The 72,089-nt window shown below is 33.7% G+C and overlaps 6 protein-coding genes across 7 annotated transcripts; 5 read left to right on the top strand and 1 right to left on the bottom strand.

The window, feature by feature from the left end:
- Window positions 1–4,863: 4,863 nt before the first annotated feature.
- Window positions 4,864–9,506, top strand: LOC117688642 (fibrinogen-like protein 1). The gene is made up of 5 exons (XM_066074923.1): window positions 4,864–4,997; window positions 6,236–6,375; window positions 6,585–6,681; window positions 6,972–7,136; window positions 8,939–9,506. Exons 2-5 carry the CDS (start codon window positions 6,349–6,351, stop codon window positions 9,205–9,207), a joined length of 558 nt encoding a protein of 185 aa, XP_065930995.1. The 5' UTR covers window positions 4,864–4,997; window positions 6,236–6,348; the 3' UTR covers window positions 9,208–9,506.
- Window positions 9,507–21,017: 11,511 nt separating this feature from the next.
- Window positions 21,018–23,306, top strand: LOC136272705 (ficolin-2-like). The gene is made up of 4 exons (XM_066074919.1): window positions 21,018–21,133; window positions 21,396–21,492; window positions 21,763–21,927; window positions 22,162–23,306. Exons 1-4 carry the CDS (start codon window positions 21,107–21,109, stop codon window positions 22,431–22,433), a joined length of 561 nt encoding a protein of 186 aa, XP_065930991.1. The 5' UTR covers window positions 21,018–21,106; the 3' UTR covers window positions 22,434–23,306.
- Window positions 23,307–35,014: 11,708 nt separating this feature from the next.
- On the top strand, window positions 35,015–41,087 carry LOC136269640 (ficolin-2-like). 2 transcript variants are annotated; one of them, XM_066074917.1, is made up of 6 exons: window positions 35,015–35,974; window positions 36,483–36,570; window positions 37,811–37,950; window positions 38,166–38,262; window positions 38,553–38,717; window positions 40,520–41,087. In XM_066074917.1, the coding sequence occupies exons 1-6, from the start codon at window positions 35,693–35,695 to the stop codon at window positions 40,786–40,788; spliced, it is 1,041 nt and encodes a 346-aa protein (XP_065930989.1). In that variant the 5' UTR covers window positions 35,015–35,692; the 3' UTR covers window positions 40,789–41,087. The 2 variants fall into 2 exon arrangements, with proteins under 2 accessions (XP_065930989.1, XP_065930984.1); XM_066074912.1 differs by having other exon boundaries at window positions 35,017–35,995.
- Window positions 41,088–45,049: 3,962 nt separating this feature from the next.
- On the top strand, window positions 45,050–51,485 carry LOC117686945 (fibrinogen-like protein A). The gene is made up of 7 exons (XM_066087783.1): window positions 45,050–45,354; window positions 45,536–45,623; window positions 46,547–46,686; window positions 46,946–47,042; window positions 47,341–47,580; window positions 47,755–47,918; window positions 51,426–51,485. The coding sequence occupies exons 1-7, from the start codon at window positions 45,052–45,054 to the stop codon at window positions 51,483–51,485; spliced, it is 1,092 nt and encodes a 363-aa protein (XP_065943855.1). The 5' UTR covers window positions 45,050–45,051.
- A 5,406-nt stretch (window positions 51,486–56,891) lies between these two features.
- Window positions 56,892–60,502, top strand: LOC117688285 (ficolin-2). The gene is made up of 4 exons (XM_066087775.1): window positions 56,892–57,056; window positions 59,204–59,315; window positions 59,580–59,774; window positions 60,034–60,502. The coding sequence occupies exons 1-4, from the start codon at window positions 56,973–56,975 to the stop codon at window positions 60,297–60,299; spliced, it is 657 nt and encodes a 218-aa protein (XP_065943847.1). The 5' UTR covers window positions 56,892–56,972; the 3' UTR covers window positions 60,300–60,502.
- Window positions 60,503–66,245: 5,743 nt separating this feature from the next.
- Window positions 66,246–71,664, bottom strand: LOC117688640 (uncharacterized). The gene is made up of 6 exons (XM_066087770.1): window positions 71,362–71,664; window positions 71,138–71,225; window positions 70,059–70,198; window positions 69,705–69,801; window positions 66,735–66,895; window positions 66,246–66,377 (listed from the first exon to the last, which is right to left on the bottom strand). Exons 1-6 carry the CDS (start codon window positions 71,662–71,664, stop codon window positions 66,246–66,248), a joined length of 921 nt encoding a protein of 306 aa, XP_065943842.1.
- Between the last annotated feature and the right edge of the window lie 425 nt (window positions 71,665–72,089).

Raw genomic sequence — 72,089 nt, 5'->3', positions numbered from 1 at the left:
TTATGTGTATTGTGATTCGATTTTTTAATCAATTAAACTTAGCCAGAAGATACGGGTCTTCGGAACTCTCTAACTAGAATTCTTCTGTTCCCATTCAGCAGACATACCTTTAGATCACTCCTTTTAAAGCCAATCACCAATTTCTGAGGAAAATTGCTAGTCAGAATGGGTAGAATTTTCTATATAGTGGTTTTTCTGAGATTTTGACCATTTTATATTTCGCCCATTTTTCATGATTTTTCAGCCGTTTAGACCTCTCCCAGCTAATTCCCTGCAAAATGTTGAGCTTCCACACCGTGTGTATGTTGCAAAATTACATGTCAGAAACTTACCGGTGTATAGTTCACAATGTCCCATCCACCTTTTTTCTTGTTTTTTTTTTTTTTTTTTTTTTTTACCTCCGACTGAAACTTGCAATTTCACTGTGTAAAGTCAACACAACAATAATAGCCGCAAGATTTGCATTTTACTTCTGGCTGAATTTTCCAAAAGAACTTAAGACAAAGTCGTAAATATTTACAGTCACGTAAAATACTTTTAGAGAACCAAATTGACATAAAACCATTTGTTCACAAATATTTCAATTTCCATAAATGTATTTTCCAGCCCTAAGAATAAATCATTGATTAGTTGGTGATTGATTAACATTCATTAATTTAGTCATAATGTGAGATGAAGAATTGTATATCATATTTTTTTTTTATAAATATTCTATATGTAAGTTTAAAAATTCAAATAAAAAAAGAGGTTCCACTGGGGATTGAACCCTGGCCGCTGGAAGTGATGACCACTGTCTTATCCAGTAGGCTACGGACACTTATGAAACATGATGTGTTTTTTTATTACATCATAATACTGTTAGTTAATCTATATGAAAATGGTTTGAACATTTTGAACACATATGTGAATTAGTTTTATTTTGATAATGATAATGTAAGGTACTTTTCATATAGTGTACGGATATAGATAGTTTTTCTTGAAAGTAATTTTATAAAGAAATAGATTTTGTAAGATTTTCAATTATCATAGAGATTATAAATTTCGGACAATAACCATTTTGTTTGTGACCATTGCTGAGGCCAGTTGTGAGTTGAGAACATTTTGTAAGTAAAATAATTGTACTGCTACTACATTGTATTGAATGTGAAGTTAGTTTTTTATCAGTAATTATATCAAAGTAATCATCGTATCACAGATGAGAGTAGGTTGAAATTTTTAAGAAAGGTTACAAAGTTTAAAGGTTTCATAGTGAATTGTACTCATGATTTGAATACAGATTTTAAATGTTTAAAAAGGGTACAGTGATATTGATTTTACATATATTTTTATAAAATTATAAACATGCATATTTTGCATAGTTACATGTCTAAATGGTTTATTTCAGATATTATCTACCAGTACACGTAATTCTATACTTGTATACAGTATATACAGTTCCTTTCACCCTTATTTAGGGTAGGTACTTGTGTACTTGAGAAATTATTGATTATGGCATTTACATTTTGTATATTTTTAATCTGCAACATTGCATATTCAATATTGTAATAGGGTTATTTCTTTTTATGACATCATTTATTAAAAATAAGGTAAGTAGAAAAACATTATATTGTAATTGAACATATGTCTAATGTGTCATTATAATACTTGAATTAATTGTGATGATTAATTATTGTGAAGTTCATATTTGTATTATGTTTTGTCGGAGCGTCACCATAATAATATTAACAATAGTTAATAAACGAAGTACATATATACCATACTCGTTTGTTACAATAAGTTGTAAGTTCTTTTGTAAAACGCAGCCCTGATTATCATGTACTAACATTGGGGGCCGAAATATTGGATATCAATTTCAACAAGAGGCATTCCTCCCAGTAATGCTAATCATTAAAAACCATTTCATGAATTTAAGCAACGCTCAGAAGCTCTCAAGTCCAGCAACTCTCAATTTTATAAAGAAATATTTGTACTTTATCCAAAACTGTCCCTTGCTACCCTAACAATACATTTCTAATGACCAAATAAAATTTGAGAGTCAGTCACAGAGTTAAAAGGAAGAAAATGGGCCAATAATTCCTTGTCATGTAAAAAGGCTGTTTTTGTTTACATATGTTCAATATACCAGCAGAAATCTTTTTCCAGCTGATTTGTTTATGTTCTTATGCTATTTAATCATAAATAAAAAACTTCCTTAAGTTTAACATATTGTAGGTCTAATACTGGAATATTTACTTCAGCATTCATAACGTAAACACAAGCTTTGTTTACAATGCAAAACATTGTAAGGTCTGTTACTATTCGAAAAACACTTAACATATTAAAAATGTCTTACTGAAGCAATTTAAACATGAAAATTGAAAGAAAAAATGTTTAAAAAAACATCAAAAATTCAAATATCTATGTTAAAACAACATAACTACCGTCTACACTTAGAACCCTCGTGTCTATCAAGTCAAATTAAAGCTGGCACGCGATTGGAAAAATCTTTAAAATACAAACGGTTCAAGATTTTGAATTGAAATGAATTTTGATAATTGACCATATATAATGTTAATGTCAACATAATACAGACAACCAAAACAGTTCTAGGCAATTAGTGGTTTGGAGCTCCTATTAGTCAGTGTTTTGTAAGACTTGATCAAAAACGGGTACAATTTTTGAAATTCATAGAGGAAATTCGGACTAAATAAAACTTAAAATATGAGCTTAAAACGATTCAGTCAAATAAAAAATAACTAAATCTATTCGTATTTTAACATTTCCCAACCTACAAATTGTTTTATTATTTTTATTAATTACAAAAAAAAGAAAACATTGAAAATGATGGACAATTTTGACATTTTTTTCAAAACACATTCAGAGGTCACTGGCAGAAAAAGTAGGTCATTGACCTAGTTATTTAAAAGGTACAAATAGCACTACAATAGTGGGACTACAGTGTAGAATAAGTAGTTTTTCGTTCCTATTAGTGGATTTTTTTCGCCCCTTAGAAAACGTAATCCTTAACGAAACAACAGGTCAATATTTAAGTATTATGGGGAAATCAGATACGACCGGGGGTGATCAAATACAATAAATCTTGAAAGGCCTAATTATATACTTTTACACACCAGACCATATTTGAATACCCCGTATCATTCGAAAAAAAAATCTTATATATTTCACATTTTTGTGAATTCCTCAGCGTTGCCTTAGTTACTCAATTTTTCATTTTTATCTATATTTTCAGAGTTTTAAAAAAATAAGGAAAGATGCTCGAAATAATAAGAGATATAATGGACAACAATATTTCTGGAAACGTTCTTTGTAGATTACAAATCATTACATAAAAAAAATACCAACTGATATTTGTTTGTATGACCGCTAATAAATCTCGTAAATTTGCACTCTTTATGAGTTCTGAATACAATTTCAAAACAGTCTGCAATAAATCATTTCAGGAACGGGGCCGGGGTAAAAGCAATAGGGAGTTCTGTCTCACTGCCATAAACAAGAACAGAGGGAAATGAATAAATAATTGAATTCTTTTAACGAGGTTAATTTTTATTTGAACTGTACGTAGTTCCGTTCGTGTAATCCGATATTCCTGACTTGTCATAGCCAATGAACACAAACAATTTCTTAATTGTTTTAGGAGATATATGGTACGGAGTTCATAGCTTTAAAATTCGTTTAGATTTATATCGGTGATAATTAGAGAGAATGGGTTGCATCGTTTATGAATTCTAAATAAAACTCAAAAATATTCTAAAGAAACTCAATTCAGGGCAAGCATGGTTTGTAAATTCATTTGGAAGTGTTCTACCATTGCTATATTTGAAAGAGAACAGACACAGAGGAATATAAATAAAACATATGACATCCTGTTAATGACGTTCGCTATTATTTGAACTGTATTTCCGCTCGTGTAATCTTATATTCTTAACCTATCTAATTCAATAAAAACAGACGAGTTTTTAATATTTTAAGCAGTAATTGGCACAGAGGTCAGAGCTTTAAAATCCATTTAGATTTACATCGGTAATATAAAGAAAGAAATGGTACTTATAAGCAGAGAGAGCAAACTAGGTTGGAGACAGCACAGGGTATTTAATAACATTTCAGAAAGTCACTCGGTTGTACCAGGACAAAATGAATCCTTTTACTTTGGTCGGTAGAACTTTGCATGGAATGACTTTAACAACTCTGTTGTTTTGTTTATCACCATTATACGTTGGGGGGACATCGGCGGTTGTTCACGGTGAGAAGTATACTGGTCCCGTTGTTGGGGTGATGGGGATCATTGGTCAACAGCAGTGTGTCCGGGAATGTAGACACAGGCCCAAGCTGTGTCGAGGAGTCAACTACCGGAAACAGGAACTGATGTGTGAACTTATGTCGGCCATCAACGAAACGGAACCAAATCCTGACTACGTTAGAATTGAAATTGATCAGGTCAGTTTCTTTTTATTCTTTATTTTATGTTTTTTCTTTCCTGATTCCATATACAAATTGTTCCTACAGCTTTACTTTATTTTCTTGGATGTAATATACTGTTATTCTAAAAACGTTTATCTCTCATTACTTTATTCAATTCAATATGATCATGACTAGGTCATTCGATCCAGCTTGTGATATGAGGAATATTGTGATGTATTTCCGATAAATTGTTGTGTTTAAAGCCTTTCGTTGTGTCTTAAATCCATCTTTAATTTCCTTTTTTACATAACCTTCGTAACAGACACATGATGAATCTCTGCCATGCAGTCAACTGAAATGTGACTGAAAGGTGACTGAATGGCATATCTATCACATTTCCAGACCATTCAGTTTCATGTAACATTCAGTTAAATGAATGGCAGAGATTCATTATGTATGAGCACTTGGGGAACATATGCAATAGATAATAAAACTCATGGCGTTTTTGTAGACTGCGAATATTAATGATGGATGTCTGGCTTGCTCAATCGATGATGTGTGTGTGACGCTCTCCAGTACAAAAGTCCACTGTATTCGAGGTAAGTATACAAGTTGGATACAAGAGTATTTCAAGAGGCAAACATCAAAGTTAATGACTTTTTTCCAGGCATTAATAACAAAACTTTGTTGGCATCGTATCTAATAATTGGGGCATATCTCTGATTGTGAAAACAAAACAACGCATTTTCATGCATACAACTAAAGGGAAACTATAAATTAAAAGAAAGATAAAGCCGCAAGCCTTTTTTTCGATTCAATTATGATTCAGCCGATTGACAGACAATTGTTTACATCGGGATAAATCTACCATACCATGTATCATATGTTTCCTTTGTTCAAACTCATTTGTTTTAACAACTCATTTTACCTTTTTTTTCATTAATTACGCGGGTATGGTCAAGCAACTCTCAGCGATCGATAGAATAAACATTACTCAGATCAGTATGACGTAAAAAAAAACCCAAAAAACAAAAACAAAAAAACAAAAAACCATGATATCAAACATTACACAAGAAACCTGTCAATTTCTTTAAATTATATTTCTTGTCCAAATTTTGAAACTACAGTTACAATATATCAATGGACTAAATATATCTTCGAATTCTCTGTATTAGGTAACATTACAATTGATGACGTCATAGTCATGTATAATAAAGGCAAGGATATTTTTTTACATCAGCAAGTGAAATAATGTAAGCAGATAAACAATTATATGGCTGACCTCTCTTTCTTTTTTGTGTTTACGAAAAGGTAAAAGAATTACACAGCCTTAAAGATTATGAAAGAACAAATAGGCAAATATGAAAAGCATATGATGTAAAATAGAATATTAATCCTTAGTTGAAACATTCGTTTGATAGTAATATTCAGCAATATTTTGATACAAATAATCAATTTGACACAGCAAATTAGAATAATCACATAATTGCAAATGTTCGAAACATATCGGTATTAATAAGTTTATCAAGACAAAATTCAAATAAAATTATAACTGTGGAATGTTCTGAGTACCGTGCTTTCACATTGTCATCAATAAAAAAACACATCTCATTAATTAGAAGGATATCGAGTTGTGTTGAAAAAGGTTTCAACCATAACAAAATGTTACTTACTTACTTAGGGTTTTCCATGGCACAAGAGACAGCCAACGTTCTCTCTGCCCATCCTTTGTGTTTTGTCACCACTGTTGCTATGATATCTTTATCTTTTTTATCTCACACTATGCTGTTCTTAAAATGTTAAAATGCTAGTGTCGACAAAATTACCTCTCTTTCAGACAATGGCATTCCAAATGACTGTACTTCTCTGCACAAAATTAACCGTGGCATACCCAGTGGACTGTACACAATAAAGCTATCATTCATTAATCTCGTTACAGTCTTCTGTGATATGGAGAAAGATGGCGGTGGCTGGACAGTATTTACATCATTTTATTATTTTTTTTATTATTATGATAATTATTATTATCATTTCATTCTAAAGGCTGATACGATGTAATTGAAGAAAACATAATTATAACAATTATTTTTTCTTTCAAATTACTATTGTGTACAAGCATATGTTTATTTAAAAGACACATTGCATACCTTTTAATGAAATCATTATATTGGTTCCTTAATTTCAAGGTGTTCCAGAGACGACAAGACGGTTCTGAGAATTTTTACAGAACATGGATAGAGTACAAGAACGGATTCGGGAATATGAGATCTGAGTTCTGGCTCGGTATTATTCTGACTGTGTTCTAAATTCAAGATAATTTTAAAGATTTGATATTACTTTATTTTAATTGTTGGCGGTAAAAGACTCCACAATTTTTTTTTTAAATTAACGTGAAAGTATTTACAAAATATCGAGAAGTTTTTCTCTGGTGTTTTTTTAATCCTAAGGGAAAAAGTTGCTGGGTTAAACAGTTCCATTTTGTTGCTTATTTTATTGTATTTCTTTTCGGTGAAAAAAACCAAAGACTTAGTTTTATATCAGAGTTTCAATAAGTTTTCTCACTGTTATTAAAGGTAACGAAATATTACACCATCTACTGAACCAGGGAACGTATGAGATGAGGATGGACATGGAGGACTTTGACAACCAGACACGTTACGTCAAGTACAGCAGTTTTAATGTAGGAGACGAATCAAGAAAGTACAAAGTCACGTTGTCAGGGTTTTCTGGAAACGTTGGTGAGATTTTTTAAGCGTCAAAAACTTCACTAGCTTCGGGGTTTTATGCTTTTTAGCTCACCTGAGCCAAAGGCTCAAGTGAGCTTTTCTGATCACAATTTCTCTGTCGTTGTCGTCGTCGTTGTCGTTGTTGTAAACTTTTCACATTTTAATCTTCTTCTTAAGAACAACTGGGCATATTTCAACAAATTTAGCACAAAGCACCTATAGGTGAAGGGAATTCAAATTTGTTCAAATGAAGGGCTACGTCCTTTTTAAAGGGGATATAATTGAGAATTATTGAAAATTTGTTGGTATTTTTCAAAAATCTTTTCAAAAACTATTTGGCCTGAAAATCTAAAACTTTTGTGGAGGCATCCTCAGGTAGTGTAGATTCAAGTTTGTTCAAATCATGGTCCCCGGGGGTAGGTTGAGGCCACAATTGGGAGATCAAGTTTTACATAGGAATATATAGAGAACATCTTTAAAAATCTTCTTCTCAAAAACTATCAGGCCGGAAAAGCTCAAATTAAAATGGTGGCATCCTCAGATAGTGTAGATTCAAATTTGTTCAAATCATGGTCCCCCGGGGGTAAGGTGAGGCCACAATAGGGGGATCAAGTTTTACAAAGGAATATATTGAGACAATCTTTAAAAGCCTTCTTCTCAAAAATCATTAGGCCAGAAAAGCTCAAATGAAAATGGAAGCATCCTTAGGTAGTGTAGATTCAAGTTTGTTCAAATCATGGTCCCCCGGGGTAGGATGGGGCCACAATGGGGGGGATGAACTATTATACAGGGATATATAGAGAAAATCTTTCAAAACATTTCTTTAAAAACTATAAGGCCAAGAAAGCTCAAATTGGCGTGTAACCATCCTCAAATAATGTAGATTTGTTCAAATCATGGTCCCTGGGGGTATGGCGGGATCAAAATGGGGGATACATTTTTATATTTAGAGAAAATCTTCTTCTCAAAACTATTAGGCCAGAAAAGCCCAAATTTGAGTGGAAGCATCCCCAGACCGTATAGATTCAAGTTAGTCCAGGAGTAGGGTGAGGCCACAATGGGGGATGAATTTTTACAAAGGAATTATAAAGAAAACATCTTTAAAAATTTTCGTTTTCAAGACTATTTGGCCAGAAAAGCTTAAAATTGTGTAGAGGCATCCTCGGGTAGTGTAAATTCAAGTTTGCAAAATCACAGTCCCTAGTGTTAGGGCGGGGCCGTGATGGCGGTTTGCATTTTTACATAGGAATATATAGAGAAAATCTTTAAAAATATTCTGTGAAAGTTTTCGGTCCAAAACTCAGTACTTAGTGTGAAAGCACAGGTTTTGCAGATTTAAATATGATGAAACCATGATTCCCTAGAGAAAAATGGGGCCACGAAATTGGGGAGGGGGTATTTAGGAATAGAAAAAAACCTTCTTACAGGTACAACAACAAAAGGGGCTTGGTATTTACCAAAAAAAAGAGGTGGATAAAAATTGGCAGATTTTCATTTTTTAAGCAAGATCTACTGTACTTAGTTGTCAAGATATTTTGATACTGTAATGCTTATTTGATCAGAATTAATGCAATTGTTGCTCAAGTGAGCGATGTGGCCCCTGGGCCACTTGTTTACAATAATTTTAGATTCATTCTTTTTAAACACGAACTATGTAATTTAAGTCATATAATTTTTTTTCCCTATAAATAAGGTTTTTGGATGTAATATTCAAACAGAAAAAAATATAACAAAGCCATCGCCACTTTCCCGATATGTTAACGAATTAAAAAAACAAGTTCTGTATTTATTTTCATGTATTTTTGTTTTTACAGGGGACTGTTTCACAAATTCAACCATTGGCAGGGTTATAAACAGCATGATGTTTTCCACATGGGATCAAGACAATGATATTATTACGAGTAACTGTGCCGTCAATCAGAAATCTGGGTGGTGGCACCGGTCCTGTAGCTGTGCGAACCCTAACGGCCTGTATCTGGCAGGGGAAACCACTGGGAACGTTAGCGGGATAACTTATCATCCATGGCGGGATATGTACTATTCGCTCAAGTCAACTCGCTTAATGGTAAGACGAGTTGCCTAGACACTAGGTGACATCATCAATAATGAAGATTGTTTTTCTCTTTAACATATTGTGTATAATTAACAGATTTTGATACGATGATTAAGCTTTGGGTTGTTTGGAGTCAAATTGTCATTCATATAATGAACAAGACTCTTATTATTATTCACATGAGCTGCTAATATTGATAGATTGTGATTTTCAAGATATGCAAAACATTGTCTGATAGTTTTTTTGATTATTACAATGTTTAAAATATTAGTTAATATGTGGCGTGTTTGTCAATATTTGTTTCTAGAATAAAAAGAAGTATTATTTATTATATTAGTTTTTAAAAAAATTATTAGAGGTTGTTTTTATACCACTGAGAGAGAGAGAGAGAGAAAGAGAGAGAGAGAGAGAAGAGTATCAGATACACTGAGGTGACTGAGCTCTTTGAAAATGAGAACAACTATCCAAAAACTAATGTCTTTGGAGGTAACGATAGCTTTGTTATAAAGCAGACATTACGATAGTTGTGTAGTAACAAGTGAAGAAAACACAAACACACAGTCCCATTTAATTGTATCTTTTTATTAAATATTATAAAATGCTTCATTGCATTACAATAACATTCAGAGTACATTTCCCCTTATGTTTGTAATGGAAATCTGCAACTCTCAGTATCCTTTATATACGATAAGTTTTATCACGGCACATGAGCACAAGTATAAACGTCACCAGACAGTTTGGAATATTCATTAATGTAAGGTTAAATAAAAGGATCAAACTTATGAAACCAATATGATATAAACATCTACAAAGGTAATGATTAAGTCAAACGTAATCGATAATAATACAGATTGTTTTCGACAAAGGTTCGCGCGTTATATTTTTAGCCGAGGTTGCGAACTAAATAACCTGTTTATGTTGATATGGCTGTTCCATATGTTTCATATCTTTGAATGGGAGCGTACATAAAAGCGACGATTAACAATATCACATGCAAAAAACACCAATATGAATATAGATTTAAGTATTGAATGCTAAAAAATGATCTTACCTTGCTAACGCGTGGTTAACAATTTCTCTGCACGACCGAATGTGGTCTGTGTTCTGTACTCTTATCTTTTATAAGATTGTATCTAATCAATGGATGTTTAAATGTAGATGTCGACAATCTTTAGCACATCAGTTCGTGTTGACAATTTCTTAAAAACGTGATAGCACAGTAGGATTATTTAAATGAAAAAATGACAATATCAATGACAATAACAAACCGTCAACCATCTTAAAAATCAATAAAACGAAATATTATTCAAAGCAGAGCAACACGGGTCGTCAAAACGATAAAGGTAGGATCAGGTGCCTAGGGGGAGTGAGCATCATCTGCTGACCGGTCACACCCGCCGTGTGCTCTTTGTCGTAATCGAAAAAAAAAACCCGGAAAAGTTCGCAGACAATTAGATGATTTATAGGTCTAACAATTAGTATGAAAAACGTCAGTCACCATGCGACACATGTATTTGTGGACATGGTTGTTCTATTGACCATAGAACTTATAAAACGAAGACTTAAAACGAGACTGTTGATAGTCTTGTTTTATCAATATGTTTGTCAGTAGCTTTCATGGCCTTAGAAACTGTTCATACAAAGAGCATGCCCTTGCATATAGAATCAACCGAGAGACATAAACACCATATGCAGGTGAAAAAGGTATATTCCAAAAGTTGTATGGATCAAAGCAATAATGAACTCTAGTCTCGTTCAACCAGATACTAGGCTGTCTTCGTTAATCTCCGAAAAGCAAGAGATACTCTCTGTACATTAGGTCACGTGATGACATGATGACGCTACTTCTCTGAAAATTAGTAAAATGTACACCATGGCCCATTTTTCGAAAGGTGGTTAAATTTAACACTGTGTTAAGGATAACGACATGTTAGATCCTAATCAAGTGATTAGCTAACGCAGTGGTTAAATTCTGTTGATCAAAAACAATTTAACGCATTGGTTAGCTAACACTGTGTTAACTGAGTTAACCACTTGGTAATCACTTGGTTACCAATTATTCATTTCTACTTCCTATATATGAAGAAAAAAGAAGATTTTGCTTTGGGATTTTAATAAGTTTGAATTTAGTGAAATATTATTGATATAATTATATGTTGAACATCTATATCATTTCCAGGGTTCCGATCCTATATAGTATGCAATTTTACAAATTAATCTTTTCTTTTCTTGTTGTCGACATAACACCGTTAAAGTAAAATGTAATAGCTTCAAAATACCATTATAAATTCCTTTCAATGTGTACCGGTAAATCAATTAGATACATGTATCATAAAATACAGTTCAAAGGCTCAACAAATTTTCTAATTAATTTATAGGGTTTAACTTACACTAATATTCTATGAAAAGACAATTTGTCTTGGAATAAGAAAGCTTATGCAATTTTGAGAAAAAGTATACCGCATATCGCCAATTTCATTGAGGTTTGAGAAATATATGGTCATTTAAGTGAACCCACCATTTCCACTTTACTCTATTTAACATAGATTCATATGGTTCTTCTTCAGCAAAACATCTTTACTTAATATTTATAATAAGAGGTCAATTGTTGTTCAACCTCTTTTAATAGGAAACCTTATTCAATACTGCATGTATCTACATGATATTATCATTCTAAAAGCACCATATCACTTAGAAATACCCTTGCATGCATACCCTCCTCCTATGTATTGATTTTCATAAAAAGCAGTGGTTTGAAATCTTTCACCTAATATTATGAAACTTGTGGCAATTTCCTAGTGTCAATTCTCACACATATTTGAAAACATGTATCACCGACACTAAAAATTGACCTATTTTGAAAATTGGATGAATAGCATTTTAGAGACAAACATACATGCCGTCCTGCATGTGATTTCTTGTTTAAATTTACTTAAAAAGCAAGCTTAACAATCATATTTAATAAATATTTCACCCTTTCCAACCATGATAAAATAAATAAGACCTAGCTACTAGTGTGATGTCTGCCTTAATTTTATTAAAATAAAATTCAAACACACCCGAGTAGCTGGAGACGGATAAGAAATCCAAGAAAAAAGTTCAAATTTTACATGTTTTTCTATTAAATGCATAAATACAATACACAGATAAAAATACGGTTGCTTCTTGTTCATTTCAAAAGTAGTTATTATAGCAAATGTTATTTTAAATGTATGTAAAATGTACATTTTTATATCCTACATGCAATTTAAATTGAGATAATTGGAAGGAATGGGTGATTTTTCAACTATATATATGTAAATATGTGTAAAATTTCACCTTTGGACAGGAAGGAGTTAAAAAAAATTTTTTTTACATTTTGTATTCAATGATAACTGCATTTGTCTTCATGTAAACTTAATTTGAAAAAAAAATATGCCTTAAATAAAAGGGTAAGAAGCTTACTAGTATTAAATGCATATTTTTATACAAGGACATTATAGACAAAAACATACAAAATAAATGTATTAAATATTTAATCTATCATGGATAATTAAAGACAACAATTTGTCATTAAAAACACAACAATATAACATTTACAACACCTAAAAGCTGTGATAAACAAAAACTGAGTCATCTATATGTAACATTCTGTGTATACTTAATGTTTATTTATTCGGTATTTCATATTTGGATGAAAATCTCTATTATATTATAAAAGTACAAATATAAAGTAATCAACATACTCTTTTACATGAGAGAGAGAGAGAGAGAAAGAGAGAAAGAGAATGCAAAGGTTTACATTCGCATTGTTTTACATACTTTAATAATCATAATTTCCAGTTTATGGTACTTTAAACAATTTCATAATAAAAACATGTTGGACATGTTAAGAGAGAGAGAGAGAGAGAGAGAGAGAGAGAGAGAGAGAGAGAGAGAGAAAGAAAGAGAGAGAGAGAGAGAGAAAGAGAGAGAGTTCAATTCTTTTTGGCTATTGTGTATTATAGTTATAAATTAGGATGTAGACATTAGATTAAATGTCACAATAATTGTTCTCCTTCTCTTGGTGCATGGTGTTTGAGGCTTAGAGGTTGGTTGTTGTCAAATACTCATGCATCTTTCTCACTCTCTCCAAGTCCTCTTCAATTAACAATGCAGGCAGTTAATTCCTGTATCATGCAAATCTGTGAATTAAAAAGGATAAAATGTATACAAAAAGACAACAACTGTGAAATAAAGACAAATATAGTCATATTTTGGGACTAAACTTCATATTCACCTTAAATTTTTAACAGTTCTGATTACAAAGTTTGTTTAAAATGGACACTACAGAAAACATGTACTGATTTATGTATACATGTATGTACCCTGTTGTATTCATATAAATCTGATATGAGTTACATGCATATACATGTAAAGATGATGATTTTGGTTTAGCAAAGCAGTTCACATCCAGGTGACATTAAACTCTTAATAATTCAGTAATCGTGACTAATCAGGTTTGTCGATTGAGAGCACAGTAAATGTAATAATACTTCCCTAATTGAAATTTTCAGTAAATGTTAAAATATTTAGTCTTAAAGCATATAAATGCTCTGTTATAAATTGTTTGTGAAATACCATGATAAATGAAAAATTGTCACTTCAATTGAAAATACCCAACCTTCAGTGAAAAAAAGAAAGAAATAGAATCACACCCTATTCAAACAAAAGAACCTCTCAATTTCACTTCTGATCTTGGTATGCATGTTTGAATAAATTTCTCTTTGGCTGCAGTTTGTGGGCCTCATGAAATATGGCTTGGGGAGAATTAGGTATCAAGCACAGCAAGTGTCACCCAGCAGAACATTCCATGTTCTCCTTCTTCCAAATCTTTAAATAAATAATTTTTAAAATGTATTGAAAATACAAAACAACAGATTTTTTTAAATCATAAAGATATATACTTAAAACATGTCAGAAAAATGCACTTATCAATAATGTAAAACACATTTGAAATAGATACACTTCAAAAAACATGTGCATCATGATTGGGATCTGCCCAGTGGAAAGAAATAAATAAGGTCAAATTTAAATATAACGATAAGGAGTTTTAAAAATTAAATGCTTCAAAAATTTAAAATGCAGTTATTCTTTAAAAAAGTGATTTAAAAAAGGAAGATATAAAATACATGTACATAAAAGTCATACTGGCACTGTACCAGTTATCGGCTAAAATTTAACGTTTTCTTTTCGTAATTCCTCATTTCTTGATATTTGTGGATAAAACTTGACATACTTTTAAAAGTGAACTCCTTATTTATCAATTTGTTAGTTTATATCATTATTTAGAACCCAAAATATCTTCTTTTTTTTTGTTTTTTAGCGCGCCCCGATTTTGCCGAGTTTTTACGATTTACTGTACCAGTTATCGGCTTCGTGATAATAACATAGTAAAGTGCGTTGTCATGTCGATTTTATACTCTGCTAAATATAGTTTGAATTATGCCCCTTGTGGGGTCATACTAAAGTAGTCGGGGTCATGATACATTATATAAACAAAACTCATAAAATTATTCGTTTATTATCAGACGGTAATACACCAAATCGTAGACTATTCAAAGCATAATTATGCAATCAAGCGTTGAATTGCGCTACGAATCTGTCGGAAATTTGTGAATTCCTTTTGTTAATACATGTTAAATGTATTGATTTTATATGTGAAATCATAGAAGGGGTATAATAACGTATCAGAAAGGAGAAATATTCTATTTTTAACTTATTACGTCACTTCCCCCACTGCTGAAAGTGCAAAGGTAAACAATGATCGTTTAAGCTCATGTATAAAACATATTCAAGAAAGTTTTCAAGCAAATATACTTTTCTTTATTCGAAACAGACGACTGAATTAAAAAATCTTGGATTGATATGTGCTTTAAACCCGAACTCTCAGTTTAGCCGATAACTGGTCTTAGCCGATAACTGGTACAGTACCAGTACCAATATTGCTCCAATCATATAATTTTAGTATCTTTACATTGCTTGACTGTGCATAACATTTATTTAGACGTTTCAGAAATAATTTTGATCCACCACTTGCATTTTGTCAAAAGGGAGATAAATCTTAATATGCAGTAACAACATTGAAAAAAATTATGCTAACATGTTCACTCAATATTTATTTATCAAGGAGCTGATAATTCCTTTCTCATTAATGTTTTAAAAATTCAAGGAAAAAACTGTACAATGTTTTTGTACTTATAGTATCCATTTCACTAATAATTTTGGAATTTTTTGTTAAATGTCTTATGTGACAACAACAATAAAATCAATGTGAAGGTCAAATAAAGAAAAAAGTACCTTTTACTGCTGTCAACAATGCAGCCTCCTCCAATGAAGGGATCCTTCAACATTGGGGATATGAACCATGTGCAAAATCCTTCTTCCATAATTATATCACACAGATACTGCAACTTTTCATGTCAAGCCAGTTGCCTTTCCGTATCTTAATCATATGTAAGATTTTTTAAACTTTAGAATTTCTGACAAATGCTTATTATACCAATTTTTGAGTTGAAGTGGCAAAATAATTACACTGGCGGCCACATTTAATCACTGTGTTAAATCTTAACCAAGGTACTGGGGTGGATTAAAGTTAACACAGAGTTAACACATGGTTAAACTCTAACACACTTTTGAAAAACGTTTAACCATGTGGTTAACTTTAACACCGAGTTTAACACAGAGTTAACACGGTGTTAGAGTTAACCACCTTTCGAAAAACCGGGCCCATTTCTTTATATGTAATCAACATTTTAAAAATCGTTTGTTCATTTTAATTGAGAGAGAGAGAGAGAGAGAGAGAGAGAGAGAGAGAAACAGGGTTACTAGGACCATGCGTGTTATTTATTTACTGATGAAGAAAATAACACCTTAATCCATAATCCATTAACTAAATGGACAATCATAGAATACAAGTAGAAAAGTATATATTTCAAGTAGAAAATTATACAATACAACTGAAAATGTATATAATACACATGCAAAAGATCTGATAAATATTTTAACCAGTCTGTAATAGCATTAGATAAACTTCAACAATTTTTGTTTATTTAAGTGTCTTTGCCTGTACAAAACAAGAAAACAAATATAATTAAATTATAAATTACTAATTACATCAACATACTAGTATACTGTTTATTTAATATAATCATGCCTTACAAATTTCCTAACTGATAATTAAATAAAGCGTCCGGTACCTCTGACCAAGCATTTCCAGGGACATCAAGGTACATCTATAACTTGCAAGTTATTACACAATTTCAACAAAAGTCACCCAAACTTTCTTATCTCTGGCGACATGCCACAGAGCAATGCCAGATATCATGCCCTTCCACATAAACTGTATGCCTCTCATCTTTGTCCCAGCGCTCTAGTTAGATCATTATCGGTAATCCAGCTATCATACCCTTCCACATAAACTGTATGCCATTCATCTTTGTCCCAGCGCTCTAGTTAGATCATTATCGATAATCCAGCTATCATGCCCTTCCACATAAACTGTATGCCATTCATCTTTGTCCCAGCGCTCTAGTTAGATCATTATCGGTAATCCAGCTATCATGCCCTTCCACATAAACTGTATGCCATTAATCTTTCTCCCAGCGCTCTAGTTAGATCATTATCGATAATCCAGCTATCATGCCCTTCCACATAAACTGTATGCCATTCATCTTTGTCCCAGCGCTCTAGTTAGATCATTATCGATAATCCAGCTATCATGCCCTTCCACATAAACTGTATGCCATTCATCTTTCTCCCAGCGCTCTAGTTAGATCATTATCGATAATCCAGCTATCATGCCCTTCCATATAAACTGTATGCAATTCATCTTTGTCCCAGCGCTCTAATTAGATCATTATCGGTAATCCAGCTATCATGCCCTTCCACATAAACTGTATGTCATTCATCTTTGTCCCAGCGCTCTAGTTAGATCATTATCGGTAATCCAGCTATCATGCCCTTCCACATAAACTGTACGCCATTCATCTTTGTCCTAGCGCTCTAGTTAGATCATTATCGGTAATCCAGCTATCATGCCCTTCCACATAAACTGTATGTCATTCATCTTTGTCCCAGCGCTCTAGTTAGATCATTATCGGTAATCCAGCTATCATGCCCTTCCACATAAACTGTACGCCATTCATCTTTGTCCCAGCGCTCTAGTTAGATCATTATCGGTAATCCAGCTATCATGCCCTTCCACATAAACTGTACGCCATTCATCTTTGTCCCAGCGCTCTAGTTAGATCATTATCGATAATCTAGCTATCATGCCCTTCCACATAAACTGTATGCCATTAATCTTTCTCCTAGCGCTCTAGTTAGATCATTATCGATAATCCAGCTATCATACCCTTCCACATAAACTGTATGCCATTCATCTTTGTCCCAGCGCTCTAGTTAGATCATTATCGATAATCCAGCTATCATGCCCTTCCACATAAACTGTACGCCATTCATCTTTGTCCCAGCGCTCTAGTTAGATCATTATCGATAATCTAGCTATCATGCCCTTCCACAGAAACTGTATGCCATTCATCTTTGTCCCAACGCTCTAGTTAGATCATTATCGATAATCCAGCTATCATGCCCTTCCACATAAACTGTATGCCATTCATCTTTGTCCCAGCGCTCTAGTTAGATCATTTTCGATAATCCAGCTATCATGCCCTTCCACAGAAACTGTATGTCATTCATCTTTGTCCCAGCGCTCTAGTTAGATCATTATCGATAATCTAGCTATCATGCCCTTCCACAGAAACTGTATGCCATTCATCTTTGTCCCAGCGCTCTAGTTAGATCATTATCGATAATCCAGCTATCATGCCCTTCCACATAAACTGTATGTCATTCATCTTTGTCCCAGCGCTCTAGTTAGATCATTATCGGTTATCAGAAGTCAATCAGCGTAAACACTCTTAAAAACAAATGCGTTCTTTTCTCGTTTAAAATCAAGCCGTTTAAAATTACATATTTATCGACAGTTCATTAGATTGAAATTGACTTCTCCAAAGTTTTGTAAAAATCTTTACAATTGCTGTTTTATTTGTTATGCTGACATTTGAAGCCATCAGTAAAGCAATGTTTTTTAAAACTTTGACTTGGATATAGCTTTTATAGTACATGTATCTACATGTGTTCAACTTCATACTGTATTAAAATCATAACTAAATAATAGTTAGTATAATAATGATAATAATAATATCTATTAATATTAATTTTTTTTCCTTCAAAAATTCATGCCAAATTTGAGCAATTTTTTAAGGAGAATTATCTGCTTGGGGCCCATATTTCCAAACAAAATGGGCTGTGACATAGATCACAATAAAATATATGAACATATAAGATCTCCATCTTGATATCTATGTTTGTTTTCGGATAATTGACATTACAAGTATTTCAGGTGACAACCTCCTAAATTTGTCATTTATATCTAAATTTTAATCTAGTCAGAGTTATCGAAAGATAAGAAATGACACTTGACATAACAAAGAAATTGGTGGCCAAACAATATTTTGGTAATGTTCTATGAAGATTTCAAGTCATCCCATAAAAAAGAGTACTTTTGCTATTTTATTGTGCATGACCGCTAGTAAATCTTATCTTAACTTTGCACTGTTCATTATTTCTGAATAAAACTCCAAAAACAGTCTATAGCAAGTCATTTCAGGGCTGTAGTGGTGGTGGGGGTCAATCAATGAGAAGTGTTGTATCACTGACTTCAAAGAGAATAGAGAAAAATAAATAAAACATCGCATCCTGATCACGACGTAAATTGTTATTTGAACTGTTATTCCGTTCGGGAAATCTTATATTCCCGACTTGTCATTGTCCATAAATACAGACAATTTCTGAAATCTTTAATGATATATAAGGCACGGAGTTCATAGCTTTGAACTTCATTTGAAATTGCATCGGAATTATTTAGAGAGTGCAATTTGCACTGCTGATGATTTCTGAAAAAAACTCTAAAACAGTCTTTAGCAACTCATTTTAGGGCTGGAGTGTGATGAGGGGAGGGGGGGGGGGTAAAAATATATTGGAATTGAAGAAAACATGGTATTTGAAATAAAACATCACATCCTGTTCATGACGTTAACTATTGTTTGAAGTGTATTTCCGCTCGTTTAATCTTATATTCCCGACTTGTCGTAGTCACTGACTATAGATAATTTTCAATTTCTTTTAAATAGATATAAAGCACGAAGTTCATAGCATTAAAATCCATTTAGATTTGCATCGGTAATATTGAGAGTATCAGGACTTATAACCAGAGAGAGCGAACTAGGCTGTAGCCAACACTCAGTATTCCTGAGCAATATCACACAGTACAATTTATTGCACAAGGATAAAATGACTCCTCATTCTCTGATCAGAAGAACTTTGTATGGAATGACTCTAACAACGCTGCCGATTTGTTTATTATCATTTTACGTCACAGTTACATCTGCGAGTGTTCACGGTGAGAGGTATATTGGTCCCGTTGTCCGGGTGATGGGGATCATTGGTCAGCAGCAATGTGTCCGGGAATGTAGACACAGGCCCAAGCTGTGTCGTGGAGTCAACTACCGGAAACAGGAACTGCTGTGTGAACTTGTGTCGGCCATCAACGAAACGGAACCAAAACCCGGCTATGTTAGAATTGAAATAGATCAGGTAGTTTCCATGTTATCCATCTGTCTGCCCGTCTGTCTGCCCGTCTGTCTGTCCGTCCGTCTGTCTGTCTGTCTGTCTGTCTGTGTCCTTGTTTTTTTCTGCATTTTTGTAATCAAATGATATATTTATTTTCCATTCCATATCTAATTCTACCCTGACACATCTACAGAGTGCCAATATCACACAGGAATGTGTGTCGTGCTCCGCTGACGAAATGTGTGTTACGCTTTCCAGTAAGAAGAACCATTGTATTAAAGGTGGGTTAATTATTTCCATTTAGAAAGTAAAAACACATGAAATACTTAAATCCACACTTTGCAAAAGTTTTCCTTTAGCGGGGTCAACCTAAAGGTTAAGAATTCAAAACCAATATAATCCCTTTATGCAACAAGACATTTTGGCGCCCGTTGATAAAATCTCTTTGAATTTAATTCATTCCTTTAAGGTTTGAGGTACCCCATCCTGTGAAGCAATTAAAAAGTACAACGGAATTATTATTTGTTTGCCGTCAAATGGCAAAGTTAAACACATTTAAACGAGAAAGATTCCTGGGATTTTTTGTGGATTTTTCTATTAATAATTTGATATTTTTTGATACCCCCTCCCCCACCAACCCCCCCCCCCCCAAAAAAAAAAATGGTGCACGTTTCTGTAAAAGTTAATTCCAATATTCAGTTGTAGGTAATTTGTAAATCGTTGCCCGTTATCTTTTGCCATATAAGTAGAGTGATAATACAATAAAAAATTGAGTTTAATGTACCATCCTACTTCACAGCTAATTTGTAGAATGGGGAAAATGAAATCTCAAGTATTTTTCACCTGGTCATAGGAATGTCTTTTGTTAACTTTCAAAATTATAAAAGGGCAAACATGTTTGAAGAAGGGAGATAACTTTAAAGTAAAACATCAGCTGTTTGATATACAGGTTCATGTTAACTCGAAAAATGAGCAACTGTTTCTAGCCTTATCAGTCCACTAAAAATCTTTATTCATGTATCCACATTATGCAGACGTAAAACGGTATTAGTCTTAAAATATAAATAAATGAATTCTTTAATGAATGTATATAAAAAAAATATTCTACATTAAGAAAAAAAATTGCTTTTTCGTTCACTTTAGATGGAATTATTACTTTTTAGATAATGACAGTCCGGCGGATTGTACATCCCTTCACAACAATAACTGTGGTCTAACTAGTGGACTATACAGAATAAAGCTACCGTTCCTAGGTCACGTGACAGCTTTCTGTGATATGGATACAGATGGCGGCGGCTGGACAGTACAGACAGTTTATTATCATTATTATTATCATTATTATTGACAGTTATTCTTGTACTAACACATTAATATTTTAATTTTGGTTACACCAAATACGTTTTGTTTCTTAGAGAAAAGTGTATTAAAAAATCCAGGTAAATCAAAATAAAAAAAAATATTGTGTATTTCAAAAATGTAGCACAATGTCTAATACTGTTTATCACATAAATATTCTTTGTTCTTTTGCCTCGATATAGTATCAATCACCATTTATTCTTTTAAAGGTCTTTCAGAAACGACAGGATGGTTCTGAGGATTTTTATAGAACATGGATGGAGTACAAGAACGGATTTGGAAATTTGAGATCTGAGTTTTGGCTCGGTATTATTCTTACTTTGTTTTATATTCAAATTAATTATGAAGATCTTATTTTACATTTCTTAACTGGTTTGTTTTAAAAGTCTGGACAATTTTTTAGAAAATAAATGTACACAATGTTTACAAACATTATTGTAAACACTATTTACAACAACGTTTTACATAAGTTATTTTAAATCTAGGTTAAAAAGGGTGCAGGGTTAAACAAAATAGTTTTATTCCAATTTGTGTCATTGACTAAGAAAGAGCTAGCCTGATTTCAAAGTTTTTTAGGCAACGAAAAACTACACCACCTGCTGGGTCAGGGGACGTATGAGATGAGGATGGACATGGAGGACTTTGACAACCAGACACGTTACGTCAAGTACACCAGTTTTAACGTAGGAGACGAGTCTAGCAAGTACACAGTCACGATATCGGGGTTTTCTGGGAACGTTGGTGAGATTTTTCATCCGTCAAAAATGTCAATAAATTTGGGGTTTTATGCTTTTTGTTTACAATAATTGTCGATACATTTATTTTTTAACCCATGTACATAAGTCATATGGTTTTTAAATTAAGTAATATTTTGAGATAAAATATTCCAATAAAAAAATATGACAAAACAATGATCATTTTGCCGATTCGATACAGAATTTAAAAAACGTTTTTTGGAATGTATTTTTTATATAGGGGACTGTTTTACAAATGCATTAACCATTCACAAGGTTATGAACAACATGAAATTCTCCACACGGGATCAAGACAATGATCGTGATACAGGTGAGTGTGCCGCTATAATGAAATCTGGGTGGTGGCACCGCTCCTGTAACTGTGCGAACCCTAACGGTCTGTACTTGGCAGGGGAAACCACTCTCTTCAATCAAGGAGTAACTTATCATCCATGGCGGGATAAGTTCTATTCGCTTAAGTCAACTCGCTTAATGGTAAGACGAGTTGCCTAGACACTAGGTGACATCATTAATAATGGAGATTGTTTTTCTATTTAACTAATTATGTATAATTAACATATTTTGTTACGATGATTAGATTTCAGGTTGTTTGGATTCTTGTTGTCATTCATTTTATGAAATAGGACTCATATTACAATTTATATATAATATTAATTAAAAATACATATGCATGATAGCAAGGAAACAAAGTTTTAATCAACAGGATTCCACTTCCGGAATCTCACTTCCGCTCAACACATTTCATTCAGTTTAGCAAAGAAATGTCTACAGCAGAAAGATAGGAGTTACAGGAGAAGAAAAATACAAATACTAAAGGCGTTTAAAGTTATCGTTAGAAATAAGTATAGGGTACCTAAACTTTCTGTCCACGGTCATACCTGAGTGAACAACACAGATAAGTTTCCTGAATGCTGGCAAAGTTATGTTAAGAAATATCGAATGCCCTGAACATTACTCTCCAGGGTCTGTGTTCCGTGTCTGTGTTATAAAGTGACTCAAACTACTATATGCATAGACATGCTTATCGACAAATCATGCGCCCCTCTTGCATTCGACATAACACACGGAAAAATGGTTCAGTCCGACAACGTCACTCACGATCACGTGTTTAATAACAATTATGGACAATACCCAGCCAGGTTTAAAATACAGGACTGTGAAGCTAACCCAGTATATGTGATTGTAACGGTGTTTATATTGTTGGTTACATGTTATAATTCTAATGGTGTAATTTTGTAATACTGTTTATATGTTATGATAAATAACTTTTTCGACGAAGTGAACATAAAAGGAAAAGAAAGGAAAATTGTACGTTGTCTTCGGTGTTGGTAGTGCAAATTAAGATAATAAACTCTTTTATGCGTTAATCGTGTTTTTGTTTTTTGTTTTTGTTTTTGTCTAAATATTTAAACAAAAGGTATTTTTTATACAGTGTATGTGCAAAACACATAATATGTTCACTGTACAGCTGTAACTTCCTTATGCCTTCTTTCACGCGCTGCTAGGTTAAGAAAACATAAAAAACTACCTTAAAAACATTATTAATGACCGTAGATAGTGACCGTATTTTCCTTAATAGCAAATGAGATTTACAAAACTCAGAACCTCAAGGTTTTGTACGACTACTATCTTCTTATTCACATTGAAGTTCAACCTTTAAAAACACTAAGTCCAATAGTTGTTTTACAAACAGTTTTATTTATAGCGTGATTGTATAGGTCTTACAAATTTACAAACTCAACTCGACCAGTACATGTCTGATGTCAAATTCCAAATCTTAATCAAAATTTGTCAAATATCATTTTACATGGGATTATATACCTTTTCACTTATGACCAATAGTTTAGATTGGATATGTCTATCTGTGATGATCATGAGGGAACATTTAGAGCTTAAATTTCGAAGCTAACAAATATCTTACTAATAATAGAATATAGACTTTATGATTGAGCTATAACTAATCTATCACTCTTACCTTTAGTGTTTGGATATGGAAACTGATTTACCATTCTTACATCGTGTGCTTCGACATAGACACTTATCCATGACTCCTACCTTTTATTTTTTGATAAAGACATCAATTTTCCACGGTTATCGCGTGTGTTCGGACATGGACACTAATTTACCATAATTGAATCGTCCTTATACAACATAAATAATCATATACTGTGGTTTCATTTATATTCAAGGGTATCAATTTTCGTGGATAAAGTGAAAATCACAGTTTCAAGGATACGTAAATTCGTGGCCAATGACCATATCAATACAAAATGTAAACAGAAATAGCACTTCAATGAACATAAAATTTCATGGATCAACTTAACAACGAAATCCACGAAAATTGGTATTCAACGAATATTGATGAAACCACAGTACTTTAAAATTTATTTACGAGTTCACCTTCTACAAGTTTTAAGCATTTTCGAGTTGCTGGCTGTTATTTACGAAATAAGGAATCATTGTTAGGTAGTTGATTTTATTCAACTCCTCTATGCAGTCACTCTGGCAAACCGGAAGTGAAACAGTGAAACCGGTAATACATGTACTAAAGACTTGAAACACTAAAGACCTGAATGTCTTGAAACTTTAAATAAATGATACAGTTTTGTATTGCGTCAAAGAAAATTACTTTGTTTGAGTGATTATTTCCATATGAACTGTGATAGAAAAGTATCATGAAATGGCATCGATATGACTTATTTATGCAAATATATGAAAAACTTGAAAATTTGAATTGACCTGAACATTTCAGCTGACCTGGAATTTTATATAAATGATACGTTTCTATTTTCTGCGTCAAATTAGATGATTATGTGTGGGGGTTCATCATTTTCTATGTGAAATGTGTTTGAAAATTACATCAATGGAATTTTACATCCTTATTAATTATTTGTGCAGAAATACGAAAGACCTGAAATTTTGACCTGACCTGAAAATGAGCATGGTTCCATGGGTAGATTAATCTTTTTCAAAATCATAATTAAAATTCCATATTCACTCACCACTGCTGACAAAACTAAGTATTTAAAACTAGTATATAAATTTGATGCAATGTATTTAGTAGCAATGTTTTTTCAAGGAAACTTATTTATAAATACCTCGATAAAAGTCTGATTTTAAATGGTACGAACAATTTATATGTTTTTGTGGTCGTATGTTCTTACGCCAAACGCAGTACAGTTAAGGCGGTCAATAAAAATATCGGCAAATTTTTGTGATGAAAACACGTATACTTTAGTTAAACTGGCATGTCCTTTTTAAAATCAATAACAGTCCCTCAAATGCAATATATTTCTAAAATATATATATAACAGTACAATATTTTATGTTCATAGTGGTCACGTGATATGGCAGTCGCATGGTACAAGCAGATGTATTTGTGGTTTTGAGGTCATTTAAAAAATTCAATATTGCAAGGGCATAATCATGTCAAAATTCACAACTGAATTATGAAATAACTTGATGTTATATCGTAGATTTTGAAAAACGGTGCGAACTTTTTAAGATAAGAATATTTGTTAGTAGAAACCGTAATTTATAATGCATATGTTGAATAATTTTGAAGGTCACAGGGTTAATTTCATTAAAAAATAATTAATTTGTAAGATTTTACAAGGATCGTGGAAGTTTTTAAGTACATAGCATATTTCAAATTCACATGTAAAAGTTTGTCGGGATCAAGTAAGTGTATGCCTTTGCAATTAAGTGATTTATTTAGGTACTCAGATTTTAGATATACGATATTTTATACAAAACCGAGGTGGCTTCTTTATACGATGCATACTTTTAACAAAATTAAAATAAGACTATATAGGTAGCATTCTACTAATAATAATTTTAAACAAAATATTCATTTATACTTTTCCGTTAATGTATGACATTTATTTTTCTTCGCTATAAAACTGCACGATAGCCTTCAATGATTTAACTTAATGCGTCATTTTGAAGCATATGACGTCATATTTTGTAGTACAGCGAGAACGACATCTCGCTTATTTTTCAGTGTGTACGATATAACGGACATCAAAATTGTAAGCAATAGCATTTGTTGTTTTTAATTAAAAGATTAGTGTAAGTTAATTTTACTAATAAATATATTACAAAGTACTTTCGAGGTTTGTAATATACTGTGATGTCATAATGCACATTTCCCGTACTTTTCGTCTGAACGGAGTTTATTGACAGCCTTAACTGTGCTGCGAAGTGCAATATTGCTTGGGTACAATTATTTAAAAATATTTCGATTACTGATAAAAATGCAATGCATATCGTAAAGTTAGATGGCGTTAATTTTATCCTGAAATATGATTTATGTAGGTTTTTTTTCTTCATTTCTTCATCTATACACCTAGCTCGGGATTCTTCTTGGAAAAGCCCAAAATTCATATTCGAAAAAAAATGTTTGCAATATTATTCATATACAGCTAAGGAACTACTTGTCAAGCCAAATAACATACATGTTTTTTGCATAAAAAATAACCAATAAAATCAACCTCCGTCAGTACAATGTACTGCAGTACTTTGATTAAGTATTAAAATGTAATCGAATACGAACAAGGGAGACAGTCTTCATCACGCTAAACCACGTTTATTCATCGCATCATATTCAAAAAATGATTCCTTATTACGTAGATTTATATAGTTTCCAGCAAAATCACGAATGGATATTTTTTTAAAAAATGTATATGACTTTTCATTACAAAGTTGATTCGTACTTCTATTACACACACGCTGGAAGATGTTAATATATTGACTGATCGCCTACTAAATTACATCATTATTATTTCATTTCCTAACAGACATCAAACCAAAGCGTCCGGTACTTCCGACTACGCCAAAGATATCAAGGTATAACTATAGTTTGCAATTTACTATACAATTTAAAAGAAAAAAAGAATGTCACACAAACATACTCTGCTTTGTAGACATGGCAACCAACAATGTCCTCTTTTAAGTTCTTTGACATCAACTGTAAGCCAATGTGACATTAACTGTATGACAGTGTGACATTAAGCTGTGTCAGTGTGACATTAACTGCATGCCAGTGTGACATCAACTATATGCCAGTGTGACGTTCACTGTAACCCAGTGTGACATTAACCGTATGACAGTGTGACATTAACTGTAACCCAGAGTGACATTAACTAAATGCCAGTGTGACATTAACTGTAACCCAGTGTGACATTAAAAAAATGCCAGTGTGACATTAACTGTAAGCTAGTGAGACATTAACTGTATGCAAGTGAGATATTATCTGTATGCCAGTGTGACATGAACTGTATGCCAGTGTGACATTAATTGCATACCAGTGTGACATTAACTGGATGCCAGTGTGACATTAATTGCATACCAGTGTAACATCAACTGTATGCCAGTGTAACATCAACTGTATGCCAGTGTGACATTAACTGCATGCTAGTGTGACATTAATTGCATACCAGTGTGACATTAAGTGTAACCCAGTGTGACATTAACTAAATGCCAGTGTGACCTTAACTGTAACCCAGCGTGACATGAACTGTATGCCAGTGTGACATTAACTGTATGCCAGTGTGACATGAACTGTATGCCAGTGTGACATGAACTTTATGCAAGTGTGACATTAACTGTATGCAAGTGTGACATTAACTGTATGACAGTGAAACATCAACTGTATGCCAGTGTGACATGAACTGTATGCCAGTGTGACATGACCTGTAAGCCAGTGTGACGTTATCTGTATGCCAGTGTGACATGAACTGTATGCCAGTGTGACATTAATTGCATACCAGTGTGACATTAACTCTATGACAGTGTGACATTAACTGCATGCCAGTGTGACATGAACTGTATGCCAGTGTAACATTATCTGTATGCCAGTGTGACATGAAATGTATGCCATTGTGACATTAACTGTAAGCCAGTGTGACATGAACTGTACGCAAGTGTGACATTAACTGTATGCCAGTGTGACATTACCTTAATGACAGTGTAAGATCAACTGTATGCCAGTGTGACATGAACTGTATGCCATTGTGACATAAACTGTATGCAAGTGTGACATGAACTGTATGCAAGTGTGACATTACCTGTATGCCAGTGTCACATTAACTGTATGCCAGTGTGACATGAACTGTATGCCAGTGTGACATTAACTGTATGCCAGTGTAACATCAACTGTATGCCAGTGTAACATCAACTGTTTGCCAGTGTGACATTAACTGCATGCTAGTAAGACATTAACTGCATGCCTGTGTAACATTAAGCTGTGTCAGTGTGACATTAACTGTATGCCAATGTGACATGAACTGTATGCAATTGTGACATTAACTGTATGCCAGTGTGACATTAACTGTATGCAAGTGTGACATTAACTGTATGCCAGTGTAACATTAACTGTATGCCAGTGTAACATCAACTGTATGCCAGTGTGACATGAACTGTATACCAGTGTGACATTAATTGTATGCCAGTGTGACATGACCTGTATGCCAGTGTGACATTAACTGTATGCCAGTGTGACATTAACTGTATGCCAGTGTGACAATAACTGTATGCCAGTGTTACAATAACTGTATGCCAGTGTGATATGAACTGTATGCCAGTGTGAAATTAACTGTATGCCAGTGTGACATGAACTGCATGCTAGTGTGACATTAACTGTATGCCAGTGTGACATTGACTGTATGCCAGTGTGACATTAACTGTATGCCAGTATGACATTAACTGTATGCCAGTGTAACATTAACTGTATTCCAGTGTAACATGAATTGTATGCCAGTGTGACATTAACTGCATTCTAGTGTGACATTAACTGCCTACCAGTATGACATTAACTGTATGACAGTGTGACATTAACTGCATGCCAGTGTGACAAGGACTGTATGCCAGTGTCACACAATGCCAGTGTTTTGTTAACTGTATGCTAGTGTAACATTAACTGTATGCCAGTGTGACATGAACTGTATGCCAGTGTGACATTAACTGTATGCCAGTGTAACATCAACTGTATTCTAGTGTAACACGAACTGTATGCCAGTGTGACATTAACTGCATGCTACTGTGAAATTAACTGCATACCAGTGTATGCCAGTGTGACATAAACTGCATTCTAGTGTGACATTAACTGCCTACCAGTATGACATTAACTGTATGACAGTGTGACATTAACTGCATGCCAGTGTGACAAGGACTGTATGCCAGTGTCGCATTATCTGTTGGCCAGTGTGAAATTAACTGTATGCCAGTGTGACATCAACTGTATGCCAGTGTGACATCAACTGTATGCCAGTGTGACATTAACTGCATACCAGTGTGACATTAACTGTATGACAGTGTGACATTAACAGCATGCCAGTGTGACATGAACTGTATGCCAGTGTGGCATTAACTGTAAGCCACTGTGACATTTACTGTATGCCAGTGTGGCATTAACTGTAAGCCACTGTGACATTTACTGTATTCCATTGTGACATTAACTTTAAGCCACTGTGACATTAACCGTATGCCAGTGTGACATGAACTGTATGCCAGTGTGACATTAACTGTATGCCAGTGTAACATCAACTGTATTCTAGTGTAACACGAACTGTATGCCAGTGTGACATTAACTGCATGCTACTGTGAAATTAACTGCATACCAGTGTGACATTAACTGTATGACAGTGGGACATTAACTGTATGCCAGTGTGACATGAACTGTATGCCATTGTGACATTAACTGTATGCCAGTGTTTTGTTAACTGTATGCCAGTGTGACATTAACTGTATGCCAGTGTGACATTAACTGTATGCTAGTGTGACATTAATTGCATACCAGTGTGACATTAACTGTATGACAGTGTGACATTAACTGTATGCCATTTTGACATTAACTGTATGCCAGTGTTTTGTTAACTGTATGCCAGTGTGACATTTACTGTATGCCAGTGTGACATTAACTGTATGCTAGTGTGACATTAATTGCATACCAGTGTGACATTAACTGTATGACAGTGTGACATTAACTGCATGCCAGTGTGACATGAACTGTATGCCAGTGTGACATTATCTGTATGCCAGTGTGAAATCAACTGTATGCCAGTGTGACATCAACTGTATGCCAGTGTGACATTAATTGCATGCTAGTGTGACATTAATTGCATACCAGTGTGACATTTACTGTATGACAGTGTGACATAAACTGCATGCCAGTGTGACATGAACTGTATGCCAGTGTGGCATTAACTGTAAGCCACTGTGACATTTACTGTATACCATTGTGACATTAACTGTAAGCCAGTGTGACATTAACTGTATGCCAGTGTTTTGTTAACTGTATGCTAGTGTGACATTAACTGTATGCCAGTTTGACATGAACTGTATGCCTGTGTGACATTAACTGTATGCCAGTATGACATTAATTGTATGCCAGTGTGACATTATCTGTATGCCAGTGTGATATTAACTGTATACCAGTGTGACATTAACTGTATGCCAGTGTGACATTAACTGTATGTAAGTGTGACATTATCTGTATGCCAGTGTTACATTTATTGTATGCCAGTGTGACATGAACTGTATGCTAGTGAGACATTATATGTATGCCAGTGTGACATTTATTGTATGACAATGTGTCATGAACTGTATGTGTCACGGCAGCCGTTGTTACTGTTCAGTCAAACACAACAGGATTGATTTATTTTTTAGAATTTTTATATAAAATAAAACCAAACAAATATACATAATTTATACATGTTATAAACATTAAAATATTTCAGTTTTCTGTTGTCCCAAGTCTCCATCACGGGCATGTAGAATAGGAGTGGGTAGATATGGCATGGTGTGAGACAGTGGTGGACAGGAATAACCATGGCGATGGACTGCCAGAAACTGGATAGGGACCTTATCAAATTAAACAAATAAACATATTCTGAGTTACATGATTAATATACCTTACATAAACGAAGGCTAAGTCGCACGGACTTAAAAATATAACATTATGGCAACAACAGCACGCCATACAATAGCACGAAACCACAGCGAATACGATCACTGCATAACGTGAAGAGTATCACACTACTTAAAACAGAAAAACCACGTCAAAACGACAAACAAATACTCCGTACTACACGGACAATGTACAAATACATCGAACTACACGGCAAAATACAAGTATATCATGCATTTATATCCCAATATAAAGCACACACACTCGACACGTGATCACACAGGAACACGCGCGAGCAAGCACCTATGTTTAACAGTTCTACCTCGTAAAACCAGTGTATCAAAAGTAACAAAAAATACTTAATATAAACTCCACAGTAATGTAAAAAGACTGAGCCGTAGTTAAGTTACAAAAGTATTTAAAATAGTTTGATTTACCCCTAATAGGAGAAAGGGTTACTCAAAACCTTAGCTGCTCATACCTGTCATGTAGAAAACGTTGCCACTGTCTGCCAGGTCTGCAATGCGGCAGTTTAAATAAAGTAATCAAACAATAGAAAAGAACTGACCAATATGTACTACAGCTGACACCGTGTCCAGAGAGGTACACTACGGGTGTAAAACTAGTTACACAGGAACGTTTAAGAGGTTCCCTACAGGATACTAATATGTAAAGAAAACAAATATAATACCGGTAGATACTGATTTGGGATTAATTGTATTCCAGTGTGACATGAACTGTATGCTAGTGAGACATTATCTGTATGCTAGTGAGACATTATCTGTATGCTAGTGAGACATTATCTGTATGCCAGTGTGACATTATCTGTATGCCAGTGTGACATTAATTGTATGCCAGTGTGACATTATCTGTATGCCAGTGTGACATTAATTGTATGCCAGTGTGACATTATCTGTATGCCAGTGTGACATCAATTGTATGCCAGTGTGACATTATCTGTATGCCAGTGTGACATTAATTGTATGCAAGTGTGACATTACATGTAACCGTTAGCTAGTGTGTCGTTAACTGTGTGTCAGTGTGACACTTACTGTATGCCAGTGTATAATTATTTGTATACCAGTGTGATATTAACTGTATCCAAGTAACCTTTCTCCCACCGACACAGTCAAATCATTCATCGGTAATCAGTATTCGATATCTTAAAAACTTATTGAAACATATGCTATATTTCTTCGTAAAAAAGATTTAAAATCAAATCATTAATTTCCTCCACAACTCTTGCATTTAAGTGCAGTAATATGGCATCCGTCTTATCCATTTTGTTATTTTTTTATGTAAAAATATCGTCGTCTGCATTACTCTACATGTAGTTACGTAATTTTCATTCATATTTAATAAGTATTGATGCTCGAAATAACAAAAGAAATATTGGCCGAAAAATATTTTTTTACCCTTGTATGTATAAAGTAGCAGTCCAAATTATTGATTGTCGTAAATAAAAGCTACATTTCTTTTTTTCAATAAAATTATAGTTTAATGTTTCCCATATACACAGACAAGAACATATCAAACAAATTGATGGCTGTATAAGACCTATTCTAGACGTAGGGCGCCCTCTTCTGTCACAGTGTTACATCTTGAATAAGAAACGTTAGACTGTTCTTCTCATAAAATAGTTGCAAGGTGGACACAAATGATCTATTAATTTTTTTTTCATTTAAACCTTGAATTTAGGTCTGTAGCTGTGCATTTCAAAGTTATTCAAAACGCCATTGGTCTGCTCTTGTATACTGCATGCAAAGGAATATGCAAAGCCTCACATTTCTTGATTTTTATCTTTTGATAACAGTTTAAGACATTAGGGCAGATTAAAGCTAGTTCAAGAAATATGTACAATTTTATCCTCAAACCGACATGATGGCCGCTCAACCCCCTTAAGGAAGTATGTTAGGGTTCTGTGACAATCACTGTTCATATCGAACGCACCCGATTTTGGTTTTTACCCATATTTTTTTTGCAACAGGCTTGGCCGACCCTAACAATAGGCGCTAGGTTATACCCGACCGAGCTGTCCAGCGATTAAGAGGTGCTCAGTGTTAGAAGGGGGTGTCGTGGTAGAAGCCTGTGTGGCATGTTTTAGTCTCTCAAGTTCAGCATATGACGCGGACACGGATAGCTGACGTGGTAAGTATTTATTTATTTTGGGTAGTTTATTTGTCAATTTTTGCCTTTTTATTAGTTTTACGCAGTCGTCCTTTAAAGTCACCTTGGCCATTGTTCACTGTAGAGTTACCTGTGTGTTCACTGATGTGTGACTTTAGAGAGAGCGTTTGAATTGAATTTTACTTTTTTTACAGTACAGTTTTTGATATTGCTGTATAAAGAAACAGTGATTTAAAGGGCTATTTTCTATGCGTTATTTTATTTTACAATTTATTGTCACTTTTTCCACTTAAAGCTGACATGATTTCATAAAAGCATTTGGTCGCCATATTAGTTTCGATCGCTCCTCTACCACTGGGGTATATATATCGGTTGAGAAAGTCATGGTCGGTTGCTTTCCGATCGAGGCACTCAGGTAGCACGGACTTCTAAATGCATGAACTAACAATTTAGTAAAATGTTTGTACTAAAGAATAAAGGAAACAACAATCAATGAAATACAAAATATATTTTTTCTTTGAAAGGATTTCCAAGGTATCCATATTATTTTGCGCACACAGTGCTGTCTTACTTCGCATGCACATCGAACACGTGTGTCGTTCTTACAGAGTGCATAACGTCTGCATCTTTTTGAAAACCCCGGCGTCACTACATCCAACACAGTAGCTAAATGAAAGTAACTCCAAGAAAGAAACAACATAACATTGTTTCCATCCGTTCCTACAAAAACGCTCTGTTTCTAAAATCCATGCGATCATTGACATTTCTCGATCTGCCACAATGTGTGGTTTGCGAATGTGCGATGTTATAACATACACAGGAACAGAAAATGAAATTAAAGATAGAACTGCACTACCTTTCGGTTTCCACAAATCAAGTAACTTATTAAGGGAACGCAGAACTTGTCAGTTTATTGAAACTTCTACTTGAATTTTATATCTTAATAAAATGATTTTTTTCAAGTTCTCAAAAATATTACTATTTTTTTTTTAAGTTTGCAAATAAAACGATATATAAAAATTAATTTTCTACACTGAACACATGAAAAACAACTTATTGGGTACACAAATTGATGTAGAAGCTTCATTTGGAAAACTATTATGCAGATAAAAAAATGATACTAATCCACGTTGAATTTGGCATGAATAAACAAATCAATTTTTAACTGTGTATAATTCAATTTTCCTTCCTTTTTTCTGATTTTGCCCCATTTCTCACTTTTGATCAGTTAACTTTGGCATTAATTTTTCCACAGGTTATCGAGTTACCGGTACATCTTAACCGTACAAAAACAAAACAGAAAAATGAGTATTACATTATATTTTTATATATATATATATTTTTTTAATTGTTGGTACAGAACTGACAAATGACATTTAAACAAATTATTTACTTTGATTGCGTTTCAAATTTTTATGTATTGAGGAAGTTTGTTTAATCTGTTTTTCTTAAATCTTCTAATTCTAATGTAAGGCAAATCACATAATAATGTCAACATATTACATGTAATGAAGTAACACCCCCCCCCCCCCCAGCACAGTCAGATCATTTATATGTAGTCAGTATTCGATAGCTTAAACACTTTTTCAAACATATGCGTTATTGATTCGTGAAAAATTAATAGTTTAAATTCGTATATTTGATTTCCTCCACAATTTTTGCATTAAAGCGCAAAAATATGGAATCCGCCGAAGTCTTACCCATTTTGTTATTTATTTTTGGAAATAATACCGTCGTTGTGAATTCCTTTGCGTTGCTTTACATGCAGTTACTTACTTTGCCATTTATATTTATATTCTAAACATAGTTATAGAATAAAAAGGAATGAAGTTGGATATACCCAAAGAAATATTGGCCGAATCTTTTTTAAGCATTTTATATAGATTAAAAATCACTACATATGAAATACTGTTGCTATTTTATTGTATGCCTGCTGGCAAATCTTCTCGTAAATTTGCACTGTTTATGATTTCTGAATACAATTTAAAAACAGTCTACAATAAATCATTTCAGGGTTTCAGGGGCGGGGGGGGGGGGGTTAAAAGCAATAGGAAGTCCTATGTCACTGCCATAACCGAGAACATAGGGAAATGAATAAATCATTGAAATCTTTTAACGAGGTTAATTTTTATTTGAACTGTAGTTCCGTTTGTTTAATCGTATATTCCTGACTTGCCTTAGCCAATGAACACAAACTATTTCTTAATTGTTTTAGGAGATATAAGCCATGAAGTTCATAGCCATAAAATTCGTTTAGATTTGCATCGGTGATAATAAGAGAGAATGGGTTGCATCGTTTATGAATTCTGAATAAAACTTTCAAACATTCTAAAGGAACTCAATTCAAGGCAAGCATGGTTTGTAAACTCATTTGGAAGTGTTGTACCATTGCCATATTTGTAAGAGAACAGACACAGAGGAATATAAATAAAACATATAAGACATCCTGTTTATGACGTTCGCTATTATTTGAACTGTATTTCCGTTCGTGTAATCTTATATTCTTAACCTATCTAATTCAATAAAAACAGACGAGTTTTTAATATTTTAAGCAGTAATTGGCACAGAGGTCAGAGCTTTAAAATCCATTTAGATTTACATCGGTAATATAAAGAAAGAAATGGTACTTATAACAAGAGAGAGAGCAAACTAGGTTGGAGACAGCACAGGGTATTTAATAACATTTCAGAAAGTCACTCGGTTGTACCAGGACAAAATGAATCCTTTTACTTTGGTCGGTAGAACTTGGCATGAAATGACTTTAACAACTCTGTTGTTTTGTTTATCATCATTATACGTTGGGGGGACATCGGCGGTTGTTCACGGTGAGAAGTATACTGGTCCCGTTGTTGGGGTGATGGGGATCATTGGTCAACAGCAGTGTGTCCGGGAATGTAGACACAGGCCCAAGCTGTGTCGAGGAGTCAACTACCGGAAACAGGAACTGATGTGTGAACTTATGTCGGCCATCAACGAAACGGAACCAAATCCTGACTACGTTAGAATTGAAATTGATCAGGTCAGTTTCTTTTTATTCTTTATTTTATGTTTTTTTTCTTTCCTGATTCCATATACAAATTGTTACTACAGCTTTACTTTATTTTCTTGGATGTAATATACTGTTATTCTAAAAACGTTTATCTCTCATTACTTTATTCAATTCAATATGATCATGACTAGGTCATTCGATCCAGCTTGTGATATGAGGAATATTGTGATGTATTTTCAATAAATTGTTGTGTTTAAAGCCTTTCGTTGTGTCTTAAATCCATCTTTAATTTCCTTTTTTACAAAACCTTCGTAACAGACACATGATGAATCTCTGCCATTCAGTCAACTGAAATGTGACTGAAAGGTGACTGAATGGCATATCTATGCCATTCAGTCACATTTCCAGACCATTCAGTTTCATGTAACATTCAGTTAAATGAATGGCAGAGATTCATTATGTATGAGCACTTGGGGAACATATGCAATAGATAATAAAACTCATGGCGTTTTTGTAGACTGCGAATATCAATGATGGATGTCTGGCTTGCTCAATCGATGATGTGTGTGTGACGCTCTCCAGTACAAAAGTCCACTGTATTCGAGGTAAGTATACAAGTTGGATACAAGAGTATTTCAAGAGGCAAACATCAAAGTTAATGACTTTTTTCCAGGCATTAATAACAAAACTTTGTTGGCATCGTATCTAATAATTGAGGGATATCTCTGATTGTGAAAACAAAACAACGCATTTTCATGCATACAACTAAAGGGAAACTATAAATTAAAAGAAAGATAAAGCCGCAAGCCTTTTTTTCGATTCAATTATGATTCAGCCGATTGACAGACAATTGTTTACATCGGGATAAATCTACCATACCATGTATCATATGTTTCCTTTGTTCAAACTCATTTGTTTTAACAACTCATTTTACCTTTTTTTTCATTTATTACGCGAGTATGGTCAAGCAACTCTCAGCGATCGATAGAATAAACATTACTTAGATCAGTATGACGTAAAAAAACCCCCCAAAAAACAAAAACAAAGAAACAAAAAACTATGATATCAAACATTACACAAGAAACCTGTCAATTTCTTTAAATTATATTTCTTGTCCAAATTTTGAAACTACAGTTACAATATATCAATGGACTAAATATATCTTCGAATTCTCTGTATTAGGTAACATTACAATTGATGACGTCATAGTCATGTTAAAATAAAGGCAAGGATATTTTTTTACATCAGCAAGTGAAATAATGTAAGCAGATAAACAATTATATGGCTGACCTCTCTTTCTTTTTTGTGTTTACGAAAAGGTAAAAGAATTACACAGCCTTAAAGATTATGAAAGAACAAATAGGCAAATATGAAAAGCATATGATGTAAAATAGAATATTAATCCTTAGTTGAAACATTCGTTTGATAGTAATATTCAGCAATATTTTGATACAAATAATCAATTTGACACAGCAAATTAGAATAATCACATAATTGCAAATGTTCGAAACATATCGGTATTAATAAGTTTATCAAGACAAAATTCAAATAAAATTATAACTGTGGAATGTTCTGAGTACCGTGCTTTCACATTGTCATCAATAAAAAAACACATCTCATTAATTAGAAGGATATCGAGTTGTGTTGAAAAAGGTTTCAACCATAACAAAATGTTACTTACTTACTTAGGGTTTTCCATGGCACAAGAGACAGCCAACGTTCTCTCTGCCCATCCTTTGTGTTTTGTCACCACTGTTGCTATGATATCTTTATCTTTTTTATCTCACACTATGCTGTTCTTAAAATGTTAAAATGCTAGTGTCGACAAAATTACCTCTCTTTCAGACAATGGCATTCCAAATGACTGTACTTCTCTGCACAAAATTAACCGTGGCATACCCAGTGGACTGTACACAATAAAGCTATCATTCATTAATCTCGTTACAGTCTTCTGTGATATGGAGAAAGATGGCGGTGGCTGGACAGTATTTACATCATTTTATTATTTTTTTTATTATTATTATTATGATAATTATTATTATCATTTCATTCTAAAGGCTGATACGATGTAATTGAAGAAAACATAATTATAACAATTATTTTTTCTTTCAAATTACTATTGTGTACAAGCATATGTTTATTTAAAAGACACATTGCATACCTTTTAATGAAATCATTATATTGGTTCCTTAATTTCAAGGTGTTCCAGAGACGACAAGACGGTTCTGAGAATTTTTACAGAACATGGATAGAGTACAATAACGGATTCGGGAATATGAGATCTGAGTTCTGGCTCGGTATTATTCTGACTGTGTTCTAAATTCAAGATAATTTTAAAGATTTGATATTACTTTATTTTAATTGTTGGCGGTAAAAGACTCCACAATTTTTTTTTTAAATTAACGTGAAAGTATTTACAAAATATCGAAAAGTTTTTCTCTGGTGTTTTTTTAATCCTAAGGGAAAAAGTTGCTGGGTTAAACAGTTCCATTTTGTTGCTTATTTTATTGTATTTCTTTTCGGTGAAAAAAACCAAAGACTTAGTTTTATATCAGAGTTTCAATAAGTTTTCTCACTGTTATTAAAGGTAACGAAATATTACACCATCTACTGAACCAGGGAACGTATGAGATGAGGATGGACATGGAGGACTTTGACAACCAGACACGTTACGTCAAGTACAGCAGTTTTAATGTAGGAGACGAATCAAGAAAGTACAAAGTCACGTTGTCAGGGTTTTCTGGAAACGTTGGTGAGATTTTTTAAGCGTCAAAAACTTCACTAGCTTCGGGGTTTTATGCTTTTTAGCTCACCTGAGCCAAAGGCTCAAGTGAGCTTTTCTGATCACAATTTCTCTGTCGTTGTCGTCGTCGTTGTCGTTGTTGTAAACTTTTCACATTTTAATCTTCTTCTTAAGAACAACTGGGCATATTTCAACAAATTTAGCACAAAGCACCTATAGGTGAAGGGAATTCAAATTTGTTCAAATGAAGGGCTACGTCCTTTTTAAAGGGGATATAATTGAGAATTATTGAAAATTTGTTGGTATTATTCAAAAATCTTTTCAAAAACTATTTGGCCTGAAAATCTAAAACTTTTGTGGAGGCATCCTCAGGTAGTGTAGATTCAAGTTTGTTCAAATCATGGTCCCCGGGGGTAGGTTGAGGCCACAATTGGGAGATCAAGTTTTACATAGGAATATATAGAGAACATCTTTAAAAATATTCTTCTCAAAAACTATCAGGCCGGAAAAGCTCAAATTAAAATGGTGGCATCCTCAGATAGTGTAGATTCAAATTTGTTCAAATCATGGTCCCCCGGGGGTAAGGTGAGGCCACAATAGGGGGATCAAGTTTTACAAAGGAATATATTGAGACAATCTTTAAAAGCCTTCTTCTCAAAAATCATTAGGCCAGAAAAGCTCAAATGAAAATGGAAGCATCCTTAGGTAGTGTAGATTCAAGTTTGTTCAAATCATGGTCCCCCGGGGTAGGATGGGGCCACAATGGGGGGGATGAACTATTATACAGGGATATATAGAGAAAATCTTTCAAAACATTTCTTTAAAAACTATAAGGCCAAGAAAGCTCAAATTGGCGTGTAACCATCCTCAAATAATGTAGATTTGTTCAAATCATGGTCCCTGGGGGTATGGCGGGATCAAAATGGGGGATACATTTTTATATTTAGAGAAAATCTTCTTCTCAAAACTATTAGGCCAGAAAAGCCCAAATTTGAGTGGAAGCATCCCCAGACCGTATAGATTCAAGTTAGTCCAGGAGTAGGGTGAGGCCACAATGGGGGATGAATTTTTACAAAGGAATTATAAAGAAAACATCTTTAAAAATTTTCGTTTTCAAGACTATTTGGCCAGAAAAGCTTAAAATTGTGTAGAGGCATCCTCGGGTAGTGTAAATTCAAGTTTGCAAAATCACAGTCCCTAGTGTTAGGGCGGGGCCGTGATGGCGGTTTGCATTTTTACATAGGAATATATAGAGAAAATCTTTAAAAATATTCTGTGAAAGTTTTCGGTCCAAAACTCAGTACTTAGTGTGAAAGCACAGGTTTTGCAGATTTAAATATGATGAAACCATGATTCCCTAGAGAAAAATGGGGCCACGAAATTGGGGAGGGGGTATTTAGGAATAGAAAAAAACCTTCTTACAGGTACAACAACAAAAGGGGCTTGGTATTTACCAAAAAAAAGAGGTGGATAAAAATTGGCAGATTTTCATTTTTTAAGCAAGATCTACTGTACTTAGTTGTCAAGATATTTTGATACTGTAATGCTTATTTGATCAGAATTAATGCAATTGTTGCTCAAGTGAGCGATGTGGCCCCTGGGCCACTTGTTTACAATAATTTTAGATTCATTCTTTTTAAACACGAACTATGTAATTTAAGTCATATAATTTTTTTTCCCTATAAATAAGGTTTTTGGATGTAATATTCAAACAGAAAAAAATATAACAAAGCCATCGCCACTTTCCCGATATGTTAACGAATTAAAAAAACAAGTTCTGTATTTATTTTCATGTATTTTTGTTTTTACAGGGGACTGTTTCACAAATTCAACCATTGGCAGGGTTATAAACAGCATGATGTTTTCCACATGGGATCAAGACAATGATAAAATTAATAGTAACTGTGCCGTCAATCAGAAATCTGGGTGGTGGCACCGGTCCTGTAGCTGTGCGAACCCTAACGGCCTGTATCTGGCAGGGGAAACCACTGGGAACGTTAGCGGGATAACTTATCATCCATGGCGGGATATGTACTATTCGCTCAAGTCAACTCGCTTAATGGTAAGACGAGTTGCCTAGACACTAGGTGACATCATCAATAATGAAGATTGTTTTTCTCTTTAACATATTGTGTATAATTAACAGATTTTGATACGATGATTAAGCTTTGGGTTGTTTGGAGTCAAATTGTCATTCATATAATGAACAAGACTCTTATTATTATTCACATGAGCTGCTAATATTGATAGATTGTGATTTTCAAGATATGCAAAACATTGTCTGATAGTTTTTTTGATTATTACAATGTTTAAAATATTAGTTAATATGTGGCGTGTTTGTCAATATTTGTTTCTAGAATAAAAAGAAGTATTATTTATTATATTAGTTTTTAAAAAATTTATTAGAGGTTGTTTTTATACCACTGAGAGAGAGAGAGAGAGAAAGAGAGAGAGAGAGAGAAGAGTATCAGATACACTGAGGTGACTGAGCTCTTTGAAAATGAGAACAACTATCCAAAAACTAATGTCTTTGGAGGTAACGATAGCTTTGTTATAAAGCAGACATTACGATAGTTGTGTAGTAACAAGTGAAGAAAACACAAACACACAGTCCCATTTAATTGTATCTTTTTATTAAATATTATAAAATGTTTCATTGCATTACAATAACATTCAGAGTACATTTCCCCTTATGTTTGTAATGGAAATCTGCAACTCTCAGTATCCTTTATATACGATAAGTTTTATCACGGCACATGAGCACAAGAATAAACGTCACCAGACAGTTTGGAATATTCATTAATGTAAGGTTAAATAAAAGGATCAAACTTATGAAACCAATATGATATAAACCTCTACAAACGTAATGCTAAAGTCATACGTAATGGATAATAATACAGATTGTTTTCAAGAAAGGTTCGCACGTTATATTTTTAGCCGAGGTTGCGAACTAAATAATCTGTTTATGTTGATATGGCTGTTCCATATGTTTCATATCCTTGAATGGGAGCGTACATAAAAGCGACGATTAACAATATCACATGCAAAAAACACCAATATGAATATAGATTTAAGTATTGAATGCCAAAACATGATCTTATCTTGCTAACGCGTGGTTAACAATTTCTCTGCACGACCGGATGTGGTCTGTGTTCTGTACTCTTATCTTTTATAAGATTGTATCTAAGCAATGGATGTTTAAATGTAGATGTCGACAATCTTTAGCACATCAGTTCGTGTTGACAATTTCTTAAAAACGTGATAGCACAGTAGGATTTTTTAAATGAAAAAATGACAATATCAATGACAATAACAAACCGTCAACCATCTTAAAAATCCATAAAACGAAATATTATTCAAAGCAGAGCAACACGGATCGTCAAAACGATAAAGGTAGGATCAGGTGCCTAGGAGGAGTGAGCATCCTCTGCTGACCGGTCACACCCGCCGTGTGCTCTTTGTCGTAATCGAAAAAAACCGGAAAAGTTCGCAGACAATTAGATGATTTATAGGTCTAACAATTAGTATGAAAAACGTCAGTCACCATGCGACACATGTATTTGTGGGCATGGTTGTTCTATTGACCATAGAACTTACAAAACGATGACTTCGAACGAGGCTGTTGATAGTCTTGTTTTATCTATGTGTTTGTCAGTAGCTTACATGGCCTTAGAAACTGTTCATACAAAGAGCATGCCCTCAAAGCAATAATGAACTCCAGTCTCGTTCACCCAGATACTCGGCTGTCTCCGAATCTCCGAAAAGCAAGAGAAACTCTCTGTACATTAGGTCACGTGGTGGCATGATGACGCTACTTCTATGCAAATTAGTAAAATGTACACCATTTCTTTATATGTAATCAACATTTTAAAAATCGTTTGTTCATTTTAATTGAGAGAGAGAGAGAGAGAGAGAGAGAGAGAGAGAGAGAGAGAGAGAGAAAGAGGGTTACTAGGACCATGCGTGTTATTTATTTACTGTTGAAGCAAATAACACCTTAATCCATAATCCAGTAACTAAATGGAAAATTTCAAGTAGAAAATTATACAATACAACTGAAAATGTATATAATACAAATGCAAAAGATCTGATAAATATTTTAACCAGTCTGTAATAGCATTAGATAAACTTCAACAATGTTTGTTTATTTAAGTGTCTTTGCCTGTACAAAACAAGAAAACAAATATAATTAAATTATAAATTACTTATTACATAAACATACTAGTATACTGTTTATTTAATATAATCATGCCTTACAAATTTCCTAACTGATAATTAAATAAAGCGTCCGGTACCTCTGACCAAGCATTTCCAGGGACATCAAGGTACATCTATAACTTGCAAGTTATTACACAATTTCAACAAAAGTCACCCAAACTTTCTTTTCTCTGTCGACATGCCACAGAGCAATGCCAGATATCATGCCCTTCCACATAAACTGTATGCCTCTCATCTTTGTCCCAGCGCTCTAGTTAGATCATTATCGGTAATCCAGCTATCATACCCTTCCACATAAACTGTACGCCATTCATCTTTGTCCCAGCGCTCTAGTTAGATCATTATCGGTAATCCAGCTATCATACCCTTCCACATAAACTGTACGCCATTCATCTTTGTCCCAGCGCTCTAGTTAGATCATTATCGATAATCTAGCTATCATGCCCTTCCACAGAAACTGTACGCCATTCATCTTTGTCCCAGCGCTCTAGTTAGATCATTATCGATAATCTAGCTATCATGCCCTTCCACAGAAACTGTATGCCATTCATCTTTGTCCCAGCGCTCTAGTTAGATCATTATCGATAATCCAGCTATCATGCCCTTCCACATAAACTGTATGCCATTCATCTTTGTCCCAGCACTCTAGTTAGATCATTATCGGTTATCAGAAGTCAATCAGCGTAAACACTCTTAAAAACAAATGCGTTCTTTTCTCGTTTAAAATCAAGCCGTTTAAAATTACATATTTATCGACAGTTCATTAGATTGAAATTGACTTCTCCAAAGTTTTGTAAAAATCTTTACAATTGCTGTTTTATTTGTTATACTGACATTTGAAGCCATCAGTAAAGCAATGTTTTTTAAAACTTTGACTTGGATATAGCTTTTATAGTACATGTATCTACATGTGTTCAACTTCATACTGTATTAAAATCATAACTAAATAATAGTTAGTATAATAATGATAATAATAATAACTATTAATATTAATTTTTTTCTTCAAAAATTCATGCCAAATTTGAGCAATTTTTTAAGGAGAATTATCTGCTTGGGGCCCATATTTCCAAACAAAATGGGCTGTGACATAGATCACAATAAAATATATGAACATATAAGATCTCCATCTTGATATCTATGTTTGTTTTCGGATAATTGACATTACAAGTATTTCAGGTGACAACCTCCTAAATTTGTCATTTATATCTAAATTTTAATCTAGTCAGAGTTATCGAAAGATAAGAAATGACACTTGACATAACAAAGGAATTGGTGGCCAAACAATATTTTGGTAATGTTCTATGAAGATTTCAAGTCATCCCATAAAAAAGAGTACTTTTGCTATTTTATTGTGTATGACCGCTAGTAAATCTTATCTTAACTTTGCACTGTTCATTATTTCTGAATAAAACTCCAAAAACAGTCTATAGCAAGTCATTTCAGGGCTGTAGTGGTGGTGGGGGTCAATCAATGAGAAGTGTTGTATCACTGACTTAAAAGAGAATAGAGGAACATAAATAAAACATCGCATCCTGATCACGACGAAAATTGTTATTTGAACTGTTATTCCGTTCGGGAAATCTTATATTCCCGACTTGTCATTGTCCATAAATACAGACAATTTCTGAAATATTTAATGATATATAAGGCACGGAGTTCATAGCTTTGAACTTCATTTGAAATTGCATCGGAATTATTTAGAGAGTGCAATTTGCACTGCTGATGATTTCTGAAAAAAACTCTAAAACAGTCTTTAGCAACTCATTTTAGGGCTGGCGTGTGACGAGGGGAGGGGGGGGGGTAAAAATCTATTGGAATTGAAGAGAACATGGTATTTGAAATAAAACATCACATCCTGTTCATGACGATAACTATTATTTAAAGTGTATTTCCGCTCGTTTAATCTTATATTCCCGACTTGTCGTAGTCACTGACTATAGACAATTTTCAATTTCTTTTAAATAGATATAAAGCACGAAGTTCATAGCATTAAAATCCATTTAGATTTGCATTGGTAATATTGAGAGTATCAGGACTTATAACCAGAGAGAGCGAACTAGGCTGTAGCCAACACTCAGTATTCCTGAGCAATATCACACAATACAATTTATTGCACAAGGATAAAATGACTCCTCATTCTCTGATCAGAAGAACTTTGTATGGAATGACTCTAACAACGCTGCCGATTTGTTTATTATCATTTTACGTCACAGTTACATCTGCGAGTGTTCACGGTGAGAGGTATATTGGTCCCGTTGTCCGGGTGATGGGGATCATTGGTCAGCAGCAATGTGTCCGGGAATGTAGACACAGGCCCAAGCTGTGTCGTGGAGTCAACTACCGGAAACAGGAACTGCTGTGTGAACTTGTGTCGGCCATCAACGAAACGGAACCAAAACCCGGCTATGTTAGAATTGAAATAGATCAGGTAGTTTCCATGTTATCCATCTGTCTGCCCGTCTGTCTGCCCGTCTGTCTGTCCGTCCGTCTGTCTGTCTGTCTGTCTGTCTGTCTGTCTGTCTGTGTCCTTGTTTTTTTCTGCATTTTTGTAATCAAATGATATATTTATTTTCCATTCCATATCTAATTCTACCCTGACACATCTACAGAGTGCCAATATCACACAGGAATGTGTGTCGTGCTCCGCTGACGAAATGTGTGTTACGCTTTCCAGTAAGAAGAACCATTGTATTAAAGGTGGGTTAATTATTTCTATTTAGAAAGTAAAAACACATGAAATACTTAAATCCACACTTTGCAAAAGTTTTCCTTTAGCGGGGTCAACCTAAAGGTTAAGAATTCAAAACCAATACAATCCCTTTATGCAACAAGACATTTTGGCGCCCGTTGATAAAATCTCTATGAATTTAATTCATTCCTTTAAGGTTTGAGGTACCCCATCCTGTGAAGCAATCAAAAAGTACAACGGAATTATTATTTTTTTGCCGTCAAATGGCAAAGTTAAACTCATTTAAACGAGAAAGATTCCTGGGATTTTTTGTGGATTTTTCTATTAATAATTTGATATTTTTTTGATACCCCCTCCCCCACCAACCCCCCCCCCCCCAAAAAAAAAAAAATGGTGCACGTTTCTGTAAAAGTTAATTCCAATATTCAGTTGTAGGTAATTTGTAAATCGTTGCCCGTTATCTTTTGCCATATAAGTAGAGTGACAATACAAAAAAAAATTGAGTTTAATGTACCATCCAACTTCACAGCTAATTTGTAAATTTGGGAAAATAAAGTGCCAAGTACTGATTTTCATCTCGTCGTAGAAATGTCTATTGTTAACATTCAAAATAATAAATGGGCAAACATGTTTGAAGAAGGGAGATACCTTTAAAGTAACAAATCAGCTGTTTGATATACAGGTTCATGTAAACTCGATAAATAAGCAACTGTTTCTATCCTTATCAGTCCATTAAAAATCTTAATTCATGTATCCACATTATGCAGATATTTTAACGGTTCGAGTAATACTCTTAAAATGTAAATAAATGAATACTTTAATAAATGTAAATAAAAACAATATTCTACATTAAGAAACAAAAACAAAAATACTTTAAAAAATAATATTAGTTGTTTTTTCGTTCACTTTAGATGGAATTATTACTATTTAGATAATGACAGTCCGGCGGATTGTACATCCCTTCACAACAATAACTGTGGCCTACCAAGTGGACTATACAGAATAAAGCTATCGTTCCTAGGTCACGTGACAGCTTTCTGTGACATGGATACAGATGGCGGCGGCTGGACAGTACAGGCAGTTTATTATCATTATTATTATCATTATTATTGATAGTTATACTTTTACTAACACATTAATACTTTAATTTTGGTTACACCAAATACGTTTTGTTTCTTAGAGAAAAGTGTATTAAAAAAATCCAGGTAAATCAAAAAAAAAATATTGTGTATTTCAAAAATGTAGCACAATGTCTAATAATGTTTAGCACACACATATTCTATGTTATTTTGCCTCGATATTGTATCAATCACCATTTATTCTTTTCAAGATGTTTCAGAAACGACAGGATGGTTCTGAGGATTTTTATAGAACATGGACGGAGTACAAGAACGGATTTGGAAAATTGAGATCTGAGTTTTGGCTCGGTACTGTTCTTACTTTGTTTTATATTCAAATTAATTATGAAGATCTTTTTTTACATTTTTTAACTGGTTTGTTTTAAAAGTCTGGACAATTTTTAAGAAAATAAATGTACACAATGTTTACAAAAATTATTGTACACGCTATTTACAACAACGTTTTACATAAGTTATTTAATTTATATCTAGGTTAAAAAGGGTGCAGGGTTAAACAAAATAGTTTTATTGCAATTGGTGTCATTGACAAAGAAAGAGCTATCCTGATTTCAAAGTTTTTTAGTTTTTTTTCCCGCTGCTATTACAGGTAACGAAAAACTACACCACCTGCTGAGTCAGGGGACGTATGAGATGAGGATGGACATGGAGGACTTTGACAACCAGACGCGTTACGTCAAGTACACCAGTTTTAACGTAGGAGACGAGTCTAGCAAGTACACAGTCACGTTGACAGGGTTTTCTGGGAACGTTGGTGAGATTTATGTCTTTCATGCGTCAAACTTTGTTCGATTCAAGTTGTTATGCTCCTTGTTTACATTAAGTGTCGGTACATTCATTTTAAACTCGAATTATGTAATTCAAGTCATATATTTTTTCCCTTATAATAACGTATTGAGATGTAATATTCAAACAAAGAATAATAAAAAAAAGTATTGATCACTTAGCCGATGCGTTTTTTAGTTTAAAAAAGGTTTATTTTTATGTATTTATGTTTTTGCAGGGGACTGTTTCATAAATGCAACCATTGCTAAGGTTATTAATAACATGAATTTTTCCACATGGGATCAAGACAATGATCTTCTTACACGTAACTGTGCCGCCAAATCGACATCTGGATGGTGGCACAGCTCCTGTAACTGTGCGAACCCTAACGGCCTGTATCTGGTAGGGGAAACCACTCTTAACAATCAAGGAGTAACTTATCATCCATGGCGGAGTAGGTACTATTCGCTTAAGTCAACTCGCTTAATGGTAAGACGAGTTGCCTAGACACTGGATAGCATCATCAATAATGGAGATTGTTTTTCTATTTAACTAATTATGTATAATTAACAGATTTTGATACGATGATTAGGTTTCAGGTTGTTTGGATTCTTGTTGTCATTCGATTTATGAAATAGGAATTTTATTACAATTTATGTATAATATTAATTAAAACTACATATGCATGGTAGCAAGGAAACAAAGTTTTAATCAACAGGATTCCACTTCCGGAATCTCACTTCCGCTCAACACATTTCATTCACTTTAGCAAAGAAATGTCTACAGCAGAAAGATACGAGTTACAGGAAAAGAAAAATACAAATACTAAAGGCGTTTAAAGTTATCGTAAGAAATAAGTATAGGGTACCTAAACCTTCTGTCCACGGTCATACCTGAGTGAACAACACAGATAAGTTTCCTGAATGCTGGCAAAGTTATGTTTAGAAATATCGAATGCCCTGAACATTACTCTCCACGGTCTGTGTTCCGTGTCTGTGTTATAAAGTGACTCAAACTGCTATATGCATAGACATGCTTATCGACAAATCATGCGCCCCTCTTGCATTCGACATAACACACGGAAAAATGGTTCAGTCCGACTACGTCACTCACGATCACGTGTTTAATAACAATTATGGACAATATCCAGCCACGTTTAAAATACAGGACTGTGAAGCTAACCCAGTATATGTGATTGTAACGGTGTTTATATTGTTGGTTACATGTTATAATTCTAATGGTGTAATTTAGTAATACTGTTTATATGTTATGATAAATAACTTTTTCGACGGAGTGAACATAAAAGGCAAAAAAAGGAAAAGTGTACGTTGTCTTCGGTGTTGGTAGTGCAAATTAAGATAATAAACTCTTTTATGCGTTAATCGTGTTTTTGTTTTTTGTTTTTGTTTTTGTCTAAATATTTAAACAAAAGGTATTTTTTATACAGTGTATGTGCAAAACACATAATATGTTCACTGTACAGCTGTAACTTCCTTATGCCTTCTTTCACGCGCTGCTAGGTTAAGAAAACATAAAAAACTACCTTAAAAACATTAAAAATGACCGTAGATAGTGAACGTATTTTCTTAATAGCAAATGAGATTTACAAAACTCAGAACCTCAAGGTTTTGTACGACTACTATCTTCTTATTCACATTGAAGTTTAACCTTTAAAAACACTAAGTCCAATAGGTGTTTTACAAACAGTTTTATTTATAGCGTGATTGTATAGGTCTTACAAATTTACAAACTCAACTCGACCAGTACATGTCTGATGTCAAATTCCAAATCTTAATCAAAATTTGTCAAATATCATTTTACATGGGATTATATACATTTTCACTTATGACCAATATTTTAGATTGGATATGTCTATCTGTGATGATCATGAGGGAACATTTAGAGCTTAAATTTCGAAGCTAACAAATCTCTAACTAATAATAGAATATAGACTTTATGATTAAGCTATAACTAATCTATCACTCTTACCTTTAGTGTTTGGATATGGACACTGATTTACCATTTTTACATCGTGTGCTTCGACATAGACACTAATCTATGACTCCTACCTTTTATTTTTTGAGAAAGACATTAATATTCCACGGTTATCGTGTGTGTTCGGACATGGACACTAATTTACCATAATTGAATCGGCCTTATACAACATAAATAATCATATACTGTGGTTTTAGTAATATTCAAGGGTATCAATTTTCGTGGATAAAGTGAAAATCACAGTTTCAAGGATACGTAAATTCGTGGCCAATGACCATATCAATACAAAATGTAAACAGAAATAGCACTTCAATGAACATTAAATTTCATGGATCAACTTAACAACGAAATCCACGAAAATTGGTATTCAACGAATATTGATGAAACCACAGTACTTTAAAATTTATTTACGAGTTCACCTTCTACAAGTTTTAAGCATTTTCGAGTTGCTGGCTGTTATTTACGAAATAAGGAATCATTGTTAGGTAGTTGATTTTAATCAACTCCTCTATGCAGTCACTCTGGCAAACCGGAAGTGAAACAGTGAAACCTGTAATACATGTACTAAAGACTTGAAACACTAAAGACCTGAATGTCTTGAAACTTTAAATAAATGATACAGTTTTGTATTGCGTCAAAGAAAATTACTTTGTTTGAGTGATTATTTCCATATGAACTGTGATAGAAAAGTATCATGAAATGGCATCGATATGACTTATTTATGCAAATATATGAAAAACTTGAAAATTTGAATTGACCTGAACATTAAATATAAGCTGACATGGAATTTTATATAAATGATACGTTTCTATTTTCTGCGTCAAATTAGATGATTATGTGTGGGGGTTCATCATTTTCTATGTGAAATGTGTTTGAAAATTACATCCATGGAATTTTACATCCTTATTAATTATTTGTGCAGAAATACAAAAGACCTGAAATTTTGACCTGACCTGAAAATGAGCATGGTTCCATGGGTAGATTAATCTATTTCAAAATCATAATTAAAATTCCATATTCACTCACCACTGCTGACAAAACTAAGTATTTAAAACTAGTATATAAATTTAATGCAATGTATTTAGTAGCAATGTTTTTCAAGGAAACTTATTTATAAATACCTCGATAAAAGTCTGATTTTAAATGGTACGAACAATTTATATATTTTTGTGGTCGTATGTTCTTACGCCAAAGTGCACTATTGCTTGGGTACAATTATTTAAAAATATTTCGATTACTGATAAAAATGCAATGCATATCGTAAAGTTAGATGGCGTTAATTTTATCCTGAAATATGATTTATGTAGGTTATTTTTCTTCATTTCTTCATCTATACACCTAGCTCGGGATTCTTCTTGGAAAAGCCCAAAATTCATATTCGAAAAAAAATGTGTGCAATATTATTCATATACAGCTAAGGAACTACTTGTCAAGCAAAATAACATACATGTTTTTGGCATAAAAAATAACCATTAAAATCAACTTCCGTCAGTACAATGTACTGCAGTCCTTTGATTAGGTATTGAAATGTAATCGAATACGAACAAGGGAGACAGACTTCATCACGCTAAAGCACGTTTATTCATCGCATCATATTCAAAGAATGATTCCTTATTACGTAGATTTATATAGTTTTCAGCAAAATCACGAATGGATATTTTTTTAAAAATGTATTTGACTTTTCATTACACAGTTGATTCGTACTTCTATTACACACACGCTAGAAGATGTTAATATATTGACTGATCGCCTACTAAATTACATCATTATTATTTCATTTCCTAACAGACATCAAACCAAAGCATCCGGTACCTCCGACTACGCCAAGGACATCAAGGTATAACTATAGTTTGCAATTTACTATACAATTTAAAAGAAAAAAAGAATGTCACACAAACATACTCTCCTTTGTAGACATGGCAACCAACAATGTCCTCTTTTATGTTCTTTGACATCATCTGTAAGCCAGTGTGACAATAACTGTATGACAGTGTGACATTAAGCTGTGTCAGTGTGACATTAACTGTATGCCAGTGTGACATCAACTATATGCCAGTGTGACATTAACTGTAACCCAGTGTGACATTAACGGTATGATAGTGGGACATTAACTGTAACCCAGTGTGACATTAACTAAATGCCAGTGTGACATTAACTGTAACCCAGTGAGACATTATCTGTATGCCAGTGTGACATTAACTAAATGCCAGTGTGACATTAACTAAATGCCAGTGTGACATTAACTAAATGCCAGTGAGACATTAACTGTATGCAAGTGAGACATTATCTGTAAGCCAGTGTGACATGAACTGTATGCCAGTGTGACAGTAATTACATACCAGTGTGACATTAACTGGATACCAGTGTGACATTAATTGCATACCAGTGTAACATCAACTGTATGCCAGTAAAACATCAACTGTATGCCAGTGTGACATTAACTGCATGCTAGTGTGACATTAATTGCATACCAGTGTGACATTAACTGTATGCAAGTGTGACATTAACTGTAAGCAAGTGTGACATTAACTGTATGCCAGTGTGACATGAACTGTATGACAGTGTAACATGAACTGTATGCCATTGTGACATTAACTGTAAGCCAGTGTGACATTAACTGTATGCCAATGTGACATTAACTGTATGCCAGTGTGACATGAACTGTATGCCAGTGTGACACGAACTGTATGCCATTGTGACATTAACTGTAAGCCAGTGTGACATTAACTGTATGCCAGTGTGACATTAATTGCATGCTAGTGTGACATTCATTGCATACCAGTGTGACATTAACTGTATGACAGTGTGACATTAACTGCATGCCTGTGTGACATGAACTGTATGCCAGTGTGGCATTAACTGTAAGCCACTGTGACATTTACTGTATACCATTGTGACATGAACTGTATGCCAGTGTGACATTAACTGTGTGCCAATGTGACATTAACTGTATGCCAGTGTGATAATATCTGTTTGCCAGTGGTACATTAATTGTATGCCAGTCTGAAATGAACTGTATGCTAGTGAGACATTATCTGTATGCTAGTGAGACATTATCTGTATGCCAGTGAAACATTATCTGTATGCTAGTGAGACATTATCTGTATGCTAGTGAGACATTATCTGAATGCCAGTGTGACATTATCTGTATGCTAGTGAGACATTATCTGTATGCCAGTGTGACATTATTTGTATTCCAGTGTGACATGAACTGTATGCTAGTGAGACATTATCTGTATGCTAGTGAGACATTATCTGTATGCTAGTGAGACATTATCTGTATGCTAGTGAGACATTATCTGTATGCTAGTGAGACATTATCTGTATGCCAGTGTGACATTAATTGTATTCCAGTGTGACATTAATTGTATTCCAGTGTGACATTAATTGTATGCCAGCGTGACATTACATGTAACCGTTAGCTAGTGTGTCGTTAACTGTGTGTCAGTGTGACACTTACTGTATGCCAGTGTATAATTATTTGTATACCAGTGTGATAATAACTGTATGCCAGTGTGACATGAACTGTATGCCAGTGTGACATGAACTGTATGCTAGTGAGACATTATCTGTATGCCAGTGTGACATGAAATGTATGCCAGTGTGACATGAACTGTATGCTAGTGTGACATTATCTGTATGCTAGTGAGACATTAACTGTATGCTAGTGAGACATTATCTGTATGCTAGTGTGACATTATCTGTATGCTAGTGAGGCATTAACTGTATGCCAGTGAGACATTCTCTGTATGCCAGTGTGACATGAACTGTATGCCAGTGTGACATGAACTGTATGCTAGTGTGATATTATCTGTATGCTAGTGAGACATTAACTGTATGCTAGTGAGACATTATCTGTATGCTAGTGAGACATTATCTGTATGCCAGTGTGACATTAATTGTATGCCAGCGTGACATGACATGTAACCGTTAGCTAGTGTATCGTTAACTGTGTGTCAGTATGACACTTACTGTATGCCAGTGTATAATTATTTGTATACCAGTGTGATATTAACTGTATCCATGTAACCTTTCTCCCACCGACACAGTCAAATCATTCATCGGTAATCAGTATTCGATAGCTTAAAAACTTATTGAAACATATGCTATATTTCTTCGTAAAAAAGAGTTAAAATCAAATCATTAATTTCCTCCACAACTCTTGCATTTAAATGCAGTAATATGGCATCCGTCTTATCCATTTTGTTATTTTTTTATGTAAAAATATCGTCGTCTGCATTGCTCTAAATGTAGTTACATAATTTTCATTCATATTTAATAAGTATTGATGCTAGAAATAACAAAAGAAATATTGGCCGAAAAATATTTTTTTACCCTTGTATGTATAATACAAATCATAAAAAATGTACTATTGCTATTATATTGTATGACCGCTTGTAAATCTTCTCATAACTTTGAAATGTTTATGAGTCCTGAATAAAACTTAAAAACAATCTACAAATGTTTCTCGAACTAGCTTGTTTCTATCCAAACTGGCAAACAACTGTTTAAAAATAGAAAGAACGTGACGTGAGGTTTTAAATGTAGGTTTGAATGGAAATTTAGCATACAAGTACAATTCGTAACCTTTTTAATCACTTTATATACGTACTAGACAAAATGACATCCTATTTATCATTTGGCGTCAGATCTATTTCAAGAACACGAAATATACAGTCTATACCTAAAACTCATTTGATATATCGTTATAAGAAAACAAAAACCTTATAGATTCCAATTCAATATGATCTGTTTTGAATGTGACAAACATGTAAATGCCAGTTCTATATAGGTTTTTGTAGTTTAATAATAATGACTTAAGTTTTATCCAAGTAGGGTAGAAGTCCAAATTATTGATTGTCGTAAATAAAAGCTACATTTCTTTTTTTCAATAAAATTATAGTTTAATGTTTCCCATATACACAGACAAGAACATATCAAACAAATTGATGGCTGTGTAAGACCTATTCTAGACGTAGGGCGCCCTCTTCTTATTACATTATATTTTTATATATATTTTCTTTAATTGTTGGTCCAGAACTGACAAATGACATTTAAACAAATTATTTACTTTGATTGCGTTTCAAATTTTTATGCATTGAGGAAGTTTGTTTAATCTTTTTTTCTTAAATCTTCTAATGTAAGGCAAATCACATAATAATGTCAACATATTACATGTATGCCAGTAACACCCCCCCCCCAGCACAGTCAGATCATTTATATGTAGTCAGTATTCGATAGCTTAAACACTTTTTCAAACATATGCTTTATTGATTCGTGAAAAATTAATAGTTTAAATTCGTATATTTGATTTCCTCCACAATTATTGCATTAAAGCGCAAAAATATGGAATCCGCCGAAGTCTTACCCATTTTGTTATTTCTTTTTTGAAATAATATCGTCGTTGTGAATTCCTTTGCGTTGCTTTACATGTAGTTACTTACTTTGCCATTTATATTTATATTCTAAACATAGTTATAGAATAAAAAGGAATGAAGTTGGATATACCCAAAGAAATATTGGCCGAATCTTTTTTAAGCATTTTATATAGATTCAAAATCACTACTTATGAAATACTGTTGCTATTTTATTGTATGCCTGCTGGCAAATCTTCTCGTAAATTTGCACCGTTTATGATTTCTGAATACAATTTAAAAACAGTCTACAATAAATCATTTCAGGGTTTCAGGAGCAGGGGGGGGGGGGTTAAAAACAATAGGAATTCCTATGTCACTGCCATAACCGAGAACATAGGGAAATGAATAAATCATTGAAATCTTTTAACGAGGTTAATTTTTATTTGAACTGTAGTTCCGTTTGTTTAATCGTATATTCCTAACTTGCCATAGCCAATGAACACAAACTATTTCTTAATTGTTTTAGGAGATATAAGCCATGAAGTTCATAGCCATAAAATTCGTTTAGATTTGCATCGGTGATAATAAGAGAGAATGGGTTGCATCGTTTATGAATTCTGAATAAAACTTTAAAACATTCTAAAGGAACTCAATTCAAGGCAAGCATGGTTTGTAAACTCATTTGGAAGTGTTGTACCATTGCCATATTTGTAAGAGAACAGACACAGAGGAATATAAATAAAACATATAAGACATCCTGTTAATGACGTCCACTAGTACTTGAACTGTCTTTCCGCTCGTGTAATCTTATATTCTTAACCTATCCAATTCAATAAACACGAACGAGTTTTTAACATTTGTAAGCAGTAATTGGCACAGAGGTCAGAGCTTTAAAATCCATTTAGATTTACATCGGTAATATAAAGAAAGAAATGGTACTTATAAGCAGAGAGAGCAAACTAGGTTGGAGACAGCACAGGGTATTTAAGAACATTTCGGAAAGTTCACTCGGTTGTAAAAGGACAAAATGAATCCTTTTACTTTGGTCGGTAGAACTTGGCATGAAATGACTTTAACAACGCTGTTGTTTTGTTTATCATCGTTATACGTTGAGGGGACATCGGCGGTTGTTCACGGTGAGAGATATACTGGTCCCGTTGTCCGGGTGATGGGGATCATTGGTCAGCAGCAATGTGTCCGGGAATGTAGAAACAGGCCCAAGCTGTGTCGTGGAGTCAACTACCGAAAACAGGAACTGCTGTGTGAACTCGTGTCGGCCATCAACGAAACGGAACCAAATCCTGACTACGTTAGAATTGAACTTGACCAGGTCATTTTCCTTTTATTCTTTATTTTATTTTTATTTTTTCCTGATTATATATACACAATGTACCTACAGCTTTACTTTATTTTCTTTATTTTTTTGAATGTAATTATAAGAACGTATATTATTTCAATACTATATTCAATTTAATACGAGCATGTCTAGGTCATTTGATCAAGCTTATGATATGAGGAGTATTGGGATCACCAATACCTGTTGAACTTTAAACAATTAAGTGTTTCCGATAAATTGTTGTGTTTAAAGCTATTCGTTAAGACCATGATTATTAAAACGTTAGACAAGTCATAGTGTTACCATGTCAGGAACTGCATCAGTCGTTCTCATCATGGCACTCTTGTAGACTGCGAATATCACTGATGGATGTCTGGCTTGCTCAATCGATGATATGTGTGTGACGCTCTCCAGTACCAAAGTCCAGTGTATTCGAGGTAAGTTTACAAGTTGGATACTATAGTATTTCATGAATCACACATCACAATTAATGACTAAATTGCTAATTGTGAACACAAAACAAGGAATTTAGTATGCATACATGTACAACTGAAAGTAATCTATAAGTTAAAAGAAAGATAAAACAGAAAGCCTTCAATTACGATTCAACCGATCGACATTTGTTTACATCGGGATAATTCATATATCAAAGGGTACTTTTGTTCAAACTTATTTAACAATTCATTATTATCTGGCTTTTCTTTAATTACGCGGGTATGCTGAAGCGATCGATTGAATAGACATAACTCTGATCAGTATGATGTCACAATGAATAATATGATATCATATATTACCCCAAAAACCGGTAAATTTTATATAATCATTTTTCTTGTCATAAGCTTAAAACTACAGGCATAACATGTCAATGGGAACTATTCTAACAAAAGATATCTTTGATTTCTCTGTATTACGTAACATTACAATTGATGACGTCATAGTCATGTATAATACAGGCATGGATATTAACGAGGCCGGGTCTAATTGTTTCTGCCCTAGATTTTTGAATGAAATTTTTTACAAGAATTTCTACTAATATAATTATTATTTTAAGATAAAAATATAAGACATTTACCACACCGTTTGTTTAAGGTGTCATCTCAAAGATTGTTAATTTTTAACATAGGACCTTATGGGATTTTGCTTGAAATTTACCAATTTTTCACATTTTTTAAACTTCTGCCCTAGGGATTTCTTTTTCTGTTCTACATATTAAAGTTATTGCTAAAAGGCATCAAATGGTCAAATAAAAAAAACCTTTTACCTCCTTGTTTGTTTCAGGGGTCTTATCAAAGTTATTTTTTGTATGCCAAATTTCCCAGTTTGTTAGATAATGACTATTTCTTATTTGACAAAGACGGAAATGGTGATCTTTATTGTATTATTAAAACATTCAGACATATTTAAGCAATAAATAAATATATAACATCACATATTAGGGGTCATTAATATAAAATATACATGGTTAATGTCTTAATAATAATAAATTAAGCGATATTTAGGCGGGTTAAGAAAACGTGACAGAGAGATAGGCTTGCTGAACCCTCTTCACGTTTTCGACCCGAGCCCAAATATAGCTTATACGTCGAGACATTTATGTTTTTTCCACAATATAATATCAATTTTACGCATCAAACGAGCTATTTTCAACAAATTTGGCTGAATATCTGCTGTTGAAACTATCACGTCATGGCGTCAACAAAGCAAAAAGATGACGTCACAATACAAATGAAACGCTGCGCGAAAGCGTGCGTACTCGTTCTATACTCGGCCTCGTTAAATTGTATCACCAAGTGAAATAAGGGAAGCAGATAAACAGTTATATGGCTTGACCGGCATTTCATCTTTAAGTGTTTACAAAAATAAGTTAAAGTTTTACACTACCCCAGAGATTATGAAAAGAAAACCAGATATCATAAGAATATAATGTAAAATACGTGACGAATGCAGCTGAACTCCTTTGTTTCGTTAGTATATTTAAAAAAAACCTCCATGTCTACACAAGTTATACGAGTATAACATGGATGGGCAGTACATGTAACTGCTGCTTTAAAATCCGCAAAACTTGAGGGTAGTTTTTCTATTTTTGACTGTCATGTGATACCTTGGCACGACAGCTTTAACAAGCAACTCGATTCTAAAGTAGATATATTATTCACTTGTGAAAACAGTCGCTTTATATTATTATTCAGCATTGTGTTCCTACGTACAATTAAACAATTTCTAAAATGACCATAATATCGACGTTCATTAACCTTGGAGTTACAATCATTAAAGTTGGCCTTAACATACTTGCGTTACACGTGACGTTTTTTTAAATAAATATCCGTCAATATTTTCATACGTGTGTGACACAGCAAATTAAAATAATCACATTAATACAAGTGTCGATATTGTTCAGTTTATCTTTAAGACAAGATCAAGTATAATTCTAACTGTGGAGTGCTTTGAGTGCCTTCAGATTGTCAATAATTAAAAATTCACATCTCATTTAGTTTGAAGGAGATTGAGTTGTTGTGTTGAAAACAGGTTTCAAATATAAATTTCAAATATTTACTTACTTACTTAACGTTCTCCATGGCAAAAGATGCAGTCATATGGTCTCTCTACCGATCCTTTTTTTGCCACAACTGTACTCAACGATATCCTTATCTTTTTTTTCACTTTCTGCTGTTCTTTGAATGTTAAAATAAAAATTTATACGTAATATTACCTTTCTTTTAGACAATGAGATATTGATTCCAAATGACTGCACTACTCTGCATAACATTAACTGCGGCCTACCTAGTGGACTGTACACAATAAAGCTGCCATTCCTAAATCACGTGACAGTTTTCTGTGACATGGAAAAAGATGGCGGTGGCTGGACAGTATTCATATCTAATTATTATTATCATTATCATTTCATTCTAAAGGTTGATATTTAGGGTAAATTTTTTTTTAAACGCTGTACATATGTTGAAATACACAATGCATACCTTTAAAAAAAATCATTTTATTGGTTTCTTTATTTCCAGGTGTTCCAGAGACGACAAGACGGTTCGGAGAATTTTTACAGAACATGGGTAGAGTACAAGAACGGATTTGGGAATTTGAGATCAGAGTATTGGCTTGGTATTATTCTGACTTGCTTTAAATTCAGAATAATTCAAAACAATTTATATAACTTTTTTTTTAAAAAGTTGTTTGTGTTAAAAATCTGAATAATTTTTATTTAAATAACTCTAAAAATATTTACAAAATATCGAAAAGTTTTACATCACTTTATTTATAACTCTAAGTAAAAAATTTATTTGGTTAACCAATTGAAGTTTGTTACTTATTTTTATGTCTTTCTTGTCATTAAAAGAAACCAAAAGACTTAGTGTTATATCACAGTTTCAATAAGTTTTCTCACTGCTATTACAGGCAACGAAAAACTACACCACCTGCTGAGTCAGGGGACGCATGAGATGAGGATGGACATGGAGGACTTTGACAACCAGACACGTTACGTCAAATACAGCAGTTTTAACTTAGGAGACGAATCTAGCAAGTACAAGGTCACGTTGTCAGGGTTTTCTGGAAACGTTGGTGAGATTTCTGTCTTTCATGCGTCAAACTTTGCTCCATTTGGGCTTTTATGTTCTTTGTTTACGCAATTATCGATATTTTTATTTTGAATACGAATCATGTATTTTAAGTCATATTATGGGTTTTTTTAATCCTAACAATAAGGTTTGAGATGTAATATTCAAACAAAGAATAATATAACAAAACAATAATGATGTTGCGGAATCGTTACAGAGTTTAAGAAAGAATCGTTTTTTGGAATGTAGTTTTGTTTTTATAGGGGAATGTTTCACAACTGCAGACAGTAATACTGTTCTGAACAACATGAAGTTTTCCACATGGGATCAAGATAATGATAACAATCCATATAGATGTGCCGTTGGGTGGCAATCAGGATGGTGGCACAACTCTTGTGGCTGTGCGAACCCTAACGGCATGTACCTGGCAGGGGAAACAACTGTCATTAAAGGAGTAACTTATCGTCCATGGCGGGATAAGTACTATTCGCTTAAGTCAACTCGCTTAATGGTAAGACGAGTTGCCTAGACACTTGATCACATCATCAAAAATGGAGATGATTTAAAAAAAAACAACTTTATCACTTTATGTATAATTAATATATTTGGATACGAAAATTAAGTTTTATGTTGTTTGGAGTCAATTGCCATTCCTTTTATGAAATAGGACTCCTATTATTATTTACGGAAACGTGATTTGTCTGTTTGTAAATATTTGTATCTAATAAAATTAAAAAGAAGTGTTATTAATAAAATTAATTTTTAACAAATATTAGAGGTTCTTAATACAATTGAGAGAGAGAGAGAGAGAGAGAGAGAGAGAGAGAGAGAGAGAGAGAGTATCAGATACACTGATGTAACTTTACTCTTTAAAAAGAGTTCAACTTTTTAAAATTGAATCTGTCTATTGAGGTAACAGATATTAAGATGGTTGTTTAATAACAACAGAAAAAAAGACGAACAGACACAATTAATTGAATCTTTTGATTAAATGTTGTAAAATTTTAATGTTTTACATTAACATTCAGAGTATATTACCCCTTTGTATTGGGAATCTGCGACTCTCAGTATCCTGTATATACGATTAGTCTTGTCACGGCGCATGAACACAAGTATAATCATCACCAGACACATTGGAAATATTCATTAATGTAAGGGTAAATAAAACAGTAAAACTTACGAAATTAATATTATATGTATCAAACAAAAGTAATGGTTAAATCATACGTATTCCTTGATAAAACAGATTGTTATCGACATTATATTTTTAGCCGCAGTTGCAAACTAAATTATCTGATAGTGTTGATATGGCTGTTCCATATGTTTCATATCCCTGAATGAGAGCGTATAAAAAGCGACGATACACAATAATATATACAAACAAACATCAACATGAATATAAATTCACGCGGGTATGATAAGGGAACTCTCAGCGATCATTTGAGTAAAAATTCCTCTTATCGATATGACGTCACAATAAGCAGCTTGATGTCATGTTTTTTATAAAAAATATGTCAATTTTTTCTTTATCTCTGCTTTAAGTTATAAAAACTGCGGGCGTAAAATGTCACTAGAAACCTTTTTAACTGAATATATCTTCGATTTCTCTGTATCACGTATAATTACAATCGATGACGTCAGGGGGTGTTGAAAATGAGAAGATCAATGTCGAGAGAAAAATCAATATAATTGATTGTTATAAGCTGAATGGTTTGTCAATGGTTTGTCAAACTCTTTTAAGTAATCACATTCAATACATTGATTCAATATCCACTGATATATAGGATATAAAACCCCTCATAAATATGTAAGTTGCCGTGGCGCAGAGGAAGTGCGGTGATGCTAGTAAACTAAGGGTCCCGGATTTAATTCTCGTCGTGGGCGGTTTTTTTTTCTCTTTTTTTTTCTTATTTCCTAGAACAAAAACCGTTTTAATACCTTTTCTTTCATAAAGTTAATACATTTTGTTGTAAATTACGCACAATATTGAATTTTATTTTTTTTAATGGCTTAAAGGTGGCTTAAAGGTAGCTTAAAGGTGGCTTAAAGGTGGCTTAAAGATAGTCTTTGAGCTGCCTTTAAGTCATCTTTACGCTTTCTTTAAGCCACCTTTAAGCAACACATATAGCTGAAAGGTGGCTTAAAGATCGTCTTTAAGCTATCTTTAAATACCTTTAAGCTATCTTTAAGGAGGACTTAAAGATGGTCATTCATCCTGTGTTAAAAGATTACTTAGTTCGCAACAGCTGCTAAAATCATAATGCAAGAACCTTTGTCGATAACAATCTGTATCCTTATCGATTACGTATGGTTTAATCATTACGTTTGTAGAGGTTTATATCATATTGGTTTCATAAGTTTGATTTTTTTTATTTAACCTTACATTAATGAATTTTTCCAAAGTGCCTGGTGACGTTTATTCTTGTGCTCATGTGCAGTGATAAAACTCATCGTATATGTAGGAGTTGCAGATTTCAATTACAAAGGGGAAATATTCTCTGAATGTTAATGCAATGCAATGAAACATTTAATAATAAATTTGTAAAAGAACTTGTAATTGTAAAAGATACAGTTGAATGGGCCTGTGTGTTTGTGTTCTCTTCACTTGTTATTACACAACTGTCGTAGTGTCTGCTCTATATCAAAGCAATTGTTACCTCCAGAGACATTAGTTTTTGGATAGTTGTTCTCATTTTTAAAGAGCTAAGTCACATCAGTGATATCTGATACTCTTTTTTTTTCTCCCACTCTCTCTCGTTTTTGTTCTCTCGTTTTTTCTCTCTCTCTCTTCTCTCTCTCTCTTCTCTCTTCTCTCTCTCTTCTCTCTCTCTCTCTCTCTCTCTCTCTCTCTTACATGAAAAATCATCGGAATGCAGTGTAAACAATGCCGAATTAAGACCTATTTAATACAGATACCCAAGATTTAGATAGATATCACTTAGAAAATAATCAGGACAATACAGTCATTGATATTTTGTTTTATCAGCGATCAAAAAGGCAAAAGTGTAACACCACCCCGAATACTGTGGTTTCATTAATATTCAAGGGTATCAATTTTCGTGGATAAAGTTAAAATCATGGTTTCAAGGATACTTAAATTCGTGGCCAATGATCCTTTCAATACAAATTATTAGTAGAAATTGCACTTCAATGAACACTTAATTTCATGGATAAACTTAACAACGAAATCCACGAAAATTGGTATTCAACGAAAATTGATGAAACCACAGTACTTTGAAAGTTGGATTTGGCAAATATCAAATGCACATGACCTAAAATACTTGAAAAGTGCTGCTAGAATCCTGTTTTTTGTTCTTGTAAATAAAAATAGTTTTTTTAATAAAAATGACGACGTTAAGGGGGTTTCCGATGAATAATGACAATATTTATTTTATACGATTAACCATAGGATTTTAGCAGTAATACTAATGAACATGAATTAATTGCCAATCAACTGATTGTATTATACATACAAATGAACTGTGGGGTAGTGTTTCATTTTTTGATTTTTTGTTAAGGTAAAAAAGTTATCTATTCTTAACTGACACGTAATACCATGGCACGACAGCTTCAAAGATCGACTCGATTCCGGAGTAGAAAAATGATATCTTGTCGACCACATTGACCTGATATTACCATTCAGCGCTGTTTTCATAAAAGTAAACAATTTTTAAATTGATCATAACATTGACGGTCATTAAATTAGGAGTTGCCTTAACCTACTCGCGTAAAAAAATGATCTTACCGCGCCAACGCGTGGTAAACAATATGTCTGCAAGACCTAATGTGCTATAGGATTGAAGACATTCACAATTAAGCCTTCAATGCTTCAATACAATTTTATTTAAGATAAGCGTTAGTACAGGACACAGCCCATAGAAATGAAACTAAGATGGATTATACATTCCTTCACAGCATTAATTGTAGCTTACCTAATTAACTTTTCAGTATGAAGATACGGTTGCTAAGTTGTGTGACTCTTTTCTATGACGTAGAAAACTCTGAAGGGGGGGGGGGGCTGGAAAGTAACGACATGCAGTAGACACTTTTTGTGATACCAACACAATAAAAGACCAGTTTGATTATATCAATTATGAATTTGCTTATGTCCAAGGCAACAAATATACTAAAATTTCTTCAACATCTTTCAGAAACACATCAGACAATCCTTCAATAATCACAGAAGACGTAAAAATGATTATACTATTGATGATCCATGAAGGTTCGTTCTACCATTATACCATTTACATTTTTAGGTGTTTCAAAGACAAAAGGACGGTTCTTACCATTTTTACAATACATGGATAGAGTTCAAGAATGGATTCAGGAAATTTTGATCTAGGTGTTGGCTTGGTTTACCTTTGTTTTCGTTATAAAACTGTTAAAGTATTCCGAGTATCGGACTTCGTCCCAATCTGGGTTTTAAGATATTGGTTTCACTTTTACATAGCGTTTTATATATCCAGTGTTGATTTTGCCTTACGTCGCTCTCGTTAACAATGTCAATAATATGCAATTAGAACTAACGGCTGAGTTCTTTACTAATTGTGGATGTCGTCAATCCTGTGATTTGATTTGATTTGAACATATTTTATTGTGTAAGTTACACAAAATGTTTGGAAACAAGATCTTACAACTTACATGTTCCTCTCCTAATGACAATCCTATAACACAACCGGTCGTGTAGACAAATTGTTAAGTACGTGTTAGCGCAGTAAGGCCATTTTTTTTGTATTCAATACTTAAATTTATATTCATATTGATGTTTATTTGTATGGAAAAGTGTGAATCGTCGCTTTTATATACGCTCTCATTCAAGGCTATAAAACATATGGAACAGCCATATTAGAAATACCCAGTTATTGAAATCGCAACCGCGTCTAAAAATATAGTGCAAGAACCTCTGTCGATAACAATCTGTTTTATTATCGAACACGTACGATTTAATCATTACGTTTGTATAGATACAAAACAAATTAGTTTCGTAAGTCTGATCGTAAATTTAACCTAACAATAATACATATTTTCAAAGTGCCTGCTGATTTTAATATTGGTGCTCATGCGCCGTGACAAAACTAATTTTATATACAGGATACTGAAAGTCGAATATTTCCTATACAAACATAGGGGGAAATATACACTGAATGTTAATGTATTACAGTGGAACATTTTATAACATTTATTCAAACGATACACTGATATGGGCCTGGATGTCTATGTTTTTCTTCCGTTGTTATTACACATCTATCGTAATGTCTATTTTATAACGTTACGTTATGGTAGCAAGGGACAGTTTCGAATAAAGTACCCGTCAATATTTTTGTAAAATTGAGAGTTGCTGTACTTGAAGGCTTATGAGTGTTGCTAAAATTCATGAAATGATTTTTAATGATTATCATTAGTTAGAGGGGTGTCTGTTGTTGAAATTGATATGCAATATGCAGGCCCCTTATGTTAGGTACATGAGAATCAGAAGTAAAATGCGAAACCTGCGGCTATGACTGTTGTGCTGACTTTACACAGTGAAATTGCAAGTTACAGACGGGAGGTAAAATAACACGAAAAGTAGGTGGATGGGACATTGTAAACTATACACTGGTAAGTTTCTGACATGTGATAGTGCAACATGCACGCGGTACGGAAGGTCAACCCTCTGCAGGGAATTAGCTGGGGGAGGTCTAAAAAGCTGAAAAATGATAAAAAATTAGCAAAATATGAAAGGGTCAAAATCTCATAAAAAACCAGTATGTTGAGAATTTTACAGGTTTTGACTAGTAATTTTCTTCAGAAATTGGTGATTGGCCTTATAAAGAGTGAATTAAAGGTATTTGTGCTGAATGGGAACTGAGGAAATTCTAGTTACAGAGTTCCGAAGACATGCATCCCTTGGCTACAATGAATTGTATCAAAAAAACTGTTCCCTGCCACCTATCAATAGACAGATTCATTTTTGAATAGTTGTACTCTTTCTTAAAGAGGTAAGTCACATCAGTGCATGTGGCACCTTTTTTTTGTTTTCCGTTTTTAATTTCTCTGTCTATGTTTCTCTCTCTCTCTCTCTCTCTCTCTCTCTCTCTCTCTCTCTCTCTCTCGTATAAAAACAACTTCTAATATTTATTAAAAACCTATTTATTGAATAATACTTCTTTTTAATTTTATTAAATACAAATATTGATGAACACACCACATATTAACTAATATTTTAAACATTGTATTTTAAATAAAAAAAACTATCTGACAATGTTTTGCCTGTCTTGAAAAAAACACAATCTACTGATATAAGCACCTTTTCTATGAATTAAAATAGGAGCTTTGTTTCATAAAATAAATGACAATTCTACTCCAAACAACCTAAAACCTAATTATATATACCAAGATATATTACTTATACATAATGTGTAAAAGATAAAAAAAAGCCCCAAAACATCTCCATTATTGATGATGTGATCCAGTGTCTAGGCAACTCGTCTTACCATTAAGCGAGTCGACTTAAGCGAATAGAACCTACTCCGCCATGGACCGTAATGTACTCCTGTTGACTTATTGCTTTCCCCTGCCAGGTATCGGCCGTTAGGGTTCGCACAGTTACAGGAGTTGTGCCACCATCCTGATTGCGACCCAACGGCACATTTATATGGATTTTTATCATTATCGTCATCCCATGTGGAAAACTTCATGTTGTTCATACCAGTATTAGTGGTTGCATTTGTGAAACAGTCCCCTAAATAAAGTACATTTCAAGAAAACGATTGTTTTAAATTCTGTCACGAATCGACAAAATGATTGTTTTATGATTTTTTAAAATTTACATCTCAAAACCTTATTATTAGGGAAAACATATATGACCTTAGATACATGATTCGAGTTAAAAATAAATATATCAACAATTATTATAATAATGAGCATAAAAATCCCAAATCGAGCGAGAAGTTTTTGACACATGAAAAACAAAAATCTCACCAACGTTTCCAGAAAACCCTGATAACGTGACAGTGTACTTGCTAGACTCGTCTCCTACATTAAAACTGGTGTACTTGACGAAACGTATCTGGTTGTCAAAGTCCTCCATGTCCATCCTCATCTCATACGTCCCCTGACTCAGCAGGTGGTGTAGTTTTTCGTTCCCTGTAATAGCAGAGGAAAACAAGAGGCCCCCGGGCCACATCGCTCACCTGAGCAACAATAGGCATGATAAAATCAGATTCATGAAGTAATAATACAAAATATCTGGACAATGTGGTATAATACGTGTATATTCCCCCTTGATATTCTTATATTCATAATCAAGTCCCTTTTCTAACAGGATGATTTTATAGTCATATCTCATACGGCATTGCAGTTCTCAAAACGATCCTTAACAATTGTTTATATACAGGATATAAAAACTACATCAAACTTTGAACCCCTTGTGAGGCCTAATAATCCTCCAGGGGTTAAAGTCTAGACAATTTAAAAGAATCAGCAATATATAAAAGTAAAAGTATGCATAATACATTTCAGTTTTTTTTGTGAATGTGAATAATTAAAATGTTTTCCTTTGTATAACTGAATCCCCATCGGGCCCCACCCTACTTCTAAAGATTGTGACTTGAACAATTTTAATCTACACTATCTGAAGTTGCTTTCACTAAAGATACAGCATTTCTGGGCAAAAGTTTTTTAGAAAAAGATTAAAAGATATTTTTCTATATATTCCTATATAAAAATTTGTCTCCTCCCCCACCCATTGTGATCCCATCCTACCCTCCGGGAATCATGATTTGAATAAACTTAGAATCTTACTGCCTGACAATGCTTCCAAACAAGTTTAAGCTTTCCTTCCCAAATTATTTTTGAAGATTTTTAAAGATTTACTCTTACTGTATATTCCTATGTAAAAAGTCGACCCCCCTCCCATTGTGGCCCCACCGAACCCCCGAAGGTCATGATTTTCACAACTTTAAAGTTTCACCTGCAGAGGATGCTGCCATACAAGTTTCAACCACTGGCATAATGGTTTCTTAGAAGGAGATTTGGAAAGATTTACTCTATATATTCACATGTAAAAATTCGGCTCCCCCCATTGTGGCTCCAACCTACCCCCAAGGGCAATAGTTTTCACAACTTTGAATCAACACTACCTAAGGATGCTTCTACACAAGTTTCAGCTTCCCAGACCTGATGGTATTTAGAAGAAAATTTTAAAGATTTACTTTATTTATTCATATGTAAAAATTCAACCCCCATTGCAACCTCATCCTCCCCCGGGGATCATGATTTTCACAACTTTGAATTTACACTACCTGAGGATGTTTCCACAAAAGTTTAAGCTTTCTTGGACAAATGGTTCTTGAGAAGAAGATTTTTAAAGATTTTTCTTTATATATTCCTATGTAAAAATTCAACCCCCTTGTGGCTACACCCTACCCTCAAGGGTCATGATTTTCACTACCTTGAATCTATCTACACTACCTAAGGATGCTTCCTTATAAATTTCAGCTTTCAAGGCATAACGGTTTCTTAGAAGGTCTTCTTTTTTTAAATTACTCTATATATTTATATGTAAAAATTCGTCCCCCTCCCATTTGTGGCCCCACCCTACCCCCGAGGGTCATGAATTTCACAACTTTGAATCTACACTACCCAAGGATGCTTCCACACAAGTTTCAGCTTTCTTGGCTGATTGCGTTCTAAGAAGAAGATTTTTAAAGCGTTACCCTTTAAAATTCCAATGTAAAAGTCGACCTCCCCATTGTGGCCTCACCTATCCCCGAGGGTCATGATTTTCACAACTTTGAATCACACTACCCAAGAATGCTTCCACACAAGTTTCATCTTTCCTGGCTGATTGCGTTCTACGAAAATGATTTTTAAAGATTTACCCTTTAAAATTCCAATGTAAAAAGTCGACCTCCCCATTGTGGCCTCACCTATCCACAAGGGTCATGATTTTCAAAACTTTGAATCTACACAGCCTGAAGATGCTTCCACAAAAGTTTCAGCTTTCCTTGTCTAATGGTTCGTGAGAAGAAGATTTTTGAAAATTTCTCGAAAATTTTCAATAATTTCTATTTAATTTAATAAATTATTCCCCTTTGCAAAAAGACGTAATCCTTAATTTTCTTAATTTTGAATTCACTTAGCCTAAGGATGTTGTATCGTTTACGATATTCCGGAAATGTTAGAACCGGACATGAATGGGTTTTTTAGGACATCAACGGAAGTGTACATGGATAGCTAATCCCGTTTTCTCTGAACACATATATTTATATTGTAGCTCAGTATATTTGAAGCCATCAAAGTGTGACTGAATAGTGATTTATTTGAGTATATGTAAATATTTGACAGTCAAAATTTGTGTTAAGTCTCAGAATAAAATTGAACAAACTTGTCAAGCCATGAATAATTATGGAATACTGTTAACATCATAAATTGGCATTGATTTATTGTATTGTAATTTTATGTTAAAACAATGGAATAAATGGTTACAACAGATGGTTGAATTTTCATTTCTGAGCTATACAGATGCTTTGTACCAAGTAGGTTGAAATTGCCCCAGTGGTTCTGGAGAAGATGCTAAAAATGTGAAAAGTTTACAGATAGACAAACAGACGTACCGACATACGGACGACAGACAAAATGTGATCAGAAAAGGTCACTTCAGATTTCAGCTCAGGTTAGCTAAAAAAACTATTAAAACTATGAAATAAGGCTAACTCTTATTTTCACGAATCGCAATAAAAATATTGTTTAACCCTACACCCTTCTTTACCTAGAAACAAAATAATTGATTGGTTTTTTGCTGTTTTGTAAATAATGTGTACAATAATTTTCGTTAACATTGTGTACATTGGTTGTCTAAAATTTCCAGACTTTTAAAACCAACCAATTTAAAAAAAATCTAAAATAAGATCTTCATAATTAATTTGAATGTAAAACAAAGTAAGAATGATACCGAGCCAAAACTCAGATCTCAAATTTCCAAATCCGTTCTTGTACTCCATCCATGTTCTGTAAAAATCCTCAGAACCATCCTGTCGTTTCTGAAACACCTTTTAAAGAGTAAAATGTGATTAATACAATATCGAGGCAAAAGAACATATAATCTTTATGTGCTAAACAGTATAAGGCATTGTGCTCCTTTTTTAAAATACACAATTTTTTTTATTTTGATTTACCTGGATTTTCATATACTTTTCTTTGAGAAACAAAACGTATTTGGTGTAACCAAAATTAAAGTATTAATGTGGTAGTACACGTATAACTATCAATAATAATGATAATAATAATGATAATAAACTGTCTGTACTGTCCAGCCGCCGCCATCTGTATCCATGTCACAGAAAGCTGTCACGTGACCTAGGAACGATAGCTTTATTCTGTATAGTCCACTAGGTAGGCCACAGTTATTGTTGTGAAGGGATGTACAATCCGCCGGACTGTCATTATCTAAAAAGTAATAATTCCATCTAAAGTGAACGAAAAAAGCTATTTTTTTGGTTTCTTAATGTAGAATATTGTTTTTTATATACATTTATTAAAGTATTCATTTATTTATATTTTAAGACTAATACCGTTTTATGTCTGCATAATGTGGATACATGAATTAAGATTTTTAGTGGACTGATAAGGAGAGAAACGGTTGCTCATTTTTCGAGTTAACATGAACCTGTATACCAAACAGCTGATTTTTTTTTACTTTAAAGTGATCTCCCCTATTCAAACATTTCTGCCATTTTATTATTTTGAATGTTAACAATAGACATTTCAACGACCAGGTAAAGATCAATACTTGACATTTCATTTTCCCAAATTTACAAGTTAGCTGTGAAGTAGGATGGTACATTAACTTCAATTTTTGATTGTATTGTCACTCTACTTATATGGCAAAAGATAACGGGCAACGATTTACAAATTACCTACAACTGAATACTGGAATAAGCTTTTACAAAAACGTGCACCATTTTTTTTGTTGGGGGGGGGGGTATTTAAAAAAGATTTCAAATTAATAATAGATTAATCCACAAAAAATCCACTTTTTACAAAAATTACGTCCCTTGGCCGCCATGTTTGGGGAAAACCCATATATTTCTCCCAGAAGCCTTTGTCGTTTAAAAGTGTTTAACTTTGCCATTTGATGGCCAAAAAAAGTTAATTCCGTTGTACTTTTTGATTGCTTCAGGATGGGGTTCCTCAAACCTTAAAGGAATGAATTAAATTCAAAGAGATTTTATCAACGGGCGGGATGATGTCTTGTTGCATAAAGGGGTTATATTATTTCTGAATTCCTAACCTTTCGGTTGACCCCGCTAAAGGAAAAACTTTTGCAAGGTGTGGATTTAAGTATTTCATGTGTTTTTACTTTCTAAATGGAAATAATCAACCCACCTGTAATACAGTGGACCTTTTTACTGGAAAGCGTAACACACATTTCGTCAGCGGAGCACGACACACATTGCTGTGTGATATTGGCACTCTGAAAATGTGTCAGAGTGGAATTAGATATGGAATGGAAAATAAATATATCATTTGATTACAAAAATGCAGAAAAAAAAAACAAGGAGACAGACAGACAGACAGACGGGCAGACAGATGGATAACTTTGAAACTACCTGATCCAGTTCTATTCTAACATAGCCTGGTTTTTGTTCCGTTTCGTTGATGGCCGACACGAGTTCACACAGCAGTTCCTGTTTCCGGTAGTTGACTCCACGACACAGCTTGGGCCTGTGTCTACATTCCCGGACACATTGCTGCTGACCAATGATCCCCATCACCCGGACAACGGGACCAATATACCTTTCACCGTGAACACTCGCAGATGTAACTGTGACGTAAAATGATAATAAACAAATCGGCAGCGTTGTTAGAGTCATCACATACAAAGTTCTTCTGATCAGAGAATTAGGAATCATTTTATCCTTGTACAACAAATTGTACTGTGTGATATTGCTCAGGAATACTGAGTGTTGGCTACAGCATAGTCTGCTCTCTCTCTCTCTCTCTCTCTCTCTCTCTCTCTCTCTCTCTCTCTCTCTCTCTCTCTGGATATACGTCCTGATACTCTCAATATTACCGATGCAAATCTAAATGGATTTTAATGCTATGAACTTCGTGCTTTATATCTATTAAAAAGAAATTGAAAATTGTCTATAGTCAGTGACTTCGACAAGTCGGGAATATAAGATTACACGAGCGGAAATACAGTTCAAATAATAGTGAACGTCGTGAACAGGATGTCTTATATGTTTTATTTATATTCCTCTGTGTCTGTTCTCTTACAAATATAGCAATGGTAGACCACTTCCAATTGAATTTACAAACCATGCTTGCCTTGAAT

Source organism: Magallana gigas, chromosome 1, assembly GCF_963853765.1.
Source record: "Magallana gigas chromosome 1, xbMagGiga1.1, whole genome shotgun sequence".
NCBI lineage: Eukaryota > Metazoa > Mollusca > Bivalvia > Ostreida > Ostreidae > Magallana > Magallana gigas.
This window is presented reverse-complemented; position numbering and strand designations above follow the sequence as displayed.

Bases quoted from the DNA above. Each gene is read 5' to 3' on its own strand.
- LOC117688642 (XM_066074923.1), top strand. From the start codon at position 6,349: ATGGAGAAAGATGGCGGTGGCTGGACA. The intron at 6,376-6,584 runs GTATTTACATCA...CTTAATTTCAAG, and splicing joins AAGATGGCGGTGGCTGGACA to GTGTTCCAGAGACGACAAGA. The intron at 6,682-6,971 runs GTATTATTCTGA...CTGTTATTAAAG, and splicing joins GAGATCTGAGTTCTGGCTCG to GTAACGAAATATTACACCAT.
- LOC136272705 (XM_066074919.1), top strand. From the start codon at position 21,107: ATGGATACAGATGGCGGCGGCTGGACA. The intron at 21,134-21,395 runs GTACAGACAGTT...ATTCTTTTAAAG, and splicing joins CAGATGGCGGCGGCTGGACA to GTCTTTCAGAAACGACAGGA. The intron at 21,928-22,161 runs GTGAGATTTTTC...TTTTTTATATAG, and splicing joins GGGGTTTTCTGGGAACGTTG to GGGACTGTTTTACAAATGCA.
- LOC136269640 (XM_066074912.1), top strand. From the start codon at position 35,693: ATGAATCCTTTTACTTTGGTCGGTAGAACTTGGCATGAAATGACTTTA. The intron at 36,571-37,810 runs GTAAGTATACAA...CCTCTCTTTCAG, and splicing joins AAAAGTCCACTGTATTCGAG to ACAATGGCATTCCAAATGAC. The intron at 37,951-38,165 runs GTATTTACATCA...CTTAATTTCAAG, and splicing joins AAGATGGCGGTGGCTGGACA to GTGTTCCAGAGACGACAAGA.
- LOC117686945 (XM_066087783.1), top strand. From the start codon at position 45,052: ATGACTCCTCATTCTCTGATCAGAAGAACTTTGTATGGAATGACTCTA. The intron at 46,687-46,945 runs GTACAGGCAGTT...ATTCTTTTCAAG, and splicing joins CAGATGGCGGCGGCTGGACA to ATGTTTCAGAAACGACAGGA. The intron at 47,919-51,425 runs GTAGGGGAAACC...TCTCCTTTGTAG, and splicing joins ACCCTAACGGCCTGTATCTG to ACATGGCAACCAACAATGTC.
- LOC117688285 (XM_066087775.1), top strand. From the start codon at position 56,973: ATGAATAATATGATATCATATATTACCCCAAAAACCGGTAAATTTTAT. The intron at 57,057-59,203 runs GCATAACATGTC...TCATTTTATTGG, and splicing joins TCATAAGCTTAAAACTACAG to TTTCTTTATTTCCAGGTGTT. The intron at 59,775-60,033 runs GTGAGATTTCTG...TTGTTTTTATAG, and splicing joins AGGGTTTTCTGGAAACGTTG to GGGAATGTTTCACAACTGCA.
- LOC117688640 (XM_066087770.1), bottom strand. From the start codon at position 71,664: ATGATTCCTAATTCTCTGATCAGAAGAACTTTGTATGTGATGACTCTA. The intron at 70,199-71,137 runs GTGGGTTGATTA...ATTACTTTTTAG, and splicing joins AAAGGTCCACTGTATTACAG to ATAATGACAGTCCGGCGGAT. The intron at 69,802-70,058 runs GTACAGACAGTT...ACTCTTTAAAAG, and splicing joins CAGATGGCGGCGGCTGGACA to GTGTTTCAGAAACGACAGGA.